This window comes from Myotis lucifugus, unplaced genomic scaffold (assembly GCF_000147115.1).
Source record: "Myotis lucifugus unplaced genomic scaffold, Myoluc2.0 scaffold_56, whole genome shotgun sequence".
Classification (NCBI taxonomy): domain Eukaryota; kingdom Metazoa; phylum Chordata; class Mammalia; order Chiroptera; family Vespertilionidae; genus Myotis; species Myotis lucifugus.
In genome coordinates, this window is record NW_005871104.1 from 830,354 (window position 1) to 902,442 (window position 72,089).

Sequence of the window (72,089 nt, forward strand, 5' to 3'; positions counted from 1 at the left end):
AAGTGAGGACCAAATGGCAAATAAACAGGTAAATTTATTTTGTGTCAGTTGGCAAGAAGTATAACGAAGAAAAATAAACCAGGGTAAAGGGGGACAGAGTATGCTAGAGGGTGCTATTTTATATAGGGTAGTCATAAAAGGCCTTTATGAAAAGGTGCATTTCAATAGACACCTGAATGAAAGGAGTAAGCCATGGTGACTCTTGAACTATAAACTTTCCCAATAAATGTGACAGAAAGTGCAAGAGTCCTGAGATGAGAGTGTGTATGAAGTTTCTGAATAATAGCAAGGGGCCAATGTGACTAGAGCCAAGATGAAGATGGGAGTGAGCAGTAGGAGATGAAACCAATGAGGGAATAGGGGCAGCTCATGAAGGGGCAGGTGTGCCAATGCAAGGATTTCAGCCTTTGGAACACTTCAAGCATAGGGGAGACTGGAATTCTAATAGGAGCCATTGCTGTAACAATGAATAACCAATAATTCATTAATTTCGGGGCTCCAATAAAGATCATGCCTTTAGGGGAATTTATAATCTTACAACCCACATATTTACAGAGAAGAAAGACTGAAATAAAAACAGTGATCTATGCTTTCATCTCAAAAAATTAGACATGAAATAACACATTAAATCCAAAGAAAGTAATTAAATAAAAAATTAATCCCTAGTGAGACAAATCAAAATCAAAGAGAAGGCACAAATAACCAATATCAGAAATGAAAAGGGACATCATTATACATAGATTTTTTTAATTTATTGATTTTAGAGAAAAAGAAACATTGATATGTTGTTGCACTTATGCATTCATTGGTTGCCTCTTATACGTGCCCTGACCCAAATCAGTAACCCTGGCATATTGGGACTGAGTTACCCAGCCCAATAGAGAGATATTTTAGACACTGAAAAATCATAGGGACCTGGCCAGTATGTTCAGTGATTAGAGTGTCAGCCTTCAGGCACTGAAGGTCACAGGTTGAATTCCCAGTCAAGGACACATACATGGGTTGCAGGTTCAATCCCCAATTCCCATCAGGAAATGTGTGGGAGGCAACCGATCGATTGTCTCTCACAGGGGTGTTTCTTTCTCTCTCTCTCTCTCTCTCTCTCTCTCTCTCTCTCCCCTCTCTTTTTCTCTCCTCTCTCTCTCTCCTTACCCCATCCCACTCTCTCTTCCACTCTCTAAAAATAAAAATCAATGCAAAAAAATAGCCTTGGGTGAGGATTAGCAAATAAATAAATAATCATAAAGGATATTATTTAAAATATATACTTCTAAATTTCTAAGTTTAGAGGAAATAGACAAATCCTAGAACAATATAACTTACAAGATTATAATAAAATTAATACTGTAATCATAAATTTAATACATAATTTAAAATCTTCCCCAAAAGAAAACCATAGGCCCAGATAGCATTACTTGTGAGTTTTACTAAGCATTTAAAGAAGAAATGTCAGATTCCATGGTAAATAAAATGGAACACTCACCATGGTTTTGAGGCCACTATAACCTTGATATAAAAAACAGGCAAGGGTATTTTGAGAAAGGAAAGTTATAGACTAATCTCACTCATGAACATTGATGCATTAAAGCCAATAATATATTAAGGACAATATCTCACAACCAAGTCGAGTTAGTACAGAAATGTAGAATTGAGTTAACGTTTATAAACTTATACATGTAATTTACCACATTAAAATAGTAAGGAGAAAAATCATCTGATTTTCTCAAAAAATGAAGAAAAAAACTGAGTGCTTCAAAGAGGAGGTAATTATTCATTCATCATATTGTTCATGTGATATCAGTTGTAATGTTTCCTCTTCTTCTTTTAAAATATATTTTTATTGATTTCAGAGAGGAAGGGAGAGGGAGAGAAAGATAGAAACATCAATGATGAGAGAGAATCATTGATTGGCTACCTCCTCCACGCCCCCCACTGGGGATCGAGCCCATAACCTGGGCATTTCCCTTGACTGGAATCAAACCCAGGACCCTTCAGTCCACAGGCCAACGCTATACCCACTGAGTAAAACCAGCTAGGGCTTACTTCTAATTTCATGTATTTGAGTCTTCTCACTGTTTTTCTGCTAAACCTAGCTAACAGTGGCTCAGCTGGTTGAAGTGTCATCCTGTACACCAAAATAGTTGTGGGTTTGATCCCAACTGTGGCACATATGGTAGGCAACCGATTGTGTTTCTCACATCAGTGTTTCTCTCTCTCTCTCTCTCTCTCTCTCTCTCTCTCTCTCTCTCTCCCCCACCCCTCCCCCTTCCCTTCTCTAAATATATCAATAAACGTATCCTCGGGTGAGGATAAAAACAAAAAAGTCCCAATGCCCAGCCCATACCCCAGATCTACTAGATCCGAATTCCTCAGAGGAGGGAGGAGACCAGGCATAAGTAATTTTTTTAAAGCTCTCCGCAGGAAGGAGCAGTGTGAGCCAAGAATGAAACCCTCTAGCATTGATGCCACTGCCTGCCAGAGCCTCTGCACCTGAGGCTCGCTCTCTGAAGAAGAGAGATCAACAAGTGATGGGCGGGTGTTAAAGACACACTAGCCCAAAACATACCAAAGGAAGACAAGTTTGACTCTTCTTCAAATCATAGATACCTCAAAAATCTAAAAGGGAATCCCTAGTTTTCTTTCCCCTGTGGCAGCCTTAGCCTAGAATACAAAAATGTGTGCCTGGAAGTATTCTCAATTTTAATTTATCAAAATTAAATCTCATGAGGTTTTCCCTTTGCTGGCATCAGAAGAACTGTAAAAAAAATTTTGAAATGGGGAAAGGTTTTCATTTTTAATTTCTGTTGAATGTGTTGTTCCTTTGCCAGCTAAAATCACCTCACATGGCACTTGCCCTTTGGAAAACACTGGGACCAAGTGGTCTAGTTTCTCTTTCTGTGCACTTTCCACTCCAACAGCCCTCCTCCCAACCAAAGACTCCACCGAGATAATTCTGGAAAATCCTTACTCACCTCTGTTCTCCCTCAGGGGCTCCAAATGCTTACACTTACATCAGTTTTAGGCCCATCTTTCTATTTCCAAATGAATCCATCCTGTGGTTCATATTCGAAAAATCTTAAGGGAAAACCACATCTCCGTCTCCTTTCATTTCCGCTCGAGAAGCCCCTCATTTTCACCCAGAAATGTCTGATCTGGGAGGTAGTTTAAGTGATGCAGCCTTTGCATCTTAAAAGGAAGTGTTACCAGGGAAGGAGAATCAGGAGAGAGAGTGCAGAAAGCCACATGACTTGCAGAGGGGCTTCTGCTATTTGGTTTCTCTTTCTCATCTCACCACTGAGCACACACAGTGCCCAGTGACAGCCTTTCCCAATGGAGGAAGGACTGTAGAATGAAAGATGGACTTCTGAGTACAGACTACTGATGGCAAAGGCCTCACTTCCTCTTCGGGCCTGGGGCATCATCACCAGCACTGGGTACCTGCCAGCACAGGCTTGAAGGGCTCCCCCAGAGGACTACATGGCCTCAAGAGCAGGCAGTTTGGCTCACTAAACATAAAGTTGAGCAAAGCTCTAATCTCCTCACTTCCTATATTTAAAACCTTGAATGCTGACACACTGCCTACAGCCAGACAGCCAGGCCATGTTACTGTCTTGTCAGCTGAGCCCTTCTCTCCTGTTTCCTTTAGAGCCTAAGATCCAGCCTCAAGGCCTCCTCCCTATGCACAACCCCAAAGCTGCACAGCTTCTGCTGTACCCATAGTCTAAAAAGTCCTCTGTCCCATCCCCACCTGCCCAAAGCCTAACCACCCTCAAGGCTGACTGCAAATGTCACCTCCTCCATGAAACCTAAGGTGATGCCTCTAGACCAGTGGTTCTCAACCTTCTGGCCCGTTAAATACAGTTCCTCATGTTGTGACCCAACCATAAAATTATTTTCGTTGCTACTTCATAACTGTAATGTTGCTACTGTTATGAATCGTAATGTAAATATCTGATATGCAGGATGGTCTTAGGCGACCCCTGTGAAAGGGTTGTTCGACCACCAAAGGGGTCGTGACCCACAGGTTCAGAACCGCTGCTCTAGACAAGTAATAATGGAATTAATAGTAATATATTTAATATTAATACCTAGCATTTATCAAGTGCACCAAGCTAAGAGCTCACGAGCATGATCTCAACCAAATAATATACTAAATAGTATCTCATTATCCCTGCTCTGCCATTTGCTATATCTCTGACATGGGTCAAGTTACTTTTTCTCTCTGTACCTCGATTTTCTCAGACATCAATGGAGATTTATAATATACTTCCTCCTAAGGTTGTTGCAAGGATAAAATAAGTTAAAGCATGTAAAGCATGTAGCATAGTACCTGACACTTGGGTTTTGCTCAGTAAGCAGTAGTATTTCTTGTAAGAAATTTACAAGAAATGATTAATAATGTGTTAGTAATTTTCCTCATTTTATAGGTGAGGAAGCCAAGGAACAGTCCAATTTCTCAATGAAGAAATACTCTCTAGTTTTAACAAGGCTTTGCTCATAGTGTTCAACTATTGTCAATTATTTGTGTATCTTTCTGGCATCCTTCTCCACTTTTTCTTTGATGGACACAACTCTAGGGGAGCAGGATTCATTGGTGTATCCTGAACACTCGGCCCCTGCATCTTCTTACCTCACTGCTGGCTCCTGGACTGCCTCTTCTCCTTATCACAATTTATAGGCCCTTCCTTCACATCTACTTTGCCTGTCTCCTCCTTCCTGTAACCTGCTTTCCTCCGCCCAAGAGGGTGTGGTCTCTCTGTCCCTTAAGCTCCCTGAGCTTCATTTGTGCTCTGCCTATTTATCCCTTCGAGCACTGCTCTTAACCTGTCCTGTTTAAAAGCCATCTGAGCATTTGAGTTAATTCCTCTGCAAAACTGTAAATTCCTAATGAAAAGGTATTTCCTCAACCAAATAATGCTCCATAAAAGTGTGATGGGTGAATGAATGCACTTAGTTCTTTGGAGAGGATCCCTGGCTTCCTGGATGTGTTTGGTATCTGTCAGCACTTTTATCCTGAGCTCTTTGCAGAGGAGGTAATTGTTCATTCATCATATTTTTCATGTGGATCACGGAGCTATCGAGAGAAGTCATATTCATGACTCTTACTGCAGAATTCTGAGCTATATTATACCTTGGCAAGCTTTATGCACCCTTTCTAGAAGTTGCTATCAATCATTATGGTCAAATTCAACTCTCAAGCATGTTTGTTGTAGTGATTATAATACTGGGGTTTTTTAAAATCAAATTTGAGGTATAGAAGAGAGTCTGACATTTAGAAGACAGTTTGAGTTTCTTATAAAACTAAACATACTTACCATACAATACAGCAATCATGCTCCTTAGTATTTACCCAAAGGAGTTGAAAACTTATGTCCACACAAAAACCTACACATGGATGTTTATAGCAGCTCATAATTGCCAAAACTTGGCAGCAATTAAGCTATCTTTTAGGAGGTGAATAAATTTTACTATATTCAGATAATGGAATATTACTGAACTGTAAAAATAAAATGAGCTACAAAGCCATGAAAAGACACAAAGAAACTTGAAAGGATATTACTAAGTGAAAGAAGCCAATCTGAAAACGGCTACAAACTGTATTATTCCAACTATATGACATTCGGAAAAAGGCAAAATTATGGAGACAGTAAAAAGATCAGTGGTTGCCAGGGACTGGGGATAGGAAGAGGGGAGGAATAAATAGGCAGAGCACAGAGGATGTTGAGGGCAGTGAAAGTACTCTGTATGATAGCATAATGACGGATACATGTCACTATACATTTGTCCAAACCCACAGAATGTATACCACCAAGAGGGAGCCCTAGTGTAAATTGTGCACTGAGTGATAATGATGTGCCCATGTAGGTTCATCACCTGTAACAAATGTACCACTCTGGTAGGGAGTGCTGATAATGGGAGAGACTGCATGTGTCGGGGCAGGAAGTATAAGGGAAATCTCTGTACCTTCCTTCCTCTTAATTTTGCTGTGAAACTTAAACTGCTAAAAATAAAAAAGTGTTTTTTAATTATTTATTGATTTGAGAGAGGGAGGTAGAGGGAGACAAAGAGAGAAAAACATTGATTTTTTTTGTTCCATTTATTGACCCATTCATTGGTTGATACTTGTATGTGTCCTGACCAGGGATCAAACCATCAACCTTGGGGTATTGGGACAACACTCTAACAACTGAGCTACACAGCCAGGGCCAAAAAATAAAGTCTTCATTTTCAAAAACTGAACTTGAATGCATTTGGGATGAAACATGACAGCCCTAGTATTCTAATGTCTCCAATGCTATCCAGAATCATACACATGGCATTCTTTTCTTGTTTACCTTTCCTACCTGAAAAGCCCCAGATTTTATCAACCCTGCAAGTTTAGCATAATAAGGGTCTTTATGTCAAGCCTTAGCTGCAGAACTTTGCAATGGAATAATGAGATAATCTAAATAAAGACCTATTCAATTCAAATACAATAATTCCAAGTGGATATAGCAGAATAAGGTATGCACATATGAAACCATAATTGAGGACTAACTTCCCATGTCAGTTTCATGACTAAGTGTCCTGAGAATTTTTGGCCTTTCAGAAATCAGTATTAGGCAATATTTTTATAATTTATTAATCAACAGCACCAATTTTCTGCCCAATATTACTCTAAAGACTGACTTGGGCCGAAACCGGTTTGGCTCAGTGGATAGAGCGTCGGCCTGCAGACTGAAAGGTCCCAGGTTCGATTCCGGTCAAGGGCATGTACCTGGGTTGCGGGCACATCCCCAGTGGGAGATGTGCAGGAGGCAGCTGATCGATGTTTCTCTCTCATCGATGTTTCTAACTCTCTATCCCTCTCCCTTCCTCTCTGTAAGAAATCAATAAAATATATTAAAAAAAAAAAAAAAAAAAAAAAAAAGACTGACTTGGAAGATAAAGAAAAAAAAACTGGCATCTTGATTCAAAGAAACTTACAATCTATTTAATGCAATACCTCCTTCACTCTTCACAACAGCCCTTTCTGGTAGATTCTAGAAAAAATAATCCTCATTTTAACATAAGGAAATTGCAGCACAGAAGATTGAGTACCTTTCACAACACAATCTAAACAATAAGTGCGAAAGTCTGTATTTAAGCATCTGGGCTCTTAGAGACTATTCTGTTTATGCTCTATATTCCACCTCAAAAGGTAGCATAAGTTTACTTTAAATGTATATAGTGAAGAAAAGTAGCTCCAATTCAGATCATCCAAGTTTCAAAGGATATATCAATGTTTCTCATCCCCACCCCCACCCCCAACAAAGCCATGTTTTTTCTGCATAAATCAACCACTAGAACCACCACTCTCTATGTGGCTTACCATGACAAAAGTCAGTGGATCCAGGAGGGAACTCAATGACTACACCTTGCAGAGAGAACTTGGACTGTTCAATGTAATGACTACAAGTGTAAAAATTTCTGAGGTAGAGTTTCCCCTAAGGAAGTATATCCCTCTCTCTGGTCATCACCAAGATAAAAGCAGAAAGCATAAGCCAACCTAAGAGCTCTTCCTCATTCAGACTGTATTTTTTGATGCCTAAAGTATAGACCAATAAGGACACTCACTACCTCTGAGTGATATTGTGGGTTCTCTGGCTAATTTTCTGGATGGATCCATCACAGGAATGATATAAGGAGATCTCCCAGTTGCCCTGAGAACTGGTTTCTCAATGTCTCAACCAGCCTGGAAATTTTGCTTACATGATGTCATGCAGAGAGAGAAAGTTAAGCCACCTTAAAGTCAACTGGTTCTACAGACTAGTGTTCTTTGAGACAACATAGTATTTATATTGCATCAAGGTTCTGGAGCATTTCAAAGACAGGTCTGCTTACTACTCCGCATAGTTTCTCTCACTCACCAAGGATGGCATCTAGCTAAGGAAACAAATGAGAGCAACCAAAGGAATGTGCTGGTAGAGCTGGAAGTTAAATGCCTTCTCTGCATGTTCTATAATCTCCTCTGGTAGGATGTTCCTGATTACAAAGGGCAATGCCCCAAGGCTTAGCCAGCTTAACTGCAGCTTCTGACAATAACCAAACAACCCTTCAGAATCTCAAGATTAATTTCTTCATCAAGGGCCCCTGAATCACTATTGCACATCGCATACTGACTTCCTCATTGTACAATAGCACGTGCTTTTATGCTATTGCTGAACATCTGTACGCATTTCTCACCCTTTCCCTCTTTTCCTCCATCCAAGGTTGGCTGGCTGGGTTAGTACTCTGGGACAGTCCCTACTGATTTATGGGCAACTAGAATACACTTTTCAGAAAGAGTGGCAACTTGCCTTCCTGGAATCCTCACACAAAACGTGACTATGTGCTCAAATATGGCTCTGGGAAAGGAATTACTTGCAAAGGAATATCTTGGTTCCATAGTCTGAAACCAATATGTCTAGTCCTGTGGTCCCTAAACTGTATACCAAATCACCCAAGGGTACCTTGTAAATTCATAGAAGTACTGTGGGGATATTGAAATTCTCCAAGGGAAGCACAGGATACTCAACATCTGGTGAATAGTGAGTGCCCAACTCAGCGCTGGTCTTAGTATCAAATTAGGTCATGCCACATTCTTTTCAATGATGGCATATCTTTGCAAAGCCATGTTTTCAGTAGTTACTGTGATAAGGATATCAGTGTGGGACAGGAAATGAAGGTTGTAATGCCCAAACTGATTCCAAAGATTAAGGAGTTATATTGTACCCAACAGGTGCATACATCCCATTAGTAACTAAATAATTTATGAATGTGATTTAAAAAACAACTTTTTTTTTCAATGTATGTGTATTATTTTTTTCAAATGCCTACTAAAAAGATGTTATGACATAAAGATGTATTAAGTTGTTTGGACTTAACTACTTAATAAGTGGAATTGTTAAGTATTTCTTTCGACCTAAAGGCACCATGAGAAAAAAATCACTAAGGCATTCAGGGCTCAGTAAACGAAGATGGTTTCAAATGTCTGGTTTTGAGTGTTTTACAGTTCCTAGGGACCCCTTTTGTGCCTGATCTTTTTACAGAGCATACTTGGGTCTTGTTTGGGTGTCATGGCTGTTTTAGCTCAGTGACTTTTCTACCTTTCAGTGCTAATGGGGCCCCACTACATGGGGCCTTTCTAACCACCATGCCTGCCTCGGCCTCACTGGGCATCTCCCCTCGATCCTCCACACTCTGCTCACACTGGCCTCCTTTCAGCCCCACAAACACATCATGCCCCTTCCCATAGTGGGGACTTCTGGCCTGCTCTTCTCCTGCCTCACTTTCAGGTCCCATCTGAAATGCCAGCTCATCAGGAAGGTCTCCCCTGATCTACTGTAGCTCAGTTTCTGTTATTCTCTGTCTCACCCCCTACATCTCCTTCATACTTCTTATCCTCTCAACAGAAATATTTACCTCCATCAGGGAAGAGTCTCTGTTCTGCTCACAGCTGCATCCTCAGAACTTAGCAAAAAGCCTGGTACACAATTGCCATCCCATAAATAACTGTCAAATACACGAATGCCAGTTTAAATCATGCGAAGGTATTTTGACTGAGGCCTTGTCAAGCACAAAGCATTCAGAAGGCTTTTCTGGCAAACGACCCTTCAGATAAAAATGTGGGCCAGATGTATCACTAGCCCTGGACAGAGGGGATCAAGGGCAATGTATGAGATCATGAATGCCAGCTCTACCGTCTCCTTGCTGGCAGACCTTGGGCGAGTTACTCATTCTGTCTCTACCCCAGTGTTTTTGCCTGTAAAGGGCTGTAACTGAAATGTAAAGCTCTTAAATAATGCCTGACAATAAATAAGCAGTCTAGATAAACGTTAACTGCTATTATAAGAAGAGTATTCAAGGACTCCCCATTAATGCCCACATATCATTCTTGAGGGGAAGTTCTGCCTCAGAAACTGAGTCTTATTTGTTATAGAAATACATGGATTGCTGCAAACAGTGACACTTGGGCAATGAATTCTGAGACCTGTTGGTGTCTTTGGCTGGACTCATAATTGGAACCCAAAAGAATGAGAATGGAACTTTCATTATACAATAGGTTACATAAATGGCACATGGCTGAGTGTGTGTTTCCTTGAACCTCCCAACCATTTGCTTGCTCCCTTTTAACCCTGGTGTCTGTCCAGTGGTGCCTGGGGAGCTCACAGTTACAGAGGGGAGATACCATATGGCTCCCCTCCTTGCAGTGGGAGAAAACATGAGTGCTGTCTTCATCCGTTCATGACGCATTTCCTGAGCCTTCTGCCCCATCTTTCCCTACATGACCCTCGTGTCTGGATGCATCATTCTCAAAAACCAGGGGAATCACATCATTCTCCTCCCCAAGAGATATCTGCACCTCCCATTTCATGTGTACCCACATCTCAGAAAACCACATAACCCTTTGGCCTCCTACATATGGCTTTGTAAGGATAATGCCTATCTACTATTCTGAGTTGTCCTCACTTTATACTAGTAAATATAACATAGGTGGCTTTTCGTGACAGATGGCACTGATGGAGTTAAGCATGCGATGTGTTTCATTCCCAGCTTCTATAATTACTAGCTACATTTTCTATGGCAAGTTAACTTTACATCTATGAGCCTCCGTTTCCTCATTGTAAAGTGAGCAAGACAGTATCTACCTTCATTTTGTGGTGAGTACTACTAGAAGATGAGAAAACACACATGAAACATGGTACCTGGTAGACAGAACCACACTAAAAAAAAAAAGATAGCTATTATCCTTCCTCATACAAACTCCTCATTCTTTGGATCTCAGCTTAGACATCACCTCTTCTGGGAAGCCTTCCCTGACCACCACCTCAAAGACACAGACTTCTAAAGCACCTGCCCTGATCATCATTGTAAGACACGTCACACTGCAGTGTCATAGCCTCTTGGCCTTTGATTGCTCCCTGGAAACTGAGAGCATCACTGATGGGGACAGTGTTCCTTCTACACTGCCACAGAACCTGGCACAAAGTAGAGGCTCAGGAAATACTTAGTCAAATGAAAAGTAATTAATTAATTATACAAACTACCAAGTAAAGACAAATAATTGATAAAACTTTGCTGTGTTATACTGACCTAGTAATCACACCACTGTAAGATCAGAGACTCATTTGGCAACCAACCACATTCCTTTCATTATATCACTAGAGACACAGTGCACAAATTCGTGCACCAGTGGAGTCCCTTGGCCTGGCCTGCAGGATTGGGCTGAAACCAGCTCTCTGACATCCTGAGGGGTCCCAAATGGCGGGAGGGCGCAGGCCAAGCCGAGGGACTCCACCAGTGCACAATCAGGGCCAGGGAGGGACGAGGGAGGTTGGCCAGCAGGGGAGGGACCATGGGAGGGCTCTAGTGTGTGTTCAGCCCGTCTTTCTCAGTTCCGATCGGCCGGACCCCAGCAACAAGCTAATCTACCAGTCTGAGCATCTGGCCCTGGTGGTCAGTGCACATCATAGCAACTGGTCGACTGGTCGACTATGTGCCTCCTGGTGGTCAGTGCACGTCATAGCAAGCAGCTGAGCGGCCTTAGCATATCATTAGCATATTATGCTTTGATTGGTTGAATAGTCAACCGGACACTTAACATATTAGGCTTTTATTATATAGGATTTGATTTTAATAACAGTTACTATCTACCTTCTATGCAAAAATGTACCTTGATTCTTATATCTACGCCCTTAGGTAGGCCCTATCAGTAGGTCCCATCTTCCTCAGGTGAGGCCTCTCCTAGTGGTCAGTGCACGTCATAGCAAGCAGCTGAGCGGCCTTAGCATATCATTAGCATATTATGCTTTGATTGGTTGAATAGTCAACCGGACACTTCAGAGAGCTGAAGGAGTTTTCCCAAGATCATCCAGCTATCAGAATAGAGCTCAGACCTAACCCCAAGACTGCTCAACTCCAGGGTCTGTTTGCTCAGATGCTTCTTGATATCAATGAGGATGCTGCTTTTCCTTTTGGCTAAATTTCTCTGGCCTCCCAAACACGATAAGAGAGGTGTTTCATCATCATTGGTGCTTACACCCTAAACATGATAATGCCTCATGCATAAATTCATTTGGTTCATCATCATTGGTGCTTACACCCTAAACATGATAATGCCTCATGCATAAATTCATTTGGTTACTAATCACCCACTACCTTGCCACATTTTTTTTGTCTTGGCATAATTTAACGTCCATGCCTTGTCACGTCTTCCCAACCTGAGTGTAACCTAATGGTGACAGTGCCTAAGTCTTATGATTCTATCCTCCAAGGTCTAAAGGAACATTTTTCACCAAGTAAAATAAATAAATAAATAAATAAATAAATAAAGTTTTTGTCTATTTGGTTGTTACATACATAGCTAAGTAAAAAGACTGGAGGATCATTACCAGATTTGAAGAGTAAGTTTAGGACAGCCTGACTTTGTAAGGATCTATGGTATAAATGATTTTCATGCTGAGGAATCTGGGAGGCACCTCAAGAAAATAGACACATTTAACAACCTTTGTACTATTTATTTTATTTTAACCAGGGACATGAGTTATTTTTAAATGTGCCATCAAAAATAAAAATAGATAGTCTTGCCAGCGTGGCTCAGTGGTTGAGCACTGACCTATGAACCAGGAGTTCATGGTTTGATTCCCAGTCAGGGCACGTGCTCCAATTGCGGGCTCCATCCCCAGTGTGGGGCGTGCAGGAGGCAGCTGATCAATGATTCTCTCTCATCATTGATGTTTCTCTCTCTCTCTTTCCCTCTCCCCTCCTCTCTGAAATCAATAAAAATATGTTTAAAAATAAATAAGAGAGAGGAAGAGAGAGAGACAGAAATTTTAAAGCCAAAAATTAAAGAGAAAATGATAGGGCAAGAGACCTGAGGTCAATAATTATCTTCCACAGCAGATTTCTATAAAGAGATACAATAAAAGCCTGGATGAATATAAATCTCTAAGAGAAAAATGAATGTAGCCTCAAATGTGAGTCCCAAACCAACAGTCACAATGGAAGATGCTTCAAAGCTCAGGCTCTGATTTTGAGTCAAGCTATTTCTTTCCTACAGAGTTCTATGTGCTCCAGGGGAGTAGTAGCAGGAATATGCTTTATTGAATGTGGTTTAACAATTCATCCACAGATGGGGTGGCCCAATGATATGCAGTAATTGTTTGTTGATTTGAGTTGATGTGGAAAGGGACCCCCAGATACCCATCCTCTCCACCTTGTCCTACTTTGCATTGTTCTACTATTGACAGCAAGACCAGCCCCTATTTCCACACCTTTCTAACATACGCATTTAAATGCCTCAGCAATTCTACAACCTAAAGCACACCCACTTCCTTCTGGTTTCCCACACGCCCATTCCTTTCACTGGGATTAACATAAAATTGCATTTAGAGAGGAAGAGAAAAAGATTTCCATATGCAAATGGAAAATCAATATTAAAATGGAGCATTTGTTGTACTCTGCAATCAGTCCAGTCCTAGACCAAAGATGCTCATTTGGATGAAGAACTTCAGCAGTGACTGCATCTGAAATCCCCTGCCTTCCTAGCTTGGGCCCAGGATGGAAGGATGACAGTGTAGCAATGTTAATAGTCATTGTTGAAGAGGAGGCTGGTGAAGAATTCTTAGTCCCTTGAAAAATGAAGGTGACTTTAGGGATCTTTTACAAAGCATTAAAACAAAAAGTATGTACTTGAAGGACACTTGAAAAAATGAATGAGATCACTTTAGGTTTGGGTTTGTTTTTTTTTCCCCTGTAAGAATAAAGAACTCTGAGATGGCAGGTGGGATCTACTGCTCATTCCCTTAACTAGAAGTATTCCTGCAAAAACAACTGACTGTTGGGGTGCTCATTATTTACACACTAGAGGCCTGGTGCACAAAATTCATGCATGGGATGGGGGGAGTCCCTCAGCCTAGCCTGCACCCTCTCTAATCTGGGACCCCTCAGGGGATGTCCGACTGCCCTCTCGCAATCTGGGACCACTGGCTCCTAACCACTCACCTGCCTGCCGGCCTGATCTCCCTAACTGCTCTCCCCTGCCAGCCTGATCACCCTAACTGCTCTCCCTTGCTGGTCTGATCCCCCTAACTGCTCTCCCCTGCCAGCCTGATTGCCCCTAACCGCCTCTGCCTCGGCCCTGCCACCATGGCTTTGTCCAAGGTACATGCCCTTGACTGGAATCGAACCCGGGTTCTGGAGCCGTATTTCAGATCTGAATCGCAATTCCAAGAGCCTGATTTTTTTTTTTTATGTATATGCACATGAAGTTTGAGAACTACTTTCTCGATGGGTGAACTAGATTCATCAAAATAGTAGGTCTGATGGGACAGGTGCTGGTTCTTTTTTCTCATTTTGGTGGCCTGTATGCTCAGAGCCAAATTAGTGCCTCAGCCCTAGCCATGTGGTCTTTTGTCATCTTTGATGTCCCCTAGGTGAGCTAAGGCTCCCTGGACAAGCAAGGTTAATAAGTAAATGAATAAAATCAGTTATTTATTAAGCACTTGGCTAGGATGCTAAGTGCATTACAACATCTCACTTAATCTTCACAACAAACCTATGACCAGGTACTATTATGAATCCCATTTTATAGATTTGGAAACTGAGGCTTAGAGAAGTAACTTGCACAGCAGGTGCTAGAATCCAGGTCACTAACTCCAGATCCCATACTCTTAAATATCTACTACTTGTCCTTGGCATAGGTGAGCACTGGTAGCCCCATACTTTTCTATAGGACTGGTCCTGGGCTACAATGTGAGTGACAAGGGGAGCCAGGGACTAACCTTGAAGCTTCTTTTGCATAATTAACATACTATTTTTATTTAGATTTTATGTTCCAAATCAATCTTTTAAATTTTGACAGTGCTTTTATGAACACATATCTAATATGTTTTTGTCTTGTCTTATTTTATGTATATGTATGTATTTATGGGGGGTTACAGAAGGGCTCATCTGTAGTGGTGCAGCCACTGTAAATGAATAAAACTATTCCATGTCAATTTCATATGTTTCCTGTTCTGCAATCTTTGATGATTGTTAGGGGAAATTAAGATATTTTCACAGAGAGAACCCTTCCCCAAATTGATATGTACTTTAATAAATGTGCATATCATATAGAATTGACCACTGAACAACACAGGATTGAATTGCGCAAATCCACTTATACACACAGATTTTTATTTTTCAATCAATATAGTCAGCCCTGTGAATCTGCCCTTTCTGATCCAAAACAATACTTTCCATCAGCAGTAGTTGGGAATTATCAGATTCAAAGGACTGACTGTGACTTACACACACACACACACACACACACACACACACACACACACACGGTATCATATTACCAACAAACAATGCAACCTACTTCATTCACATCCAGGGGTGGGGAACATCCAGCCCTAGGACCTCCAAAATCATTTGGTCTGGCCCTGCCAAGGCATTAGGGGTGAGTTAATGTTTGACCAAATACAGCAGACTAATTTTTACGTTGATAATTCTGTATGGCCCACGAATGATGTTATAAATATGCAAAAACCCCTTGGCAAAAAAAAAGAAGTTCCCCACCCCTGAATGTGATTTGGATACAGGTCCTTTTGCTTTGTTGTGTAACCTGAGAACTTCCCTTTCACTTGAAGCCTAAAAGGCAAAATTTTGGAAGGCCTAGAGAACAAAGGGGATGGGAGAAGGTGCTCTGACCCGGAGGTAACATCTCCACCCAAGCCAGAGCACAGGGCGGATCTGAGGCGAGTGGTACTACCAGCTAAGCGGGCCCCGCCCTCCCACAGCGGGGGCAAAGGGAGGGAGGAAGAGTGCGCCTGAGAAGCTCCGCTGTTCTCCTCAGGGTTTCCCACTTTCTCACCACTGAGACTGAGAAGCAAGTTAGCACAGAAATCTGCGCCCACCTGAAACCCGGCCCGGCCCCAGGAACTTCCCCGCGGTGGAGACTGGGGTCCAGGCGCCAGAATGGAGAAGTGGCCCGCTCCAGCTCCCTGAGCCGGTTCACCACGTGGGGACTGCCTTGCAGCAGCGCCCTCTGCCGGCGGCTATAGGTACAGCCCGCGTCTGTTGGCCTGTACTTGGGTGTTCATGATGGTGTACTAGTAAAGAGGGGAAGGAGGGAGATGGTATCTAAGACCTGTGTACACCTTTGAACCCCTCTTAGTACTGTTAAATTCTTCTAGAGATTTCTAGCTAATTCGGCTAATTCTGTGCATAATTCAGCTAGTTTTGTGCATAAAGCTCCTAGGTCCATAGATTTATGTGCAAATGAGCGTTGAGTGTACCCCCCTCTGGGTGCCAAAGGGGGTATGTCTTGAATGTGGCGTGCATGGGTTGTCTCTGTACCTACCTGTGGATATTTCAGTTTCTGTTTCTATCTGGCTATGAGCGAGAGAATCTTTGAGCACAGGCTGTGTCTCTTTCTGAGTCTTATTAGCAGTACATACATTTTTATCATCTCCCCAGGGCTGTGCCTGTGTCAGTATAAATGTGCAGGGATGAGTGTAAAAGTGTGTGTGTGTGTGTGTGTGTGGTGCATGGGCCAACAACGAGTGGTAATAATATGTCTCTTAAATCCAGATGTTAAAGGAATAGTGTAGGGGACGGTGCCCAAAATATACTCAACCCTTTACCCTTCATCTCAACTCTGACTTCAAGAGAACCACAGATTTTGCTCTGGGGCCCTCTAGAATACAATTGCATCATTCTAATTTGAACTCAGTTTCCTGAGTGACCTCATCCTCCATGTCCAATCCTTGTCCTTCCTTCTTCTCAAATCTGTGGAGCCCAGGAAAGCTGCCTACTGCTGTCTCTAAGCACGCTGGCCATGATGTCAACCCAAAGAAGACAGCATCCCTTCTCCTTCCTTTTTCCCCACCCAAAAAGTCGTTTCCTCTTAGTTCATTACCTGGGATTTTGATGTTATGTTCCCTCCGTGTTATTAATACACACAGGGAAAAAAAAAAAAGGAACTTCTTGAAATTCCCCCAGAAGGTTTTGAGAGTTGTTTTCAGTGTTGCAACTTGGAACAAGTCAGTTTCTAGTTTAAGTTTCCATCAGAAAGCTTGGTAGGAGCAGGGTATATAAGCTACAGTCACAACAGCAGCAGAAGAAGAAACAACGGTTTCAGATCCAGCGAACTCTGAGGCTCAGCGAGAAGCAAGGTAAGCACTTCCCTAGTCCCTGCCATGGCCCCCACCATGCCTGTGCTACCCCTGAACCTGACATCATGGACAGGGTGGGTTCCTGGGAGCATTCCTGGTGGCTCGTCTACTGGAACACTTTGGGGGCTTATGCATAAAGTATTAATTTAGAGAGTAAACTAATAATAATTGTCTACCAAGGTCTGTGAACAAATCCATGTTTTATAGAAAGGTCTGTTTTATCTTGTTTAAAAGTGCTATGTATATAACAGTGTGTCCCTCAGCATTTAATGCCCATCAATTAAAGGATTGTATAGAGTTAAAGTGAGTATCGCTTTAGTATGGTAAACATTTTTAAAGCCTTCCATTCGTTAAGTAATAATGAATTTAATAAATAATTTATTTCATATTCTTACCTCATAATTGAATGTTACAGCACATACTTGCTCCCATATTTGTGAAGGGCTTACTACTCAGTTGTGACAGTCAATCAGATTGATAGCTGAGGTCCAGTTTTTTTGGATTAACTAACTTGGGCTCACTTAAAAAATAAAAAGCAACTACTATGCTTAAAACTACTTTCTGAAGAATTTAAAAATCTGTAAGAAGGAAAAAAAAAGGATAATCTTTACTGCACTGGTATCTTATACTTGCCCACGTAAATTGTGTGCAATAATTTTCAGGTTAAAGAAGTAATGATCAGAAAAAATAAGTAATGATCAGGTTAAAATTGCATTTTAACAAAGAGACTGCCAAACCCCAGCTGATGGTACACTTTTTTCAAATAAGGAATTTTAGATGTTAGAAAGCTGCCTCTTAGAGTTCATTTTACTGGGATTTGAAATTTTGTGATTTCTGTGCATTCACTCATTTTTCTAATAGTTAATGAAATCCCTACATACTGGTCTGGGATATAGTATAGAATAGAAGAGACATGGTCCCTGCCATCAGAGAACTCAGAGTGGCAGGGAAGTAATTATACATTAACTAAGTAACTCTATTATTGTAGGAAGTGCTATGAAACAAGGAATGGGGGCTCTGTGAGAACAAATAATCAGGAACCCAGACCTCATCTGGGCACTATGCTGGACACTTTACATGAATTATTTCATTAACTCCTCACCACAATAGGACGCCCATTTTACAGATTTAAGAGTGTGAGGCTTGCCCTAACCAGTTTGGCTCAGTGGATAGAGCGTCAGTCTGCAGACTGAAGGGTCCCAGGATTCCGGTCAAGGGCATGTACCTTGGTTGCGGGCACATCCCCAGTAGGGGGTGTGCAGGAGGCAGCTGATTGATGTTTCTCTCTAATCGATGTTTCTAACTCTCTATCCCTCTCCCTTCCTCTCTGTAAAAAATCAATAAACTATATTAATAAAAAAAAAGAGTGTGACTTAAGAAGCAGCTTTCCCAGTCACACAACTAGTGAGTGGCAGAGCTGGGATGCCAGTGCAGGTCCTGCCTGGGGCCCTTTGCGAGTGCTACCCGTGCCTTGTGTGACTATATCTTTTTATTTTTTTAATAATTCTCTCTTCTAATTAAAATGTAACAAAGTAAAACTTGAAAAAGTGCTGTTGTCATGCCCACATTGGCACAAGCATTAGGGAGCCTTAACATACTTGGAGTCAAGCAGCTATGGGTTTCAGTTATAGTTCCCCCACTCACTAGTTGCGTGATGCCCCTAGACTCCCTGCATCCTTCATTTTTTATTTCAACAGTTTGTAAAACCTATGAAATTACATGTAAAGAAATGTTTTGATCCTTGAGACTCTCAAACTTAGCATGCCAAGAAGTGTGGGCTGTGGGATGCAGCCCCTGCTATCAGCTGGTTTAGAGACCCACTGGATATCTATCTGTTCCCCCCTTTTGGGTTTCCCCTAGGTCCCAACCCCTGCCAGTGTTCTAAGATTTAAAATGAAAGTTGTGTCTTAGAACCATCACCAGCTCTCCCTTAATCCTAAAGTACAATTCACCTGAAATTCTCAAATGCATCTGAGGTCCAGAGAGGAAATGCTGGGCACAGAGCAGAAGGGAAAACACCAGCTTCAAGAGAGCATTCCAGGAGGTGCCAGGAATCTCTGTCATTTCCCTCCCCAGAGTGCTGACATCTGGGTTTTACAGGTCTGTGTACTTGTAATACCTCTATGGCATTTCCCTAGAGCCAGGCACAACTCTCAGTCTATCCATTATGTACGGAAAAGAGAGATGTCAACTTTTTCCTTTATCTCTTCCTTCCCCTAGCCTCTTATTGGCTGTCTTCTGTAATATGTCATCTCATTGCATTCTCCCCAACATTTCTTGGAGATGGGTATTGTGTCCATTTTATAGATGAGGAGACTGAGATGCAGAGAGTAATTTGGCCAGCATCACGCAACTAGTGAGTGGGGGAACTAGAACTGAAACCCATAGCTGCTTGACTCCAAGCCTACAAATGTACTAACTGATGCTCTGTGGCAAGTAGTACTTTGCTATAGTCAAAGCTTCCTGAACTGACAGACGTGCCCCTGTAAGCCCTATGCTGCCCTGACGAGAACACTGGCAGTGTACAGGAAGGCCTGCCTTCTAGTCCTGTCTTGGTCAACATAGCTTCTATAATCTAAGGAAGTAAAGTGAATGGCAGGGTTCCCCAGGATCAGCAGCAGTTCTGACACAGCTATGATTTGTCAGTATTCAGTCACATCAATCAAGGGATGCTCCTTTTTAAAGTATTTTGCTGGAAATTTTGAGTCTTGTTCTTCATATAATTTAAACAGTCGTTTCTGAAACAATGCTGCTGCAAAACACCGGTGCTCGCCGAGATGGATGGAGGTGTTTCAGACTGAAATTAAATTATAATCATCCCTACCTAATTTACAGAGGGGGTGTAATTTTCACAGTCTGAAGATTTTCATAAATCCTGGATACTAATCTAGACTGAGTTTCAATATAAGGTGGTGCCTGATTTAGCATCAAATGACGCATGTCGTTATTTCATGGCAGATATGTCTCTATGTCACGGTCTTCTCCCAAAGAACAGCTTGATTTTCAGGGGCTCTGGAACCTGAAAACGGGTTAAAGCAGTGGTTCTCACGTGTGGTCTCTGGGCCAGCAACATTAGCCTCACCTGGAAACTCCTTTAGGAATGCAGGTTCTCAGGCCCCACCCCCAGAACTGCTGAATCAGACAGTCTGAGGGTAGAACTCAGAAATCATTGGTTTAACAAGGCTTCTGGGTTATTTTGAGAACCACTGGACTACATCATGTGGGAGGGAGTCATCTTTGAGTTTGGAGCAATTACAGTCTAAACTAAACGAGAAACTAAATCCCTACAACAAGGGCTGGTGACCAGGTCATTGCCAGAATTTGAAAGATTGTCTCTATGTTACCTTTTCCTCCCCAACCTAAGCCCTTTAGCCTCGGCTGTCACTGCAGATACTGCCTTGTGCTTCAATGACACACACACATAGCTTGTCTCTCCAACTGACTTAATAAATATTTGTTGAATGAAAGCATTTGCTCCTAAAAGGCAGGATCCAGGTAAAAACTTTTTTTCTCTCCAACTGCTCTAGTTCAGTGCCCTTTACACAGTAAGCACCAAGTAAAAAAAAAAAAATCACTGAATGTTGATCTGGACAAATCATGTTCTTTATCTGAGCCTTGGGTTTCTTGTCTTTAAAATAAGAGGATTGTATAAAAAGGCTAGTCTTACATCTCTTTCAGCTTCAGATCATCTATGGTTCTCTGTTTGGAGATGTGCTCGCCCAGTAACTGGCATAAGGGCTCCTACAATTCATTTAGTGTTACCATGACAATGTAGAGAAGAAGAAAATAAAGATTAGAAACAATATGCATCGATTGTGAATATGGTTTCCAAAGGTAACTGAATAATGATTGATATTCTCTCTCCTCTTTCCTTCTTCTTCTCTTTTCCTCCTCCTTCTCCTCTCTCTTTCCCTTCTACAGATGCATCAGCAGCAGTTGGTCCTCTTCTGTTTTTCCCTGGTTTTGCTGGCATCGCCCCTTATGGCCATATGGGAACTGGAGAAAGATGGTAACTAGACTCTCCTAAATATCTCATTTTGAAGATGATGATGCCAGAGCTTAGAGTAATTGAATGTCTTGCCTAAGGCCACAGGCTAGTACAAGAGATGGAACTGACTATAAACCAGTGGTGGGGAACTTCCAGCCCGCAGGCTGTATAAGGCCTGTGAATTCATTTGGTCTGACCCTGCCAAGGCGTTAGGAGTGAGTTAATTCAATGTTTGACCAAATATAGCAGGCTAATTTTTAAGTTGATAACTTTGTATGGCCTGTGAATGATGTTATAATTTCCAAATAGCCCTTGGCAGAAAAAAAGATTCATCACCCTTTCTCTAAACCCAGACCAATGTGACTCTAAAAACCAGGCTCTTTACCCCTGTGACTCACAGCAGGCATCAAAATCATCTGGAAAGCATAAAAAAAATATGTCACTGGGCCCATCACACAGTTCCCTGGTCAGCAACTGAGAATTTGCATTTCTAACAGATTCTCAGGTGCTGCTGCTGATGGGGGGGTTCCATGATTGTGGTTTGAGAACCACTGCATTAAGTGATTCTATTTAATTAATAATTGATGCCCAAATGAAGCTTTGATGTGACATCATCTTTGAAATACTGTATCCTAAGACATTCCTCAAGTGTCAATTTAGATGCTGGTATTAGAGACCAAAGGCAAAGCCAAGGAGACAGACAGTCTGAAATATAGCTCTTGTATTTCTAACTTGTTGTAACCTTGCTTAGCCTCTTGGTCTCAACACCCTCCTCTATAAAATGGGAAGACTAACACCTACTTAACTGCCTCATAAGACTGTAAAATAGCTTTAAAAAAATACAAAGAGAATAAAATTTTCCATTGGTGAATTTCATGCAGTATAAACTAAGTCCCAAAATCCCCACAGAAAATTTTAAGAGTCTCTCTGTGCAGTTGTCTGACCCTTTGGTCTGTGACTAACAATAACAACTAACACTGAGTTTACTGAAGCAGGCTTCTTTCATTTAATACTATTATTATTAACATTTTACAGAAGAGGAAACTGAGGGTCATAGTGATTAAGTATCTTCCTCCAAATCCTCCAGCCAGCTAGTGGGAGTAGGATCTCAGTCCTGGTCAGTCTTATTCCCTCTGAGACTAAAATTGCGCTGGAAGTTGTTTATCTCTACCAGTCCTTCAGCAAAGAGTCTTGTGCTGTTTGCATTCTTCCGTGTATCAAGGCCTTCTTCATCTGCCAGCTGATCAGAGGTTAATTACTAACAGCAGCCTGCCAGTTAACAAGTTGATGGCATCTATACAACTCTTTCCTTCTCTCTTCCATGACCTTGAGCCCAAGGGGAGCCCGGTACCCTGAGATCCTCTCAGCAGGCCTTTGCTGCTATAAGCTAGGTTGTACTTCAGCAGTGCAGATGCCCAGCAAGTTCAAAAGACACAGTCCCAAAGTCTGTGTGGCTTACAGTATGGTTTTCCACGCTCTGTGCTCTCCAGTTTATGTTGTAGAGTTAGACTGGTATCCTGACGCCCCTGGAGAAGTGGTGGTCCTCACCTGCGACACCCCTGAAGAAGACGGCATCTCGTGGACCTCGAACCAGAGCAATGAGGTCTTAGGCTCTGGCAAAACCTTGACCATCCAAGTCAAAGAGTTTGGAGATGCTGGCCAGTACACCTGTCACAAGGGAGGCGAGGTTCTCAGCCAGTCTCTCCTTCTGCTTCACAAAAAGGAAGATGGATTTTGGTCCACTGATATTTTAAAAGACCAGAAAGGTAATTCCATTCCCTTGGACAGCATCAGTTTTCTCCATAAGAAATACAAAAATTAAAAATTTTAAAGGCAAGACATGATCAGTATAGTTAATGCAGCAATCAAGTCCCTTACAGAAACCACTCAGAACCTGCATTGTCCTTTGCTTTGGTTTTCCTTTGCTAGACACTTTGGGTAATTTCATGTTGAAAGAGTTTCATGGTGAGTCTAGATCAGCGGTTCTCAACCTGTGGGTCGCAACCCCTTTGGCAGTCAAACGACCCTTTCACATGGGTCGCCTAAGACCATCCTGCATATCAGATATTTACTGTTATGATTCATAACAGTAGCAACATTACAGTTATGAAGTAGCAACGAAAATAATTTTATGGTTGGGTCACAACATGAGGAACTGTATTTAAAGGGCCAGAAGGTTGAGAACCACTGGTCTAGATGCTTTTCCATAGGTTCTCTTTAAACAATGGTGCTTTTATAGAGAGGGTAATGGAAATTAACCAACATGAACAGTACATAACTCAACACTGGAGTGGTAGCCTTAAAATAATGAATACCCCCTCAATATGTAAGTTGTTATGCTCTGCAGAGTCAGCTACCAGTCCTCACTGAATTGCCTGCCAGGGGAGCAGCATCATTTTCCAATGAATTCAATGGAAGATATTTTACTCTTATACCATTTGGTGGCCTGTGATTAAGCACAAACAAAATCTTTCTGGGAAACACACACACACACAAAACAACAAAAAACAAAAACCTAAATACTTGTTCTTTTTCAATCCAGAACCCAAAAATAAGACCTTTCTAAAATGTGAAGCAAAGAATTATTCTGGACGTTTCACCTGCTGGTGGCTGACAGAAATCAATGATGATTTGAAATTCAGTGTCAAAAGTGGCAGAGGGTAAGTGAAACCACTCTGTTTTCTCAGTGTTTTGCTAGAACTACTATTTCATTAAGAAAATAAGGATGACCTAGTAATGCCTTTCAGTTAATGATAAGAGAGAAAACAAAGTCAAACCCATATTTTTTTCAATGACTCCTCCCTCCCTTGCCTAAGTTGGGGAAAGAACATGGATATTTAAGGTAATTGCCTGAACAAATGTATGCATTAGAACAGAATACTATCTGGGCCTGGGCATAGCCTCTGCTGTGTTTGAACTCACTCATCCAAATGGTCTGATGATGCCTCATTGAGGCTCATAGCACCATGGGGAGGGATAAAAGGAGAAATCGAAGCTACAGATGACTTGCCAAAATTGCACCTTGAATCAAAAATAGAAACAAGAGCTCTAGAGCATAAACCTTGCAAGCCCTGGAGTCGACTCCAAAACTCTGAGGCCTCTAGACATTTTCCCCAGGCAACCTGAACAACTTTTTCTTCTGCTAACACTGCTCATCTTAAGTTCACTCTTTGTCTTATACACTTGGACTTTTCCTAAGAAAGCAATTCCCAAGGATGTAGCCCTGTGTTAGCCCAACATGTGACTTCACTCATAATCTAAGTTCCCAAACAATGTAGGAGAATGGAGCCAAACCTAGTTGATCAACCTGGCCTGGCCACTATGTACCTGAGGAACCTTGGGGTCTCACTTTTTCATCTTTAAAATGAAAATGCTTACTAAAGAAATGTTTACACAAGTGCACAAAGACGTAGATGCAAATATTCATTGGGATGTTTTCAGCAGGGGAAAGGTGAAATAAAGTGTGGTTTATTATACTCTTCGGCTTAATGTGCAGTCATCAAAATAACCCAACATATATGGTCTGTTGTGGATCATTCCTCATATGTTCAGATATGAAAAAGATGGTTACAAAACCATATATATATATATATATATATATATATATAATCATTTGATCCTCATAAAAAATAAAATCTAGCCCTAGCTGGTTTGGCTCAATGGATAGAGCATCAGCCTGTGAACTGAAAGATCCCAGGTTTGATTCCGATCAAAAGCACATGCCTGGCCTGGGTTGTGGGCTCGATCCCCAGTGGGGGACTTGCAGGAGGCTCTCATCGTGGACGTTTCTATCTATCTCTCCCTCTTCCTTCCTCTCTGAAATTAATAAAAATATATTTTAAAAAATTAAAAAAATAAAATCTATGTGCATTTATATAGATGAAATGTGTGTATATGCATAAAAACATATGGCTATATAACTGCTTTGAATATTCACAGAAAAGGTTCTGGTGGGATACAACAAGATATAAATAATATTTATATTAGGGTTAAAAGGGGGATTGGGTTTAAAAGAGGTACCACATTTCTTTTAATATGCATCTTTATCATTTTACTACTTTATAATTGCATGTATTGATTTTATAATTAAAATGGGAAAAATAAATAAAAATGTTAATAAGGAGTTGTAACCAGGGGCTCTGGATCTAAAATTTTCTGAATTCATGTTGGCCATGAACCTCCGTTTCCTCATCTGTAAAACTATAATAATAGAACATTTGTACTACCTCTGAAACATTTGCTGTCAGGGGAGGGCAGTTCCTCACTGCCTGGGAATAAATCAAACCAGTTAGAGAAACTGTGACCTCAGAGAGTTACAACCACAGGAACTTGCCCACACCTGTGAGACACAGGATATGTCTGTCTTTGACTTCAGCTCCTCTGACCCCCGGGGAGTGACCTGTGGAGCAGCGACACGCTTGGCAGAGAGGATCAGAGTGGACCACAGGGAGTATTGGAAGTACACGGTGGAGTGTGAGGAGGGCAGTGCCTGCCCAGCCGCCGAGGAGAGGCTGCCCATTGAGGTCGTGCTGGATGCTGTTCACAGGCGCAAGTATGAAAACTACACCAGCAGCTTCTTCATCAGGGACATCAGTGAGTGTACTTGAATATATATGCTTAATAGAGACAGATACCATTTATTCACTGGAGTAAGGGATTTACGTGCATTATCTCTTTTATTCGACACCCCCCAAAAAGTACAATGAGATACTATTATCTATCTGCATTTTAAGGAAAGGGAAAATGAGTCTTCAAAAAGTTAAACAGCTTGTCTTAGATCTCACAGCTAGCAATTCAGACCCACATCTGCCCCACTAGAAAAAGCAGGCTCACCCTGGCTCATTTGGTTGAGGGCACATGCCAGACTCAATCCCTATAGGGGGTGTGCAGGAGCAGCCAATTGATGATTCTTTCTCATTGATGGTTTTTGTTTTTATTTCCTCTCTCCCTCCCTCCTGCCTCCCTCCCTCTCTTTCTCTCTCTCCTCTCTCCCTCTCTCTCTCTCTCTCTCTCTCTCTCCCCTTCTTCCTAACAATCAGTAAAAACATATTTGAAAAAAGAAAGTAAAAGCAGGCTCTTGGCTAAACTTCTGTTCTGCTCCCAGGGAGCTTCCATGAGGAATCCAAGAGCAGCCCCTTTGGCATGATAGTCCTATTCAGAACCAGCACTTTCCTACCAGCTGCAATTATTCCCCACCCACCTTTCTCTAGAATCTTAAAAGAGACTTCTTTATTGGAATAAAAACTGCTCCAAAATGGACATCAGTTTTTTAAATTGGCAGATGGAGATTTTTCATTTCCTTTACCATTTCTCCATTGAGAAAGTGTGAGAGAACCACAGAACGTACAGTAGCATTGGTAGAGAGGCTGACCTTGGCCGGTTGGGGGAAGGTGGGGTCTAGTTCACAGAGGTTGACCAGGGAAGGTCTCACTGAGGAGGTAACATTTAGCTGAGTCCTAAAGGAATGGAGATGTCAGTGTGTTAAGAACAGAGGGAAGAATATTTGTGAAGCATCTGCTAGGAGCTGTGGTCTGTGGAGTGGTGCTGGGTCTAGGAGCCCAAGCACATTCCATAGAATGTCTTCCTCACCTCATGAGAAGAAGGTACACTACTTGGGGACAGTCTTTGGGACACTCACTGCTGTACTTCCCATGTGTAGCCCAGTGGCTGGGACACAATGGTTGCTCAGTTATTATTTATAGAAAGATTGGATGAATGAACAAATGAGCATAGAGATAATGTGACTGTAACTGCTATAGGACAAATCAGTGCCAGATGCCATGAAAAGATAAAAGACACTAAGTGGGAAATCTCTCACCTCATCCCCAGCAAGACTCAGCTCAGTTCTGAGTTGGGTGCAAAGAGAGGGCTTGACTTCAGAGAAGGTGGTCCTTCACTGATACCCCAGACAAGAGAGTCTTATTGTCTCTTTCTTCTGAGCACTACGCAGAAGTGGTTCCCCCACCAAAGCCCATCTGATTGTCCATGGTAACAAGGATTCTGAGCCTCTCTCAGGTCAGCCATAAAGGATGTGGCTGCCTTCCACAGGCACCAGAGTGAGTACCAGGAGTAAGGGAGGGTCACGTCTGCCAACCAAGTGCTCAGAGAAGTTAAGTAACTACGCTATGGACTCACAACTGGTCAAAGGTGAAAGTGGGATCAGAAGCCAGAACTACCTTGCTCGAAAGCCCCACCAGGGAAATAAAAGGTGTGTATCTTCTTCCACAGTCAAACCAGACCCACCCAAGAATCTGAAACTGAAGCCGTTAAAGGATTCCCGGCATGTGGAGGTCAGCTGGGAGTACCCCGACACTTGGAGCACCCCACATTCCTACTTCTCCCTGACATTTTCTCTTCAGATCCAGGGCAAGAACAAGAGAGAAAGGGTAAGATGTGATTCCGGTGCCAGACATGCTGTGATCAGGTTTATGCAGGCCCACAACAGGAAGGGGATGAATGATGATGACAACAGCTAATGTTTATTCAGCACTTTTTCTGTGCCTTTTTGTGTACATGTTTATATCATCACAATAACTCTACAAAGACGGGCAGTAGTATTATCACCACTTCACTAGTGACAACATTAAAGCTCAGAAAGGTTAAGTGACTTGCCCAACGTCACCCAGCTAGGAAGTGACAGAACCAGGACACAAACTCAGACTGCTGGACACCAAAGCCATACACTTTCTATATGGTTAACCATTAATTCTTGCACTCAATTGATCCTGATATAGGAGAGCTGGACTCTGGGAACCGAAATGTATTATTTCAACTCAGTGAATATAATGGATGATATAACATTCATGCTATGTCTCACCCAAAACGTCTAACTCTTGGCTGTTCTACATATTGTGAAATTATTTTATTAAACATAATGTCAGTATGTACACAGGCTAAATGATGGCTTTCCAATTTTCTTGCCTTGGCATCAATAACCCCAGGATCCTAGAGGCACTTTTATAGAGCTTTAGCCTCCTTGGATCCGTTTTACTAGTAACATCACCAGATAAAGGCCTTATTCAGCATAGCATTTAGCATCTGATAGAAACTCAGTGATTCAGTCGCTCCCTAAGAATTTTTTTTGCAGGGCAAAGGGCTATTCTGGAGTCAATTTCAATAAATGTTATTTAAAATCTTCACATGTATCTTCCCTACTTAAGATCTGTATCATTAGTGGGCAAGATTTACTGAGTGCTTTCTATATGGTTAGATTTTGCTAAGAGTTTTACACAATTATTACCTTTTAACTTTTACAGCTCTGTGAGATAGGCATTTTTACTATCCCCCTTTTGTAAGTGAGGAAACTGAGACACAGAGAGCCTAAGACATTTTTCAGTGGTCACACAGCTAACAAGTAGCAACGTCTGACTTCGAACCACAAGTTTGTCTGATGAAAGGATCGAGAATATGGTATTTCTGAATATCCACAGGACAATTAGAGCAAATCTGTCCCAGTCCCAACATCGGCCTTATACTGGGGTGAGTGCACATGGGCCTTCAAACAAAGCAGCTGTGCTAGAAAGAGGAAAGCTGGACCATTTTCATCCTCAGGACTTGCGAAGTAGAAAAACTGCATCTGTGTTTAGAGCGTCTGTCAGTAGGTGGCGCAAGTACTACACACTCCTCTGTGAATTACCCTACAACCAAGGTCTGCTTGCTTTGAGAATATGCCCAGCCTACCTTGTGACTGTATTACCAAAGGTTTTCCTCTCTTTTGCAGAAAGATAGACTCTTGGAAGACAAGACCTCAGCCAAGGTCACGTGCCACAAGGATGCCTTGATCCGTGTGCAAGCCCGAGACCGCTACTATAGCTCATCCTGGAGCGAGTGGGCATCTGTCTCCTGCAGTTAGGTGAGCAAGCCTAGCCCAGACCTGCACACTCAGTGTACCAGGTTCAGGGAACTGGGGAGGGGAGATTCAGGAGAGGAAATAGAGGATCCCCAGCAATGTCACCAGAGTCAAAAACATACAGTTGCTCATTGACAGATGTTTATTTGATGTTCATGTTGTTCCAGGCACTATGCTAGGCTCCGGGATACTGCAGTAAACAGAACAGGCATAGGTCCTGCCCTTCTGGAGGGAAAGGCAAAGAAGAAAGAGATGCAGCTAAGAGTCAGAGTAGGATGGTTGCAAGCTGTATCCAGGAATTAGAACCTCATCCAAAGGAGAACCTGGGGGACCACTGGAGGGCTTTCAGCAAGGAAATGACATGATCAGATACCCTTTTAAGAAAACTTTGAAGTCTCTCTCGTGAGCAAGATTCCAGCCAAATCCCAGGCCACATAAGGAAGGGTTGGACCCTTCTGACATGGAACCCCACAACCCAATTGCCCAGATAATGTGATTTATGAAATATGAAAGGTCTGCTGCTGCCTTCTTATTCCTCATAGACTTTGGGCATTCTTTTTCAGGTTCTACTCCCAGGATGAAACCTTGGACGAAAAAAGGAAGCCGTGCAAAGCTTTTAAGAGGCACGATGCACTAGACCCAAGAAGATATTTTCTACCTACTTTGTGTTTTTTTAAGTGTTTTGTTGTATTTATTTTATTGCAATGCTAACTGCCCAATGAAACAATCCGGTAATTTATTTATAGAGTTGCCAGCTAGCAGGCTGCAACTGCTATTTAGATATTTAAGTAATTTATGTATTTAATAATTTATTATGGTATTTAACATTTTTGTGCCAAGATTTATATGTTTCACACTCTCATGACCTGATCCATAAGGAACGGGTCCTATTATGCAAAATGTGAATTTATGTGTCATTTATACTGACAACTTTTCCATCGAGGCTGCAAGTGCCTCCGTGTTATGGCAGCCAGTAAGAATGCAGAGTTCTGATGCCAGAACCATAATATACTTGTGATGGATGGATAATTAAATGGAGACTTGGAGACGAGAAGCCACTTGAGAAGGTCCTGGGAAGATGTTAGTTCTCATGTCCAGGAAGAGTTACAATTCACGGCCACCTAAGCAAGTTAAATCTTTGGATGCCTGAATTTAGAAAGGGCTAAAATTCAAAAAAAAAAAGAAAAGAAAAGAAAAGAAACTGAGCTTCATTCCGCCTCTGTGGCAATCCCCACCCATCTATCTGTAAGGTATAGGAGAGTGACACAGACATCACAAGTGTCTGAAAAGTAAAAAGATCTTATGATTGAAGAGGGAGAGTAAGTGTGGTTATAGATAAGGCCATAAAAGTGTCAGAATTGCCAGTTGCTCCTCAGTAGCCATGCAAGAAAAGCAGACAGATGCAAAGAAACGATCAAGAACCGCTCAATGGTCGACATGAGTGACCCTGACACACGGATGTGAACAGAGTGCCGAACCATTAAGGTGCTACTTTTAAGTAATGAATGTGCTTTCTGTAAAGTGAGTCTATTTGTTTTCTGTTTACTTATTTATTTTTATATTCCAACTGTGAATAAAAATGTAACTTTTCTTTACAATATTATTTTGGGCTTGCTCAGCTGCCTTGGGTATCCTGTTCCAACATTTACCAGGGCTGCAATTCTTTCCCCCTACCATTGGAGAATGGCCCCTCCTTCCAGCAGCTTCACTTCCAGTTTTGCAGAGTTGTCCTTTCCCTTTATAGGATTCCCAGTCAGTGTCTTGCTGAGCTCAGGGACTGTCCCTGTCATCTGACCGTGAGGGACTCTGCAAGGACACTGAACTGTGCCATGCCCTCTTTAGGGGCTGGATGCTCTGGCTTCTTCCATCTCCTGTCCTGGAATCAACTCTCCTCATTTCCCAAGCATCAGGAAATAAAACTCCAACCTGGTAAAGCTATGAGCATTCCACCCCATAGGTCCAGCTCCTGTTTACAGAAGGTTTGCCATGTGTCTAGACATGTGCTCGCCCCTGGGGTTGAGGAGTTTCAAAAACCTCAGGCTACCTCCCCAAACAGTGCCCACCCCTGGCACAGCTTATAAGACAGGGATGAAAAGTTAACTTTAATACCAGTAAATGCTAAAAATGTTTTGTATATGTGGTGTCCTGAGGTGAGAACAAAGGAGAAGGATCAGTGTGACCTAGAGTCACCCAAGAAGGCTCCACAGAGAAGAGAAGGTGCCCACTTTGGGCTCAATGGACAGGGCCTGCTCATTCCCCTTTGGTGCCTCCCATGGAAAAAGTAAGTGCTGGATTAGAAAGAATGGAATCCATTCTCTGCGTCTTCAAAAGCCAGATGTGCATATCCGGGCTTCCTTGCAATGGCAAGGTAACTATAACAGAGATGTCTGTTCACATTCCTTATTTTAAGTGTCCCCTGAAACCATTATTATACTCTGCTCCTGGCCTAGAGGAATAGTAGGAAGTTTCTGTCATCCTAATCCAACATTTGAAACACATCATGTTGTGTAAGCTCACACTTGATAGCACGTGATTGGTTAATCATTGTCTGTCTCCTACTGGGTCTTTCACCTAGAGATATAAAGGGATTATTGGGGATTTAATGAACAATACTTTAACCAAGAAAAACAATAATGAATCACATTTCATGAGCACAGTGACCTGGGGACTTTTCCCAAAACTCCCAGCCAGCCTGGGGCAGAGCTCAGATGTTCTGGCTCCCAACATGCCCAGTGTTTTCCTGACACAACCTCTTAGTATTTTGATTTTTCTTTGAAAGATATTCTCCAGGATGGTCCTTTTTATTGGGAATCTACAAAATATATCAAATGTCCTAGCAAAAGAGCTCAGGACTAGAAACCAGGAGACTGGGCCGTGGGCCTGGTCAGCCCTGCTATGTGACCATGTGACCTTCAGCAGGGCCCTGGACACAGCCTACTGGTGGTCCAATCAGTTCTCACTCCCAACGTCCTTCTCCCCTGAGGCGAGGGCCCTCCTCAGCTCTAAGGTTGGGAAGCTAAGTGATCACTTTTCCAGCACCCTTGCTGCCCAGCAAGGCCACAAGACCCAGTTCTGCCCATTGAGATGTAATGGGGGCTTTCTAGACAAAAGACAGAGCCATGGCTAGCATGGCCCTTTCCCTCCTCTTTCTCTCTTGAGCAGATAACATTTAAGACTCAGAGGATATCTGGTGACCAGGATGAAAACCACCACGCTAAGACTGTAAAGACAGAAAGACTCAGGGACTCTAGTGACATCATCAAGGAGCTACACCAACCCCTGTAACTACCTACCCCAAACTTCTTGCTATGTTAGAAAGACAAGTCCATATTTGCAGGGTTTTCTTAATTGTGGTAATACACATAACAAAATTTGCCATTTTAACCAGATTGAGGTGTCAAATTCAGTGGCATTAACTGTATTCACATTATTGTGCAACTATCACCACCATCCCTCTCCAGAACTTTTCTTCCCAAACTCTGAACCCATTAAACAATAACTCTCCCCATGATTGTTTTTAAGATAGAGAATGGATAAGCCAAAAATTAAATAAAGACATTATCCTACACAACCAGATCCCCATCTATGAGAGGCTGCTGACCAAGTCAGAAAAAGGAGCCCATCCCAGGAAGGAATCAGCATCAGGACTCTGGGGAAGCCCTGCATCCCCCATGATGCCAGGTGGGGTCCTGGAGATAGCCTGACGCCCTAGCAGAGAAGAACTAGGGCTAGGAAGCCTGCTCCAAGGGCAGCCTGAGCATCAGCAGGACTCACCTGGTGGGAAAAGGGGTCTAGGCAAGCAGCTTCTATGGGAAAGTCACCTCTGCTGTGCCTTCATTCCCTCAACAAACATTTTTTTTTTAATTTACTGCTCTATCCCTAGCTCCATCCTCATCCTTCTGGATAGAGGGGGGAACAAGCCTTTGCCCTCATATGGTTTTCAGTCTTCAAACTAAATGCTTGAAATTCTAAGCAATGGAGGCCACTTTTTGAGGATTATGGACATTATGAAATGAAATCGTTGGTTTAATGTGATTGGTACAGTGCCTGGCCTACAAGCAAGCACCCAATAAATAGTAGCTGTTTCAAATGTTAGTTCTGTGATCTTGAGTAAGTTACTTAAGCACCCCAAGCCTCAGTTTTCCCATCTGTAAGATGGTATGATAGCAGTACCTATCTCATAGGGTACGTGTGAGGATTAAATGGAATAACACTTAGAAAGTGCTTAAAAATATACAAATACCTGATCCATAGTAAGCGCTCAATCAAAGCTTATCCTATGTAATAACAGACAAACATGGTAATTGACCATACCTTCGCTACGCCTCCCATTGGCTAATCGGCAAGATATGCAAATTAACCACCAACAAAGATGGCGGTTAATTTGCCTACGTATGCGCAAAGCAAAGACTGAAGGCGGCTCCGGCCAGAGCAGCAAAGACTGAAGGTGGCTCCGGCCGGAACGAAGTCCTGGGTCCTGGGTCCTGGGTGCCGGAGGAAAACCAGTGCTGAAGGTGGCTCCGGCCGGAACGAAGTCCTGGGTCCTGGGTCCTGGGTGCCGGAGGAAAACCAGTGCCAGCAGCCAGGGGAAGGGAAGGCCTATTGCATGAATCTTTTCGTGCAACAGGCCTCTAGTTGTTAATATTCTTATTACATGACTTATAACCAGAAAGAAGCATAATTCTGGACCCTGTTCTTTTAGGGTTGGGAGGTTGGAGGGGTCATTGTTAGGAGGTCTTAATATCTCTAATGACTGGGTTGAGATGGGGAGGAAAAGGATGGCTTAGTCCATTGAGATTTAAAAGTCTCCTTAGTGTAGAATCCCTTTCTTATAAATAAAATTGCAAAAACATCCCCATGTGGGGAATATCAAGATGCAATGAACCCAGTTCCTGCCTCAGGGGATGTACAGTCTGGTGAGAGAGAGAAGGTACACAATGGGGTGAATATACTGAAATATAGCCTGGCTGCGATAAGGGTACATACAACCTGAATATTTCTTTTCACAAAGGTTTGCAGCTCTAGAAAGAGAGAGCCCTTTTATTCCCATTCACCTTCCTGGGTGCAATAATTTGTCATAAACCTACCAATTCACCTTACCTAAAAATCAGACTTTAATCATCTCTATTTCATTTCAGTACAGTCCAGGGCAGAATTTGTGAGCGAAATGTATTTAGACAAGACTTTCTCCAGAGGGTCATATTATACCAAGGAAATGAATTCCCCCTCTCAGGCTCATAAAATGCAAAAATAAAATCAGCATTCTGGCAGACAGGAGGGGAGGGAATCAGGCTCACAGAGTGACGACCCTCCCTCTGCAGAAAGCATGCTCGGAGGAGCTGATTTGCATTTACCTTCACACAGGCCTGGGTTCCGGAGGGAGGGAGGAAGGCACGGGGTGTCCTGGCAGCCTGCCACCGCTGCAGCCTCCCCGCCCTCCTCGTGGATTCCAGTGTGTGATGGGCTGCAGGGCAATGCAGCTGCTCTGCTCCCTCACCTCCGTCTCCTTTCAGAGGAGCACAGTCTTTCCCCTGTCCTTCTCGCAGCCCACCTGGCATCTTCCCTGCCTGTCTGCAAAAGGACCATTGCTAACCTGAGCATGAGGGTTCCAGAAAACTGAGCATTCTGCCGGTAGCCCTGGGGTTCGGAGGAGAGGGCAAGTTGGGGGACAAATTTTAGACAAACCACAGTGTTCAGTCAGCTTCCTCCTTCCCACACCTACCACCCATATAGGTGGACTGGAGCTCAAATGGCAGCAAGCAATGCCTGTGAGGAGTCCAGAACACAGGGATACACCAGGCCTGCAGCAAGGAGACCTGGCTCAAACCCTCCTCCCCACTTACCAGCTACAGGCCCTTAAGGAAATTCCTTAATTTTTTTATGCCTCAGTTTCCTCACTTCTAAAACAAGCAGGCAAACAGTGCCATCACCTCCTAGGAATGGGAGGGTTTAAAGAGGCTCACAGTACAGTACCCAGCACCTAGCAAGTGCACTGCAAATGATAATTGCAGTTGCTGTTTTTTCTAAAGTCAAACCAAAAAGGAGAGGCAATCCCACTTCGTCCTCCCTCCCCTTGAAGATGAGGCTGTTTGGGGACATATACAAAGCCTTCCAGTTATAACTCCGAAATCTGTGTTCTCCTACCCGCCATCCCTCTCCTAGCTACACTGTAAACACACAGCAGTGACAGTACCCCAAATCTCCACACCCAGGGCAATGCTCTATTTCAGCAAACCATGGCATGGGTTTCTGCTTAACCCTATAGGACATTCTCCAGCCATTGCTGTCCCCTTTCTCTGAAATCTCTTTTTTGTGCTTTGGGGGTCCTTACAGGCTAACCAGACCAGTGGTCCCCAACTTGTTTGTGCCAGGATCCCTTTGTTCAAATGGAAATCTTTTTTTGTTTATTTCTCCTCACCTGGGATATTTTTTTCCACTTATTTATTTATTTGAGAGAGAGAGAGAGAGAGAGAGAGAGAGAGAGAGGGAGGAAGGAAGTGGAGAGACAGAGAGAGAAACATTGATGTGAGAGAGACACATCAATTGGTTGCCTCCCACACGTGCCCTGACCAGGGCCAGGGATAAAACCTGCAACTGAGGTATGTGCCCTTGACCAGAATTGAACCCATGACGCTTCAGTCTACGGGCCGACGCTCTAACCACTGAGCAAATTGGCTACAGCCCAAATGGAAATCTTAAAGGAATTCCCAACATACACAGGGACTGGGGAGGATAGAGGCCAAATTTCTAATTTCTTACAAGAAGAATATATTAGTGTATTTCCTGCATAATTAAAAATTAATTTTTATAAAATCCTATATGTAAAACAGACAAAAGTAGAGTTGCTCTGGCTGAAGCCTCCCACCACTCAGTCCCGCTACCCTAGTCACCTCTGAGAGCCCTGGGGCCACCTCAACACCCCTAAATTCTGCAGAGCACAATTTGAGAACCTCTAGTTTTATAGACAAGGAAATGGAAGGTCAGAGAAGTTTGTTGCCTAGCCCAAGCATCCAGAGCTGGGCTAATGCCAGGGCTCACAGTTAAACCTGGAACTGAATCCTGACTCCCATTATGGCCATTCTTGATACAGTACCATAATTCATAAAAGACTGGGATTAACATGATCAGCCTGTCACCAGAGAGGGGCAGCTCATGATAACCTAGGAGCTTTCACAAACGCTTTCATACCAATCAGCTTCGCAAACAGTTGCCCAGTCATACTGTATTCAGAATCTAAAGAGGACCTAGCTCCATTCCATGTGAGGGTGGAAAAGAAAGGGCAAGGGAATGTCCCCTATCAGACATTAGAGTCAGAATTTGGACGGTCATAGTGCTGCTACTAGTACCAGAGAACCTTAATGACAATAAGAAAAAAGAAAAAAAGAAAAAAAAAGGTGTTCCTTTCTCTGGATAGACACAGCTCCCTGCCAGGATACTCTTACTGAGTGAAGAGCAGGCTAGATATCTGTTTCCACTTGCTCCCTTGACCAGGTTCCCTTGTGCAGGACACAACCTGCCCAGCCATACAGGGAAGCCCTGGTCATAGTGAGAGTAGTGGGTGCTTGGAGTAGAGGAAATGGAAGGAGAGGAGAACTTTCATTCATTCATTCACACATTTATTCACTCATTCAGCAAATAATTCTTTACTGTGCCAGGCATATAAATGCAAGAGAGAGTACATGAATAAGGTAGGCAGGTTGTCTGCAAGTCAAAGTCTTACACTTCAAGAGGGCTGAAGACAAGGCCACAGACAATAATAGTACAATGTGGTAAGTATTAGCACAGGTGAGGAAAAGAGCTCTACAGAGTTATCAAATAGGATGCTTCAGGCTGCAAGTAAGGAAGACCCTACTAAAAAGTGGTTGAACAATAAGGTACAATAAAGAACCTAACCAGAGGTCTGGAGGTAAAGTGTGGCAGGAGGTAATCAAGAATGATGTCATCAAGAACTCAGACACTTCTCAGCTTTCTTCTCCACCAGCCTGTGTGTGGTTTTTCATTATATACATACTAGAGGACTGGTGCATGAAATTTGTGCACAGGTGCAGTCCTTAGGCCTGGCCGGCAATCCAAGTGGGAGCGTCTGGCATGGAAGGGCAGGTCCCTGCTGACCTCTGGGCTCTGGGCAGCACCTGGGCCCTTAGGCCCCCGTGCACCCCCCACCCCCCCTCCGCCTGAGTCATGGTACCTGAGTCTTCATGCTGAGAGGAGGCAAGCGCAGCCAGACACCACAGGCCAGGGCACAGCATGGGCCTCTGGGCCGCCCAGCAGCAATGCACGGAAGCTGGGAGAGTAGCGCTCTCTCTCCTGGCCGGCCTTGCAGACCAGCTCCCGTGTGAATCCACAAGGAGCCTGACTGGCCCCTGCGATCCCAGTGGAAGCAGCCCAACTTACCAGGAAGAGGCCGCAGTTGAGGGGCGGGCTTCTTACGGGCGCCCAGCAACTGAGTGCACAAACCCTGGCATCCTGGGGAAGGGTAGCAGGGAGAGTGGGAGCAAGCTCAGCAGACACCCCGCATTCTCACCACACCTCCGTCCCTCTCACTCCTGCCCCCAGGTAGCCTGCTAGAGATCACAGCCCCCCACCCAGGCGCCACAGGAGGTTGGTTACTACCACCCATCCCCAGTTCCCCGTCCCAGCCCAGGGCTCAGCCCTGATCAGTGATCAGGGCCTGCCAGCCACTGGTCACGGTCTGTGGGGCAATTAGGAATTTTCTGTGACACTGAGGCCACCATCCTTGGCCTGGCACCGCCCACTCACATGCTCCACCATCTGGCCGCAGTCCCGCTCTCTTCGGGGCCCATTGGGGCTGGGAGGGCTTCCACTGCCACCTGCTACCAGCACCAAGTCGCTGAAGCTGGCCATGTTCTGCGCCACCCTCTGGTGGTCAGTGCATGTCATAGCAAGCAGTCGAACTACCAGTAGAACTCCTGGTTGAGGGGACAATTTGCATATTAGGCTTTTATTATATAGGACTAGATGCCTGATGCATAAAATTTGTGCAAGGGGCTCAGCCCTCACAGCCATAGCTGCCTGGGCCCCTCACAGCCCTGGCTTCATCTAAAAGGTCGTCTGACAGTCGTTCATAAGGTCATCCGGACGGTCATTCTGCTGTTCAGTCTAATTAGCATATTAGCTATTTATTATATAGGATTCCCTTCAAGGTTGCTACTGTAGCTCCCAATATCATGCCCTTATATCACTATGTGTGGGGATTAGAAAAGCAGTTCTTCGGTAAAATTTTTTTAACCAGGGAAGACAACCTTTCCCAGAGTCCTCCAGCTCTACCTGTAAGGGAGGCTGGGAATGCAAGAATCTAGTATTTTCATCCTCTAAAGTCTGAGGGAGGTTCTGACAGCAGTGGGAAATCATTGTTGTTGGTTAGGCCACCAACAGTGCCTGCCACAGAAGCACAAGGGAGTGACAAAGAACCTAGATTTGAAGGTGGGCACCTATGGTAGGCAAAATAATGGCCCCCAAAGATGCCCATGCCCTAATACTAAGAACCGGTGAATATGAGATAATTCTGGCTTATGCTGGTAGAATGCGTGTAATCACATAAGCCCTTAAAAGTCCAAGAAAGGCAGTGGAGAGGAAGTCAGACTTTGAAGCATGAGAAGGATTTGACATGCCATTGCTGACTTGCATATTGGAGGAGTCATATATCAAGGAAATGAGGACCTCAATCCTATAAACATGAGGAACTGAATTCTGCCAATAACCTGAATGAATCTGGAAGCAGATTAATCCCCAGAGCCTCCAGAAAGGAATGCAGCCCTGCCCCCATAAGATACTAAGCAGAGAATCCAGCCAAGCCCACCTGGACCTCTGACCTTCAGTGCTGCAAGATCATAGATGGACATGGCTGTTAACAGCTAAATATATGGTAATTTGTTACAGCAGCAATAGAAACCAAAACAGGATCCCAAATGAAACTATATCCATGCTGTGACTTTAAGAATTAGGAGGAATTACCAGGTAAGGGGAATAACATTAGCACAAATCTGGAAGAGAGAAAGACATGTTTGGAACCAGTAAAAAGCTCCTTTCAGCTGAAGCAGTGTGGGGGAAGGAGGAGGAAAAGAGAAAGAAAATAAGGACGGAGAGATAAGTAGGAACTAAATCAGTTGGGTCCTCAAATGTCAAGCTTTGGGCTTCATTATGATGGCAACTGGAAGCCATGGAAGGGTTTTAAGGAGAGAAGTAATGAGGTCAGATTTCTGTTTTTACCAGATCACTCAAGCTGCTATATGGAGAACTGACTGAGAAGTGGCAAGTTGATCAGGTAAAGGGCACAGTAATGGTACAGATGAAAGATTATGACAGTTTGGACTGGAAAATTGACACGACTTACTGAATGAACATGAGTGGTAAGAGAGAGAAGAATCAAGAATGAAGCCTATTCATTTTCATTCATTCATTCATTCAACACATCTTTATTAGCACCTTTCATAGTACATGGTCCAAGGACTGAGCTAGACACAGGATATTACCTCAGCAAAAATGGACATGGTCCCTACTTACATGGAACTTAGAGGGTTCTGACTTGATCTTGATCACTGGTGGTACCATTCACTAAGAGAGGAGGAGCAGGTTTAAATGGAGAAAAACAAAGATGAGAGAAAAATAAAGTTAACGAGTTCCACTTTGTATCTGTGGACATACATATGAAACAGCCAATGGAGATTGGATGTATGGCTCTAGAACCCATGAGTGAAATTTGGGCTGGAGATAAGGAGCTGGTGATGACTAGTATATACAAGAAAATTACCTTCACTCAGAACAATGCCTATGAGGAGAGAGGTTAAGAATTGGGATTCCCTCCACCTTTTTGTCTGGGGACAAACCCTGAATGCAAGACTAAAAACTGGGACGGACTGTCTTCTTGTTCAAGTCAAACTGGCTGAGCCTGGCACCAAGAAGCCCAGAGGTGCTCAATAAAGGTTAACTGAATGAAGGAATGACTCAAGAAGGCAAGGAAATGAAGCCCAGGGGGTAATTATCTCTCAGATTATTTGCTATAAAATGGAGAAAACATTTGTTCCCTCCTTTTCTTAAGCAGCTCCACTGCCCCAGAATGAAGTCTCCCATGATTCAGATGCCCAAGTTTAATCCCAAATTTTCGCTTAAATTACTTGCTCACTTTCAAAATGGAATCTCTCCTTGGATGATTAGCACTCCTGTCTTGAGAGGATTAAGACATTTGGTGCTTCTAAATAAACAGACATTTGATATCACCAGGCTGGGGTGGGTTGTGAAGTCATGGGTGGTAAGGAAACAGGATGTGATAGTCACATTGTACTTGACTATTTTTCATCCCTGGAATTTATATATGAGGTATAGAGAGAAACTAATCGAAGGTAGCCATTTCACATCCCATAAGAAACATATGGTATTGGAAGCCAGGAAAAGATGTATAGTGAGATGTACAGAAATATGCCAGTGACAGACTGCAGAGGAAGTAACTCACTCTTCCATTTACTAGCTGTGTGACCTAAGGCAAGTTACTTACCCATTCTGTGCATCAATTCTCTCAGCTATAAATTGGAACCACTAATAGTACCTATTGCAAAAGATTGAAGTGAAGATGAAATGAGATAATGCATGTGGAGAGCTCAACATAGGGCCTTACATGTTGTAAGTTCTCAATAAATGTTAACTAATGTATTAGTTTCCTAGGGCTAACACAAAGTTCCTAAGTAGTACACAAAGTTCCCTTATAACTATTACCCAGATTCCTAATGTAAACATCATCCATCATCATAGTGCAATTATCTGAACCAGGAAATTAACATTGGTACAATAACATTAACTAATCCACAGACCTTATTCAAATTTTGCCAATGGTCCCACCAATGCTTTTGTGTGTGTGTTTTTGGTTTTTGGCCAATCCAGGATCCAACATTGCTTTTGGTTTCATGTCCCAGGAAACATCCCTCCAATCTAAGACAGGTCCTTGGTCTTCCTTAATCATTCATTATCTTGACATTTTGTTTTTATCTTGACATTTTTTGAAGAGCAGCAATCAGTTCTTTTGTGAAATGTCCTTCAATTTGGGTTTGTCTGATGTTTCCTCATGATTAAATTCAGGTTCTGCATTTTTGGCAAAAATCCCACACAAGTGATATTGTGCCCTCCTCAGTGAATCTTATCGGGAGGTTTGTAGATTCTGTGTCCCAAGACTGATGGTATTAACTTGGATCACTTAGTTCAGGCGGTATCCACAGGTTTCCCCACCGTAAAGCTACTATTTTTCCCTTTGGAACTGATCTATCTTGGCACACCAACCCTGCTGAGGCGGCTGGCCGACCTGGCTCCCTTCCCCTTTCTCGCTCTAATGGAGGCAGGGAGAACACTGGGCAGCCCATGGGAGAGGACCAATCTGAACTTCTGCACTGCCCCCAACTCCACGAGCACCAAATGGGACTTGGCCTGCTTCAGATTCCCCCAGAATTCAGCCAGAGAGATCCCACAAGTGGGTGAAAAATTGTAGGAGAGCAGACTTAGAAAATAAAACACCTAATCAAGTACATAAACATTATTGATTATGTGCCAAACACTTTGAGACCTCTATGATCTGTACAACTAATCCTTATAGGACAGTTCTTGGAGATAAAGCAATACCAACAATATTTGATCTTACCAGTCACTTGTACAATCTACATAGTACACACAGAAAACGAATAAAAGAACTGAATGAGCTGTAACCGGTTTGGCTCAGTGGATAGAGCGTCGGCCTGCGGACTGAAAGGTCCCAGGTTCGATTCCGGTCAAGGGCATGTACCTTGGTTGCGGGCACATCCCCAGTGGGGGGTGTGCAGGAGGCAGCTGATCGATGTTTCTCTCTCATCGATGTTTCTAACTCTCTATCCCTCTTCCTTCCTCTCTGTGAAAAATCAATAAAATATATTTAAAAAAAAAAAAAAACTGAATGAAATCAGGATACTGAAATGGAAAAAATTTGACAAAACTTCTGAGCAGGAACTAAAAACATACAGAGATTAACAACAGCAATGCTCAGAACCCCAATGCAGAAGAAGGTGGTGAAGAAGAGGATGAGGACATTTTACCTTTAATTCTTGAAGAGAAGGAAAAAAGAATACTTAAGATCTTTATTTGAAATTTTGATTCTTATGGGGAAAACAAAACATGTATGGACGAACATGAAGCTGATGAAATCCGAGGTTTCTTTACTCCTGATAAATTTCAAGCACTGAGATTCTGAGAAAGTGCTTTGAGACAACAGCAGTCAACACACTGTTCTGTTAAAAAAAACATGACAGAAATAGATGCTAGAGATCTGTGACAGCTGCATTCAGGAGGAAACCCTCAGGCAAGTGAGAGACTCACTTATTTTCGTTTATTACAAGGACAGAGCACCTGCCCAGTATGGTGAGGTTTGTTGACGAATCTCATAACCTGAGAGAGGAATTTGTGGACTTCCTGCCTTAGGATGCTGATGCCGAAATTTTAACTATGAAATTTCAAACCATGATAACTGAGAAGAGAGGATTATACATGGAGTATTATTGTGGCCAGGTTTACATTGTGTCCAGTGGATTTTCTTCTAACATGAGAATTGTTGCTTCTTGATTTTTAGAGAAATATCCCCAAGCTGTCTACACACTCGCCCCTTCCTGTGCCTTAAATATGTGGTTGGCAAAACTGGTGTCTATCATGGGAGTATCTGTTGAATTAGGAACAATTCAGGAAGTTGGTTCTTTTTTCCATCTATCACCACAAACTGCTTTTAGAGCTTTACAATGTAATTTCTGTCCTCTTTCAGAACAATGAAGGAAGGGGTCAAGAACTGAAGGAAATTTGCCATTCTCGGTGGACAGGCAGGCATGGTGCTTTTGAAATTTTAGTGGGCCTCCTACAAGCACTTGTTTTATGTTTAGATGATATAAATAGTGACACAACTATAAGATGGAATAACTGTATAGCAGACTGAGCATTTGTACTCTATAGTGCAGTAACTGATTTTGATGACATTGTTATCATTGTCATTCTTAAAAATGTTCTATCTTTTATAAGAGCCTTTGGGGAAAATCTCCAGGGGCAGACTTCTGATGTCTTCTTTGCAGCCAGTAGCTTGACTGCAGTGCTGCATTCGCTAAATGAAGTGATGCAAAACATTGAAGTTTATCATGAATTTTAGTTTGAGGAAGCCACTAATTTGGCAACCAAACTTGATATTCAGATGAAGCTCCCTGGGGAAATTTTGCAGAGCTCAGCAAAGGAACCTGGAATCTCAGCTGACCTCTGAGGGTTACTCTAAAGAAGCTCTAAGTGTTCCAACAGTGGAGCACATCATTCAGGAACTTAAAGACAGGTTCTCAGAACAGCATCTCAGAGCTCTTCAATGCTGATCTCTGGTACCCTGTCATGGTACAGCTCAAATTCAATACATCGGAGGAGCACCATGCTGACATTTACAGAAGCAACCCACCTTATCCTGGTACACTCTCAGCTGAGCTTCATTGTTGGAGAATCAAGTGGAAAAACACAGAGGGAAAGACAGAGCGCTTCCACCCACCATTTATGAAGCCCCCAACCTGCCAGACATCAAGTTTTTTGCCAATGTTTATGCATTGCTGAAAGTCCTATGTATTCCTCCTATGATGAACGTTGAGAAGGAACATTATGAAAATGGGTGAATCATCTCAAAGCATACCTGAGGAATACTTTGACAGGCCAAAGGTCAAGTAACTTAGCTTTGCTTAACAGAAATGTTGATATAAAACATGATTTGGATTCAATGGTGGACACATATATCAAACTCTATACGATTAAGTTAGAACTTCTACAGATAATTCAGAAACCATCAAAAATACATGGGAGACTTTTAAAATGGGTTTTCTATTTGATATTGAAAAAAATCTGTGAGAAATTTGAAAACATCTTATAGAAAACTTATAAGGTATATGTAAACCACTGAACCACTGAATATGCTGAGTAGATTAGCCATTGATAATCTGCCTGTTTAAATGGCGCCCAATTGAACTTTCATGCTTTGGAGAGCTAACTGTTCTTCTAGAAAACAGCAATGAAAGTGCCATGTCACATTTCTGTGTGATCTCTGCTAATGGCACTTTGCAATTGTTTTAGAAAAGTCATTTTAGACATAACATTTATTATTACTGGATCCAGTTGTCATGGACTGAGTTATCAGTTCTTTGTAGAAATAAATTTTGAGGAGGTGTGGGAGGAAGGAATACATATTATAAAATCTTATCATGAAGCTCACAACTAACCTTTGACTAGCAGGAGTATTGAGTATGCTGTGAAAAATCTGTAATGGGCAGTTAAGGGAATTACCAGACAGTGAAAGAAACATGTGAGTTTGCCAAACAAGGATTTCAGTGTCAATTTTGTCTTTATTCAAAGATCTTAAAGGAACAAGTTGCAGTTAAAGATTGAATGGAAGAACCTACCATTGTTGTTCCACATCTGGATGTTGCTCTTTGTATTCCTTTATTTTTGAACCTATATCTTCAGAAGCTTTTTAGCAGGTATATGTCAAACACTTCTCCTTCATGGTTCAAGACAGGGTCAGAGACAACAGATAATGACAACCCGTTTGTCTGTTTATTCTGTCTTTTTCCATGACTGTATCTACTGCCTCATCTTGATTTATAAGCAAAACTTGGAAAACCTACAAAAATACATTTTGTGGTTATCTAGGAATAATACAGAAAATATTGCCATTATTTTTGGTGAAGAAAGCCAATCCTATAGAATAAAAGGGTAATATGCAAATCGACTGAACAGCGGAACAACCGGTCGCTATGATGCGCACTGACCACCTGGGGGCAGACGCTCAACACAGAAGCTGCCCCCTGGTGGTCAGTGCACTCCCACAAGGGGAGCACCACTCAGCCAGGAGCTGGGCTCACGGCTGGCACAGTGCAGTGGCAGTGGCGGGAGCCCCTCCTGCCTCCGTGGCAGCGCTAAGGATGTACGACTGACAGCTTAGGCCCGCTCCCCATGGGGGCTCCTGGACTGTGAGAGGGCATAGGCCGGGCTGAGGGAACCCCCAGTGCATGAATTTCATGCACTGGGCCTCTAGTTATATAAAGTTTATTTTAGTGTAAATAAAATATGAATTTTGTTTTTAAAAAAGAACTATTATATCTTGTTGGAGAGATACTTTGAGACTATGTTCATATCCTCTTCATCATCATACTTTTATACATGTTTTATCACATATATTGATGATACTTGCCTGAAACATTTTGCATAATGGTGATTTTTTTTATTTTCATCATTCTTTCTATGCTCATTAATTTGAATTCTACCATAAAGAAGCCTTTCCCTTATTTCTATATTCTTCTTTTAAAAATCCCTAAATTTTAAGTTAAGTCCTTGGTATCTGATACTTGGGTCTGTCCAGTTCTGAGGTATTCACTTATGTGCCTGCATAATGAAAAAAAACCACCTTTATTTTGCATTTAAACCTTGTGATTTTAGTTCCCATTAATAGAATCTTTGAGGGAAGAGTATGCTAAACGCTTTGCGGGGTAGAGAGAACATTTAAATTATTCAAGAGAACTGCTTTTATACAATTTGGCTGTACTCGCTTACACATAAAAATTAATGCTAATTGGATATAATTTCCATCTATTCATTAAAACAAATCCCAAGCATTCCAGAAGTCCTTAGCCTAATGTTATTCCAGGCACTTGAAAACCAAATTGCTCTCTTAAGAAAGAAAAGTATGACTTTGTCTTTTATGCAAACACTTATTCCCACTAATGGTGGGGCCTTCTCGCTCCTCTTTCCCAGCTACCCTCCTCCTCCCTTTCCTTCTCTTCATCCATCAGGCATTCATTCAACAACCACTTCCTGAGAACCTACTGTGCACCTGCCTCTTCTCTAAGTGCTGGGGCCAAAGCAGTGAACAAAACAAACCTGAACCTCTGCCCTATTGAGCACCCAGTTTCATGGGGTGACGTCAACTACACACAAAATGACAAATGCTGTCAGTGGGGGCTGCTCTGAAGAAACATGAGGCAGAGGAAGGGAAGAGAGATTCTCGGGGAGGGGAGCCTCTCATTCAGATGGCATGCGCAGGGAAGACCTCACGTGAGGAAGATGAGGTAAGAGTTGGCAGACAGCTGAAAGACATGAGGGAGAACATTCCAGGAAAAGGAACAGCAAGTGCCAACTTCTATTTTAGGGGCCATAATTGGGTCACATGTGCTAGGGGGAGGGGCTGCTGTATGTTTGTCCCCAAACTGGCCCTCTTTACTATATACACATAGCCTTCTCTTGCTAACTCTTAGGCTTTCAGTGCCTCCCAGTTTACCTCCCCACCCCACTTAATTTTTTTTTAGTTTTTTCTATTACAATCAACATATAATATTATATTAGTTTCAGGTGTACAACAGAGTGACTAGACATTTATATACCTTCGGAAGTGATCACCTCGATAAATCTAGTACCCATCTGACACCATATATAATTATTATAATATTATTTTTTTAATATGTTACAATATTATTTATGTGTAGTTCTGAATATCTTTCCTTACCTGAAAGAACACACACACACACACACACATATGAGATTAAGAGACTGAGACTCTTTTTTTGATGAGTGGCAGCTGACAGTTTTTAAGCCTCAACCTTTCCTTTTACTTTCTGTCTCATCCACATAGAAAATGTGGCTACTCCCTCCTTTGGTACATTAGAAACAAATTTTGAGCCCTGGTGAGTGTGGCTCAGTTGTTTGGGTATCGTCCTGTGCACCAAAAGGTTCGATTCCCAGTCAGGGCACATGCCCAGGTTGCAACTCGATCCCCAATAAGGAGTGTGCAGGAGGCAAGGCAGCTGATTGATGTTCCACTCTCATATCAATGTTTCTCTCTCTCCCCCTCCCTTCTTCTGTCTCTAAAATTAAAAAAAATATATTTTTTAAGAACCAAATTTTGAATAAAGGTTAATAATACACACACACACACACACACACACACATACCTTTGCACTGTTCAATACTATAAGAACTAGCACGTGTGGCTACTGAGCACTTGAAATGTGGTGAGAGGTGCTAATACAAACTGGGTTTCAAAGACAGTATGAAAGAATGTAAAATGTCCCATTAATATTTATGTCAGTTATATGTTGAAATGGTATTTTGCATATATTAAGTTAAAGAACTATTAAAATTAATTTTCCCATTTCTTTTAACCTTTTTTAATGTGGGCACTAGAAATTTTTAAATTACATGTGTGGCTCACATTTATGCTTCACCTTATCTTTCTGTTGGGCAGCACTAATATATACCAAGGTACTAGCAATGGGTATATCTTAGGGTGTTTTTCTCTAAATACCTTTCTTTTGGCTTCTCTATATATTTTGAAAATGTATTTAAAAATAAAAAGACACTTTCATGCAGTTGCTGTCAGTGGAGGTGGGAAAGACAGTTTGGGGGTTGGAAAAAGAGAGACTGGCCCTGATCAAAAAGTTCAGAAAATGAAAATATTTTCCAATCAATCGTATTTCTAAAACTAAAGTCCATTCTCTCATGCCCTGTGAGGGACAGGCAACATCTCTGTAAGCTTTGGAGGGAATGACTTTCCCTCAATTATAACATTTTATTTCTTTTTGAGAGAGGCCTACCCCAAAACTCTGCTATCTTCCTGTCCTTGGATCTGACTTCACCTCACCCTCTTCCTTACTATATTAGGCCCTCCTATAATGCACCCCTCACAAATAAAGGCATTATTTGTTTAATGCCTTTAATCTTGAATTTGCTTAATCTTTAGCTGTAAGCTCCATAAAGAAATAGACCATATCTGTCTTGTTCACTTGGCACTTAACACAATGTCTGATACCTATGACCTCAATAAATGGCTGAATAACTTTTCACTACAGAAACATACAAGTACACTTAATATCGGTAGAAGGAAGCTTATTGTTGGTAATTGTTATTATTGGTAAAAATTAAATGTCCACCAATAGGGAAAGAGCTGAGTACATTAAAGTATCTCTGTAATGTGGAATAAAGTGCCTAAGCAAAACAATCAAAGAAAATCTCTTGCAATTCATTTCAAAGTAGTTAGCTATTACTCATGAATTATGTCCTGCCTTAGAAAATCAATGACATTGCCTTTCTTCCATATCACATAGATAACTGACTTGATACTATCCTTTGAGAGACTCAAGTTCAAAACTTAAACTTCTTTATATTCCAATGAGTTCTTACAAGGGTCTCCACAATTCAGAATTATAAGCATTTATCAGGATATCCATTGGTTATCACCAATGAGCATCACCATCATCGTCACTGACATTTATGAAGGCACCATGCAAACATTTGATATATATTATTTCACTGTTATACCAGCTTTACAGATTAGGCTCAGGAATTGGGGCAGAGAGATCATAAAATAAATCTCAGTAATTCTACCTCCTGGTGCTCACCTTTGTGTAATCCCCTCCCCTGACTGTGGGAAGGACCTGTCGCTTGCTTCTAATGGAATAAGGCAAATGTGATGGGATGTCACTTCCACGTTTGCTTCCTGTTATATAAGACAGTCTGCTTTAGCTACATGGAGTAGGAGACTCGCCTGCCCGTTTGAGGAGGTAAGCATCCATACTAGAGCAGCTCAGTGAATGGAATTGTGAAAAGCTTCTAAAAATCCGAGGACAGCTGACAGCCACCAAAAAGTAGGAGGTCTTCATACAATCATACAGCCTTAAGGAAAGGAATTCTGCCAACAACCTAAATGAGTTTAGAAGCAAATTCTTCCCCAGTCAAGCTTCCAGATGAAACCCAGTCTGACCAACAGCCTTGGGAGACCCTGACCAGAGGCTCCAACTAAGCCATGTTCAGACTCTTACCATAGAAACCATGTGATAATAAAAGGGACCTGGCATATATGGCATACTGTTCTTAATATGTTTGCTCACCTTCTTGGCGCTATGTGTTTTAACCGAGGTTACAGCCACAGAAGTTGTGGAACTGGATATCTAGCCCAGGTCTGCCAACTCCCAAGTCCATGTCCATAAAGGCCACACCCTGCCCTGCTACTCCCAAGTGGTGCAGTCAAATATATGCTTCAGACTCCGCTGTCATGAATCTCATTACAGTTGGAAGCGTTTAATGAAGCAAGTGTTAAAAATAAAGACATTAAATCAGTGCATGTTTTATGACTTGTTTATAAATTCATTAAATTCATGCCGAAACCGGTTTGGCTCAGTGGATAGAGCATCGGCCTGCGGACTGAAAGGTCCCAGGTTCGATTCCGGTCAAGGGCATGTACCTGGGTTGCGGGCACATCCCCAGTAGGAGATGTGCAGGAGGCAGCTGATCGATGTTTCTCTCTCATCGATGTTTCTAACTCTCTATCCCTCTCCCTTCCTCTCTGTAAAAAATCAATAAAATATATTTTAAAAAATAAATAAATAAATAAATAAATAAATTTACATCTGTCAGATCTATACTAAGTTCAGAAGTTTACTTTGGACCTGGAATACAAAATAGAAATTTGGTCTCTGCTTCCAGAAGCTTTCAACTATATCTAAAAATAACCATATGGGCCAATTCAAGCACAAAGAGCCACTGAGATCTAGCCACTCTTGTACATATATTTCATCAGTACACATGGACATGGACAAATGCCTGACAGGAAGTACATCAGAATGTTAACCTCTAGGCGGTGAGATTGTGATTCTTAAAAGTTATTTGTCTTTCCTAACTAATAGAAATAGCCTTTAAAAATAAAAAGAATTGGCCCCTCTCTGTCTTCTCTGCACTGGGAGCAGTTCCCCTCATCCCCTGAAAATGTATGCCTGCACCAAGTTTGTCTCCACCCTCTCCTTGGTCAGGAGCACCTCTCAGCTGAGCCGGTCAATGCTGAAAGGACCAAAGACACTGACAGATGAGAGCCTCAGCAGCTTGGCAGCCCCACATTCCCTGACCTCGCTTATTTCTAGCTGCAGCTTCCAAACCAGTACCATTTCAAGGGACACTGACATCGCAGCCAAGTTCATTGGGGCTGGGGCTGCCACAGTAGGAGTGGCAGGCTCTGGGGCTGGAATTGGGACTGTGCTTGGGAGCCTCATCATTGGTTATGCCAGGAATCCTTCTCTGAAGCAACAGCCCCTCTCCTACGCCATTCTGGGCTTTGCCCTCTCAGAGGCCATGCGGCTCTTTTGCCTGATGGTGACCTTTCTCATCCTCTTCGCCATGTGAAGGAACTGTCTCCTCCTCCCATAGTTCTTTTTCCCATGTCTTGTCTGCCCTGTATGTTCCTTTTCCTATACCTCCCTAGGAAGCCTGGGGAAAGTGGTTGGCTCAGGGTTTGACAGAAGGAAGACAAATAAATACTGTATTAATAAGAAAAAAATTAAAAAATAAAAATAAAAAGAATCAAGCATAGCTATTACAGATCTTTTAAATCATTAAGTCTAACAACTAATCAGATAAAAGAGTGTTTACAGTATATGGACTGTAAACATATTTCCTCTTAAAATTTAGTAGTATCTGCACAAGTTCTTGAGTGCCCCTTCATTATTTAGCCCTCAGTATAAATTCCGCTTATTTTTTGTTTTTGCTTCAACTATTTCACAAACACTATAGCAGTGCATGTTCTGAAAGATCCAACTATAACGCAGCACCTTTAAATCCGTTTGCATGAGATGAGCCCCCAGAACGCTGGAGGAATGAGTTCAATAGACTGGGAGTTGAGGAAACATCTGACAGGAGAATTTAACCACAAACCTAGGGCATACATTGCAGGCCCATTAAATATTGGGGGAGGAGTGGCAATATATTGAGAGAACACAAATGCAAAATATTCCATAAGTGTTTTCAGCTGCCCATATATGAAATAGCTAGACGGGATGTTCTCACTGCAGCACACACCGCCCCCCGGAAGAGAAATGAAAGAGGCATTTGATGTGTCCTCCTGAGTGCACAAATCTAGAGCTCTTCCCCATGCTGTCATCCATGCATGCTCACACTGGACACTTCATCCTGCCTCCAGCCACTGGACAGGAGGGTTAGCTGGAATCAGAGGGCTTGTTCACTTTGGGTGAAGGTGGGGTGAGAAAGACTCTTTATATGTTGACTTTGACGTGTTGAATTTTCTATTCTTCAAATTAAAACTCTTACCAAGTGGTGAGGCGCAGAGGGCTGAGTTTGTCATGCACAGTCCCACAGCTGTATACTCTATAGGGCAGGGATCAACACCTGGCACCTCACAAAGTGTCTGGCACATCACAGGGGCTCAACAGGTAGTTGGGAAATGATGCAATGAAAAAATGAAAACTTCACTTTGAAAACCTCTCACCTCGATTAAATCAATAGCCTAACTGTTCCTGTCCTTTCTACTTTTGCCCCTCTAAATCCATTCTCCACAAAAGAACCAGAGTGATCTTTAAAAAAAAAAAATCAGGTTCTAAAATTAGATCATAGTAATAGTTGCTGAACTCTGTAAATATACTAAAAACTATTGAAATGCAAGTGGGTTAATCATATAGTATGTAAATTATATCTCACTAAGTCTGTTAAAAAATTAGTTATTCCCCTACTGGTTCCCCCCATTTCATTTAGAATTCACTAGGTTTACTTATTGTTACCTGCAAAATCCTACCTACCCCCTGGGCTCTACCATCCTCTCCATGCTCAACTCCCACCAGGCACCAATTACCTCCCACTAGTCCCTACATCTGCCTACCTCGTTCCTGCCTTCAGGTCTTGCACTTGCTCCTAGCTCTACTCCCAACAATCTTCTCCATAATATTCTGAATGATGTCTCTTATCATTCAGGTCCTCCTACTTATCTCATGCCATTGTGAATCACCACCCTACTACTCCTGTCACCCCAATCACTTCCTATCATATTTTCATAGTTCTTCTTATTCTTTGAAAATTACCTTATTAGGTTTTTTTTCTTTCTTGTTTCCCTTCCTTGAATACAGTATAAGCTCTGTGAGGGTAGAAAAAATCTCATTGTGTTTATCTATGAAGAACAGTGCCTTGAGATATATAATAGGTCCTAACAAATCTAATGCTGACTGCCTGCTTCCTGCATAGACAATTTATTCTGCCAAGTCCATCAGAAAAAGAAATAACATTTAGCTTAGTTTATCTTAACAATTTTAAAAAATGTTTTAAAAAACTCATTGCTTTGGAATGATTTTTTATTTCTTACATGGCATGGCAAAATTAGCACACTTCTACCTGGGAACAGCTAATTTCCAGAGTTAGAAGATTAAAATAATGTTAATATTCCACTATATTTCAAACATATGCACTTTGGGAGGGGAGTTGGGGGGGGCGGGGGGAGACGGTGACAGGTATTCCAGTCCAGAGGCCCCTGAGGCCCGAAAGGTTGGCGACCGCCTGGACCATAAGAAGTATTTCCTCATTCATTTTCCTTGCTTTATAAAACTTTTAAAAAGCCAAGGTAGTATTTGTAAAATATAGACTTCATCAAGAAAAGCTTTCCTCTTAATACTGTCCTCTTAGTAATTATAAGTAAAACCTTCCAGTTTTGTTTTGTTTAAAAAAAAAAAAAAAAGGAAACGTCTCCTATAGGTATTATTACCCCAATAACTGATTTTTTCATAAAGGACAGGACAGGCTACTAGATATCAAACTGCCCTCTACATCAAAGATTAAACAATGTTTTGCAGGTTTTGGGTTGCACATACTTGATGAGGCACAAGCTGTTTGAAGGTGTGGAACAATTCTTCACTCATCCCTCCCTGTCTTCGAGGGACATGTTCCGAGACCCCACCCCGTGGAGGCCTGAAACCACGAACAGGACCGAACCATCTATCTATACCCTTTGTTTTTTCCCTAAACATACATAATGATGATAAAGCTTAACTTATAAATGAGGCACAGTTAGAGATTAACAACTGGCAATAAGTTAGGACAATTGTAACAATATATACTACAATAAAACTTAAGGGACGCGCTTGCTCTCTCTTCTCAAAATACCTAATTATATTGTACTCACCCTCCTCGGACGATGACTCCAGGCCGACCGCACGAGATGAGTGACGTGAGACGAGGTGAATGACGTAGGTTGGGACGAAGCGCTAGGCGACTACTGACCTTCTGACGATAATCAGGATCCTCGAGCCATGATGATGTCATGTTTCCCACCCCCACATTTAAAGCCTTTTCCATAACTACGCACTTATTAAGCACTGCGGTCCTACTGTTTGCCGTTTGAGGGACGACAGCAGAACTAGCACAATTTCGTTTTCCTTCTTCAGTTTCACGAATATAAGAGTCGTCCTTACCGTAGATCAGCAACCTCGGGTTACGGGATTTTTTTCTTTCCTTAAGTCGAGAACTTTACCTTTTCACTTAAAGGAAGTACTTTACGGCTGCTCTCTGGCGTACCTAAGTTGCCAACATCAGTATATTTGAGCTTTGGGGCAACGATAAACTAAAAATCAGGGTTACGTGAACAAAAGCACAGTGATACCTTGACCGTGGATCTGACAACCAAAATGGCGACTAAGCCTCTAATGAGCGGCACGGCTACAGCGCGAAGACACGGGACCGAGGGTGATATCGCGAGATTTCACCATAACTCCGAATGCCACGCAATTTAAAACTTACTACCTCTGGAGTTTTCCATGTAATATTTCTAGACCACAATTGAGAGTGGGTAACTGAAACCAGAGCAAGTGAAACCATGGGTAAGGGCAACTACTGTATCATAAAAATAACTTGCTATTTCGCCAGAATGTGCATCTAAATTAAGTCATCTCTTGGCTCTGTTGTGTGTACCACACATAGGAAGCTATATATAAGACCAGTATGCGTCCAATAAATCATGAGGTGCGAGGACAAGCCAAACTTCCATCCTCTATGAATGTATTAATAACAAGCACATGTGATCTCAATCGGCTGACTATGACAATGTTCTCTCAGAATTGTTTCATTTAGCACACTGGCTTGCAATGTTTGGTTTGGGCACCACCTAATGGAAAAAGTGTTTTTAAAAATCCTACTTTGTGCCCAGCTGGTGTGACTCAGTGGTGGAGACTCAACCAATGCACGAAGAAATCATTAGTTCGATTCCCTGTCAGGGCACTGGGTTGCAGGCTTGATCCCCAGTGGGGGGTCGTGCAGGACGCAGCCAATCCATGTTTCTATCCCTCTCTATCAAATCAATAAAAACATTTAAAAAGAAAAAAAATCCTACTTTGCTTCCTGGGGCTTGGTAAGTTTTGTATTTTAGTTTATATTGATTTAGAAAATGTCTGCTTAAAAAATATATCTACTCTTTTTGAGCTATTTGAATAGTTTTAAATGTTCACTCCTCTTAAAAAGATTGTCTTTTACATGCCTACTTTGAAATAAGCTGCCTTTTATAGTGAGAAATGTACCAATGAAATGAACATTCTATTCCATCCTTAAATATTTAAACTTAGCCTCAGAATTAAGAAACACATTTTAGGTCCTGGCCAGGTAGCTCAGTTGGTTAAAGCATCATTCCAATAAAGCCAAGGTTGTGGGTTCAATCCCACATCAGAGTACATACAAGAAATCGACCAGTGAATGCATCAATAAGTACAACAACAAATCCATGTTTCTCTAAAACCCATACATTTAAATTTTTTTTAAAAAGAAACACATCTTGATTGAATAATTTTAATTAAGGGTTCTCAAAGTCTTCTGCACCATATATCCTTATAATCACCTGTCATAAAGAAAATAGTTTGTTCGGCGGGTGTGGCTCGGGGGTTGAGCATCAACCTATGAACCAGGAGGTCATGGTTCAATTCCAGTCAGGGCACATGCCCAGGTTGCGGGCCCAATCCCCAGTTGGGGGCATTCAGGAGGTGGCTGATCAATTATTCCCTCTCATCATTGATGTTTCTATTTCTCCCTTTCTCTCTGAAATCAATAAAAATTTATTTTTTAAAAGCTTTAAAAAGAGAAAAGATGGGACACAAGATGGTGCTACCCTTCGCATGTTCTCAGTGCCTGTGCCGCTGGGGAGCCAAAGGATTGGAGGCTGCTGCTGAAGCCCACAGAGGCGTCCGTTTCAAACTGGAAGAGAAAACTGCCCACAGCAGCCTGGCACTCTTCAGAGAAGATACAGGTGTCAAATATGGATTGGAGCCCACCAAACGCTCCCTGAATGTGGAGCGTTTCTGGGAGTGGATAGTGGTGCTGGTGGACACAGCAATCACCAGTGGCAGACACTATTGGGGGGTAACAGTGAAGCGCTCCCAGCAATTCCGGGTCGGAGTGGCAGGTGTGGACATTTCTCCGGATAGCTGCATCAGTGTTGATGACTGTTCTTGGGTGTTCACCTATGCCCAGTGCAAGTGACACACTACGTTGGCCAAGAAGAAAGCCTCTATTGAGGGCATTGGGCATCCAGAGAAGGCGGGGCTGCTGCTGGAGTATGAGGCCTAGAAACTGAGGTTGGTGGATGTGAGCTGGGTTGCTGTGGTCCACACGCTAGAGACAGATTCCCAGGGTCCAGTGGTACCTGCCTTTGCCCTTTGGGACGGAGAATTGCTGACCCATTCAGGGCTTGAGGTGCCTAAGGACCTCCAATATGTCCATCACTGGAGTTCCTAATCACACTCTGGGTCTGCGCAGATCCAAATCCTCACCCTCCCACCCCAACCTTGACAGCAGAACACACTTAACCTAAAGCAGTATTGAGGGAAACCTGGTGGGATGAGCATGCATGTGAAATATATATTTCTGTTTGACCCTGTGGCTACATCTTGTTCTATCTTTATGATGGTGATGCAACTGAATGCCTCTAGAGGAGAAAGAGGACTGGGTTCAGCAAAAATAATAATTTGTGTAAAGTTTATTTGAGCACAAAAAAAGAAAATAGCTTATCTTTTGAAAACATGGTGCTTATTAGAATTAAGTAATTTAACATATCTAAGAATTGGTGTTAAAAACCAATTCTGAATGCATGAAGTGATTTAAAATCACACACATTTAATTTTTTTCAAGAGAGCCTTGCCTGGACCTAATGTTTGTTTTGTGATTAAAAAGTATTTGGGGTAACAGAGCACACACCAGTGTTTTAAGAAAAGGTATTTATTATTTACACCACTGAAATAGTCCCGTAAGAACAATATACACCAGGTTCATTTGAAAGGATCAAATTCCTTTCAAATGCAAGAACTGTATAAACCAATACTGTCAACACAAAACAGTGGTCACATTACATATCTGCAGGCTTAAGCATTTCAATTTTTTTTAAAGCTTATGGCTAGATATTTTCACTGAAACAGTGTTGCACTTAGACAAGATATAGCTAGAACAGAACAAACACTTTTGTTCATGCTTTTTAGGGCTGAATCAGTGATATGTCCCATTTTAAAATGTATTGCCTCTGCTTTTATGACAATGGTTTTAGGCAGAAATGTTTCTACTTAGCCACCAAAAAGAAACATTCTTGTTTCTTAGTTTTATTTTTCAATCTTATGTTTTCTATTTTTCATACTATGACATATTGGTATTGCAGCTGACATTTTCCAGTTTTACTCAAACACTGACACACATACAACCAGACAGCTCACAATTTAGAGATGTCAATAGTGGATAAGAAGAGAAATTGTGTCTATGACAAAAGAATTTTTAAAAAATTGGTGCTTTTAATCATACCAAACTAGGTTCCTTCCTGAAAATACATATATATACATACATATGTAGGTATTTTGTTTTAAAAGGAAAAGCAGTTGTTTCAAGATGGAATTGGTCTTAGATTTAGTCCAACAACAACACAAATAAGGCAGGAACATAAAACATAGATTGTTTCCAAAATCTCAAAATGATATTATTGAGTATACATTTCTGTCTACTTTTTTTGTGTGAGTGGGGAGTGAGGGGTACACCTCAGTACTCAATCCTGGAGAAAATATTTTTCACGAGTAACAATATATTCACATAGGGAAAAAAGAATATTTTTAGCATATTGCTGTGATCTTCAAAAAATATAAAATTAAATTTACAAAAAACTGGAAGACCAAGTATAAGCAGTCTGGTATTTGCTTCAGTGTCCAGCACTACTATAATGATTTCTAGCATAAAAGCAAGAGTTCGTGGATCTCAAGTATCTTCAATAACTGCCAGCATAACTTGGAACTACTGTCCTTGCTTCTTTGAGAGATATCTGCAAGAAATAAAAGACGTCTAAGCTGTACCATGCTAAACTCACAATAACAATCTAACACTCTCCCCAAAGGAAAGTAGTTGTTTTAGTACCAAAACTTTTAAAGATGAGTAGTAACTTTTAATAATCACTTAACAGTTTTGGACTATGTGCCAAGCACTATTCTAAACACATACTCTATGTTCATTTGGTCCTCACAACAGCTCTATGAAAAGTTTTCTATTAGAACTTATTCCTATTTTACAGAAACAAAGAGGTTAAGCAATTCACCCAAGTTCACACAGCCAGAAAGTGGCAGAGCTCAGATTAAAAATAAGGCCCTCAATCACTCTATACTGCCTTGCCTATAATTAATATTATAATTTCTCCCCCAAAAAACCTCAAACTCCATTTAAAAATCTTATTTTTCTTGCACAAAGATAGTGGGCCAAAGGTGCTAAAGGACTGTGATCAAGAGGGTAAAGATGCAAATAAATTAATTTACTAATCAAACAAACTTTCCTTCATATTATTTTATAGGAATCTACCACTAAATTAAAAGTTTCATATCTCTATCACATTTATGAGTTACCATACTCAATGGTAATGGGGAATGAGCAAAGAGTTCTTAAAATCATAACACCTAGACAAGTTTTGATGATGCAGAACTTGCTCACTTCCTGGCATTGTGGCATTTATACCTACCACTTAGTTAAGTCATCTACAATTTGTTTTTCTAGTGGAATAAAGTTCATTAACATTTCTGCTACACAGAGAGATAATTTGTAGATAAATTTTTAGTGTATTTTATTTTATGCAGACATTATTTTACAATATCAGAACAGAGATTACAAGCCCAGGTGATTCATAATAGTGACCTACCTCATGTCACAAAATAATTTACAGATAGCATCACAAACATGTACCAGACTCTCAATTCCTCTCTATTAGAAGTACTAGAGATCTTAAGACGTGGATTTATCGACTAATTAGAGGTTAAGACAAAAGGGAAAAATACTCTCAGGGGAGATGTCATGGGATTAGAATATATTCTTAGATTCACGCATTTTAAAATAAAAATTAAGAGTTATGTGTAAAACCAGAGTCGCCAATTTTTTCATTCATTAATGGAAAGAGAAAATTAATAAACAATTAGCACTTACCTTTCCCAATATTTGTGATTTAGGTCCAAAAAGTCATCTAATTTTGCTATTTCCTTGAGGTACTGAGTTAATTTTAAAAGTTCTTTGTCTTTATCTCGATTTAGGTGAGCTTTCATAAAAGGCCTTATCTATCAGGAAACAAACATTACCCAATATTTCACACTGCACTATGGAAACTGGTACAAATTTACACTCATCTATCATTTAGAGTTAATGATATTAAAATATCACCAAGGATGTCAATATTAAAAATTACTTTTATATTACCTGTTTAACAAACCGATAGTCATGGTATAATGTTTACAGTACAAGTTAAGAGCTCTTCTACCTACTTTTACCTTGTTATCTTTTCAGTCTGAACCTGAAACACTTTCTTATAGCACTTAAATCCTATATGGCATCTCTTCTTTGCATAACTGCTTAGACTTTTCCCCTTCTTACTAATTGAATAATTTCATTCATATCACTTCATTCATAAAAAGTTAACCCAAATACAAGTTTTATGTAACAAGGGAGATATCATTTCAACATTTTTCTATTAAACTTTTATATAGCTACGAGAGCATACATTTTTACAACCTGTTTCATTTCTAATTAAAAAACAACAACAACATTGAGCATGGCTCAGAGATTGAGCATTGACCTATGAACCAGGAGGTCACAGTTCAATTCCAGGTCAGGGCACATACCAGGGTTGTGGGTGGTGTTTCTAACTTTCTCTCCTTCTCCCTTCCTCTCTGAAATCAATAAAAATATATTTTGAAAAAGACCCTTACTGTCAGCTTTCCAGATAACTAGAATATAAGAAATTCCAAGATTTGCATCCGTTATTAATAAAATGTCTGATGCTTTCACTTTTTTTTTTTTTTAATTCTCACACAAGGATATTTTTCCATTGATTTTTTTTAAGGAGAGTGGAAGAGAGAGGGAAAGACAGAGAGAAACATCAATGTGAGAGAACACACCAATTGGTCAACTCCTGCACGAACCCCAACCAGGGCCCAGGCCGGGGAGGAGCCTGCAACAAAGGTACATGCCCTTGACTGGAATCGAACCTGGGACCTTTTGGTCCCCAGGCTGATGCTCTATCCACTGAGCCAAACCGGCCAGGGTTGATGCTTTCACTTTTGATGCTAAAAGTCAATGGTCAATAAGCTCATGTTGTCCCCCAAATTTAATTAAAAATAAAACACCTGAATGAGTTGGCTAACCAAGGAGACAATGTTCAATGTTATATAAAATTTTCTAAATAATTAAGCTTTTCTTGCATGACCATAATGATAGAGAGTATTTCCAAAAATGTATGAAATTCAACAGTATTAAAGTGCTAACACATATTCCAGGTTATGTGAGCACAGCAAGTAAAACTGTCTTACCTTTAGTCCATTCTGTGGGTTCATTAGAAAATTTCTTCCGATGTCATCAAACATAATGGTGTTCTTTTTGCTGTAAAACTCTGAAAACTTCCCCCATATAACGCCAAGAGGCTTTACCTTAGAATAAAAGTTTAGATTTAACTCAAATTTTCCAATAGTTCACCCTTACTTAAAAAGCAGCAACAACGCAAAATGCCCTGCACAACTACCCCAGGTGTTCCTCTGTAAGCAGGCACAGCTGGCTGTGTGACCAGACCAGAGCTGAGATACAACACACCTGAAAGCACAATGTATCTCGAAATGTTAACTTCTGAAAGATCTGTTCAAACTGAACTGAACTAAACCCCATTATAAGACTTCCCGTAATTTCAACATGAAGATTTGGGGTCAAAGGAAGAATAATAGTTTAATTTTAAAAAAATCTAAAGTAATGGTTTAGATGGCTGCTAAGCAGTCACATGACTTCCTGGGCTAATACTACCCCTCAGAACTAGAAAACCTTAGTGATGGACAATGTACCTGGATCTTTTTATTTATATATATATGTATTTTAAATTTTTTTTATTGATATTTTTACAGAGAGGAAGGAAGAGGGATAGAGAGTTAGAACCATCGATCAGCTGCCTCCTGCACCTCCTCCACCAGGGATGTGCCCACAACCAAGGTACATGCCCTTGACCGGAATGGAACCGGGGACCCTTCAATCGCAGGCCGACGCTCTATCCACTGAGCCAAACCGGTTAGGGCTGTACCTGAATCTTTTAATACAGAATTTAAATATTTTCATACAGAATTTAAATATTAAAGAAAAAACTGACTTGTCTTTAATTCAGTGGCACAGGTGCATAATTTCTAGGGCATTTGATTGCTTAACTTCAAAAGCACAATAATTTGTAAGTTCTTAATTTTATTTCTGAATTATTAAAATGAGCCTTCAAAAAGATTAATTCCTTACACATTCATATCTGTTGGTACTTGTATTAGGTCTGTAAGACGACACAAGAAATAAGTGATTTCCCATGGTAAAGAGCATTAAAGAGAGGCAGGGCCCAAGTGGGAGGAAGACTTCTCTTATGTACATTATATTTTGAATCATGGAATGTATTTTACACATTTAGAAAAATATTTTTTAAGTAAATTAATTTTTAGTGGCAAAAATACATTTTGATGAAGGCAAGGGTCTTATTTATAATAATATCAGAGGCCCAATACACGAATTCGTGCACAGGTGGGGTCCCTTGGCTTGGCCAGCAATCGGAGACAATGAGGGCTGTCTTGCACAGTCCCAATCGGGGCCAATCTGGGCCAGCCGGCCGGGGGGAGGGACCGAAGGTTGGCTGTGGCAGCGCACTGACCACCGTGGAGCAGCTCCTGCATTGAGTGTCTGCCCCCCTGGTGGTCAGTGCACGTTATAGCGACTGGTTGACTAGTCGTTCCATCGTTTGGTCGCTTAGGCTTTTATATATATAGATGAGATTATAACATAACAGTAATTCTGACATTAAATAGTAGTAAGTAAATGGTGACGATGGTTGAAATTTTAAAATGTTAAGTTTTGCCCTGGCCAGTGGCTTAGTTGGTTGGAGCGTTGTCCTGTACACCAAAAGGTTGTGGATTCAATTCCAGATCAGGGCACATAACTAGGTTGCAGGTTTGATCCCCGGCTGAGCATATACTAGAGGCAACAGATCAATGTTTCTATCACATCAATGTTTCTTTCTCACTCTCTCTCAAATCAATAAACATATCCTCAGGTGAGAATTTAAAAAAAAGTTAAGTTTTCTTTTTCTCCTTCTATCATTTAATGTAAGAAGCCTATTTTCTTCTTTGTACCCTAGCTACAGCAAAGAATATTATTAAAATATTTTAATTTTGCCCTGGCCAGTTTTTCTCAGTGGTTAGAGTGCTGGCCTACAGACCGAATGGTCACGATTCAATTCCTGGTCAAGGACACATACCTGGGTTGCAGCTTTGATCCCTGGCCCTATCAGGGTTCATATGGTGTGGGAGACAACCAACTGATGTGTCTCTCTCACATCGATGTTTCTCTCTCTCTCTCTTCCTCTCTCTCTCTCTCAAAATCAATGGAAAAATATCCTCAGGTGAGGATTAATAATATATATACATATATTTTTCCTTAATTTTACTAAAACTTTATTTGCCTCAATTTGTTTGTAAGAACCCCTCAAATATTTGAAGACAAATATACATGAGCTGTCACAATAAGCCAGATTCTTGGTTTTCTTGGCTAAAAAAGTCTTAAGAAATATGACAAGAGCTTTAAGACAACCAGGGTTAGGAATCCTACATCCTCTTAAATAGTGTTGTCATTTTGTAGTTAGGTCAACCCACCACTTGGTTCCCAAACATGGACTTTTCTCTAATGGCTCTTGTTGCTCTTCTCTGGGGCTTCACAGACATTACCCCAATTTAACAGTTTCACATAGGGCACGGCAAGTCTGTTTTGGTTTGTTTCTAGTGCCTCCCTTGATGTCACTATTTTTTCTCACACTCTGTCTTTACCAACACTATGCTGCCATCATCATGGGACAATTATCCATGACCTTTCCTGCATCAAAACCCTGAATTTTATCATTAAAATTCAAATATGAAAAATAAAATTCAAAACTATTAACCTTAAATTCATCTTCCTAAGTCTAAACTCAACTGATACTTTACTATCCACTCAGATGTATCTAAACTCTTTAGGTAGTTTATTCCAGCAATATAAATATAAAAGTACATTCGAAAAGAAGCAAGTCTTTAAATAAAAGTAAAATGATTTCTTACATCTATTAATCCTCTCCTTGGCGTATGCACTGTTATCATAGCGGCACTGTCCAACATGAAGGTAATCTTATAATTTGCATTTGTGCTCACTCCCAGCTCCTAGAAATACACAATACTCATGTGGTTAAAATATAATAATGTGGAAATTCAAGGTTTTCTGAATATTCCAGCTACAACTTCCCATAATGCCAACTTTCTACCCTCCTGACCACCACCTCTTGCTTAACAATTGGCAAGAATTTTAGTTTCACTTAACTAAGTCAATAAATAACAGTCCAAAAGAAAGAAACTAGAGACAGATTACTTCCCAATTCATTATTTTAAAAGTGCATCACTCCTTTAAGTATCACACACAAGAACAAAAAGAGGAAAAGAGAGCATTATAGTAAATTGGGAGGGAAGAGAAAGGGGAGCTCTGCTGTACTTTTTCTTGAAAAAGACATAGGTATTTAATACAATCCACCATCAGACTAAACACACTTCTAACTCCTGTACTGTTTACCCACTAAATGTCCTCCAGTGAGAATGAAATTAATTCAATTAGAAACTTTAAAAAAGACAAATATAGTTTCAAGACATTCTTAAATGGGTTGTTTTTTGATACTTACTTTCATTTTAGCTTCAATCCACTTCATATTTGTTGCAGCTAAAACATGAGGAATAATACAAGACACATGAAAAGCATGAATTTCATTTTTAAAAACCTTTCTTCTGTATAAATAGTTTTCTAAGCAAGACTAAAAGTTCAATCAATTACATATTGTGGTAATTTCCCTTTAGGTATTTATAAAAATAAACTTAGTGTGTGTCTTTAAGACAGAATAAAATTTAAACAACTACTTTTACATAACAAGGGTGGGGAATGTCCAGCCCACGGCCATATAAGGCCTACGAAATCATTTGGTCTGGCCCTGCCAAGGCATTAGGGTGAGTTAATTAAATGTTTAACCCAAATATAGCAGGCTAATTTTTAAGTTGATAATTTTGTTTGGCTCATGAATGATGTTATAAATATCCAACTGGCCCTTGGCAGAAAAAGGTTACCCACCCCTGATCTAAAAGACACAGGTAACCAATGCTCAAAAGAACTGTGAACCTAGGAAATGTGTAAGTCAAGACTTAAATTCTCTTTAAAAATAGCTCAATACTATTCTCTATCAGTTCCAAACTTAAGTTTAGGGTGTCTGGATGCCCATTTTTTCTACCCAGGCAATGCACAAGTATATACATCAATATAAGCAGATTAATATTATGTGTCAAAAGTTAACATCAGCCTGGCCTCAGCGGCTCAGTAGTTGAGTGTTGACCTATGAACCAGGTCACGGTTCAATTCCCAGTCAGGGCTCACGCCCGGGTTGTGGGCTCAATCCCCAGTGGGGGGAGTGCAACAGGCAGCCGATCAATGATTCTCTCTCATCATTGATGTTTCTATCTCTCTCTCCCTTTCCTTTCCTCTCTGAAATCAATAACAAATATATTTTTTTTTAAAGTTAACATCAAAGATTAGCCAGGTTCAATGAATTTTACCAGGCTCACCAAACTCAATGCTCACTGAGTCTAACAACTTTTAACAGACTGAGACAACTACATTCATAAACCAATCTATGTTACATATCTGCTTATTGTCCAACACCAACCAGTTTTGAGATCAATGATATTAAAATATAAGCCCTCACCTTTATGTACCCTCCTGGTCTCAAGATACTGGACTAAACCAAATAGGTATTACCAAGCAAAATGTTTATAAAGGGAAAAAGAAGTTCAATTATTTAAGTATGTGTATGTGTATTGTTTTAGGGCAATAGAGGTACAGAGAGGTATTCTCAAAACAAGTATCTTTAGCACACACACACAACCAAAAGAATCACCTTCCATGCACAACTGGCCAGCTGAACTAAACTGGTGTATCTACAATGACAACAATCATGAGAGAGAAAAAACAATTTTTAATTCAGTATACATTTCAGGTTTCTAATTTTTAGATGAGAAACAAAGACTCACAGCTAATGAAAAGGGTTTCTAATTATTAAGTAACCTTTATATACTAAGTGCCATATTATTAGGTAATATACCAATATTTTTATTTTTACAACTACTCTGTAATATAAGCTTATTTACCTTCATTTCTCAGATGAGAAAACTAAGGCTCAGATAGATGAACTGACCTACCCAGTATCACATAGTAAAGACAGAGCCAGAATTCAAACCCTACTCTATTTAGCTTTCTTCTGTCTTATAAGCCAGAAAATTATGTATTTCAATATTTAATTTTAATGGCTGTGAACATGTATTACCACTAAACAATGGAGAGTTGCAGATTACAAGGAAAAGTACAAAGGAAATTTACAGACTAAAATACAATTATGTGGCCTCTCATCAAAAACCTAGTACAATTAAATGTAGTATCTTTAATTGATTAGATTTTATTTAATTCACAATCAGGATAGGTCCTCTGTGCTTATGATATTGCCAGAGGCAACTTTACATGTTTGTGGGAAGGTGAGATGTAAATCAGTAACTGCTTCCCTTATCAAGAGTGTCTCGCCACAAAAAAATTGTCAATTCAACTAAACAGTGTGCTCAGTAATGTACTAAATTTACTTTTTAAAGCAAACTCATTACCTTTATCTTATCACAAACCTGTAAGCTCCTGGAATGGTCCATAGACCACAATTTGTTATACCGCTTTAGTCCATTCATTCATTTTCCTTAAGTAAGTTCACATTGCCTTTCTTTATTTCTGAAGAACCACATCACTATGATTTTTAAAATACATATATTTCTCCAAGTATTTTGAAACTAGAGTGATGAAGAAAGAAAGCAACAATATCCTGAAGCATCAAAGATTCTACATTAAAGATCAGAAAGAAAAGTTCCTAATCAAGGGGGTGGGGGGAATCTTATGAAAATAAGGCCATTTGTATCTAACACCAAAATCCACTCTCTTCCTACATTTAACTATTTCAGTAGTACTTGGCAACTATGTGATGCAAGAAAGTTAAACATGATTATTAAAAATTTTCTAAGTCAAATGAAAAATGTATCATATTTAAACATAGGTCATTTTAAGTCACACTTTATAAAGCAGAATATAAGGAACAACCTTATTTCCATGGAAAGCTAAACAAAGACAAACAAACAAACAAAACATATATATATATATATAGCTTACACCAAATAACAATGTCATAATCCTCATATGCAGATGTTAGGAATTCATGAAGATATGGCGCATTAATTCTACCCCAGTCTCTGCACAAGACCTATGGTCTAAAAGAAAATCAGTCATAGATGATTATTAGTTTATTATGTGGATAAGTACATAATATCAATTAAACTTAGGAAATCTATATATATAAAAGTCTAGCCAAAACCGGTTTGGCTCAGTGGATAGAGCGTTGGGCTGCGGACTGAAGGGTCCCAGGTTCGATTCCGGTCAAGGGCATGTACCTGGGTTGCGGACACATCCCCAGTGGGAGATGTGCGGGAGGCAGCTGATTGATGGTTCTCTCTCATCGATGTTTCTAGCTCTCTGTCTCTCTCCCTTCCTCTCTGTAGGAAGTCAATAAAATATATTTAAAAAAAAAAAAAAAAAGCCTAAGTGACCATCCAACTGGTAGCTATGATGCATAATGACCACCAGGGGGCAGACGCTCCGACCGGTAGCTATGACACGCACTAACCAACAAGGGGCAGATGCTCAACACAGGAGCTGCCAAGCTGCGGTGACTTGGCAGCTGCGGTTCTTGGGTGACGGACCCGGAACCAGAGAGGCAGGAGCCTGATTCTGGGGTGCATCACCCGAGAACCACCCTCTCGCAATCTGGGACCCCTCAGGGGATGTCGGAGAGCCGGTTTCAGCCCAATTCCCGCAGGCCAGGCCAAGTGACCCAGATTCATGCACTGGGTCTCTAGTGTAATATGAACACTCAAACACAAGCTACTTCAGACTGACATACATTGGCTGACAAAGAAATGCCTCCAAAGCACACAATTCAATATCTTTGCGATCCAATTTTAATTTGTCAATTCTATTCAATTTGTGAAGAAGAGCAACAGCCAGAACTCGGGCTTATATAGTAAAGTATAGAATTTTTTTTTTCATCTAGTCTCTCAAGTGTAGATGTTACTTTAGAATATGAAAAACAAACTAGGGCTACTTATTCTTACTTTGAGTCATTCACCTTCCAGATATACTCACATTTCACCAAACAATAGGTCCAATTAACTTATAATCAAATTTTAAAATAAGTATACATTAACTTATATCATGTACTTAAAGTTTAGGATAGTGGTTAAGTAAATTCGTTCTAATATCAGGATTTAACTAGTCATTTCTTGACAATATTAGAGGATGAAATGAACATCTTTCTAATTTTAAAGAATCAGCCCTGAACATAATTTAAATTTTAAACTCAAGAATCGGCCCTGAACATAACTAAACAAAAAACCAGGGTTAATATCAAAAATGCTTTTTTTAAAATCCTCATAAAAATTTAAATGTTAATCAGTAGGGAATGACTTGGTCACATTATGATGCACCCAAAAACTAGAATTCTATGTAACAAAAAATATATATATTTAATTCACAATAAATATTAAATGAGAAAATATTCAATATATCATTAAGCAAAAGTAATTAAAATATACAAAAACACTCCTTGAAGATACACAAAAATATAAAAGTGGTCATCTTTGGGTCTCAGGATTATAGATGACTTATTTTTAATTCTTATATGTGTTTTCTACAATGAATGATTTTCTTTTGTAATAAGAGAAGCTTTCAAATATTTCATATTGCAAGGAAAAAACATTGTAGATAACAGAAGATGAAACACAATTTTAGCCGACTTACCAAATAACGTATAATCAACGTCTAGTACCAAAAGCTTTTTCCCTTCCCTGGGTGGATTCAAAATTTCCACTTTGTACTCTTTCACTCTACGAGAAATTTTCAGTAGGTTTTCTTCCCTAATGGAAAAATAAAATCAGATGAAACATTCATTTTTTTCTTATATTACAACCAATTTTCTTTGACAGTGAAAAGCACTTACCTATTTTCTACTTCGACTACTTCATCTTCAATATCAAAGTCATTGACAACATCATCATTGTCAGGAGGTGGACCTAAGACATCTTCCTATTAAGATGAAAATGTTTTCTTTTACCATGTTATCTTTAACACATAAATACATGCATAGTATAAAACGCAAATGAGAAATTGAGTTCAAGAGCTTTCCAAGCACACACTGTGGGAAATTTTTCACATTTTATAATTTGTTATAGACATTCACTGGGCTGATCTGCCATGTTAAATATGACCATTTGCACTACTATACTTACAGCTATCCATATACTAACAAGTTCCCCAGTATTTTTCTGCAGAGTTAATACCACATTCACCGTGCAGCTTTTATTTTTCATTTACTACTAAACTGACAATTTTACAATTTAAACTGTGATACAGAAGTGTAATATAAATCATATTATCTTCACAGGGACAAATGGTAACAAAAGTAAACATTTACCAAGCTCTCCTCACGAGTTCCCATCATCATGATTTTAGTATTTGGTTTCAGTTTGAGAGCTCCAAGCTTAACATCATTTTCTGCAGGTTTGCCTACAATACAAGCAAATGACTGTTTTCTCACTAAAGTTCAGGTGCTGGTTTCACTATCCTATTATACAAAACTCTAATGATAAAAGGTTCAGTACAAATCCCACAGCAGTATTTTTTTTCCCTTAAATTAACAAACTATTACTGCTGAATTCAGAATTTCTAATACTCTAAGAAGTACCAACTAATACAAGGTTTGATTTTTCCCCAACTCTGTCTTAAGGAACATCCTTACTCAACTCACTAAACCAAATAAATTCGTGGTTTATTGTTAAAAATGAAGATAACTGTTTTCCAGAAAGTCTTGAAAATTGCACACCTAAGATCACTATAGATTTAATGCTACTCAAAACACACCTTTCAATGATATGACAAACATAGACAACATGAACATCCCTTTTAGACTGGATATGAACAATGCATTTAATTGCTAATTATCATTTTAAATCATCATTACTTTCAAATCAGAAAAGATAATTTGGAGAGAGTACAAGGCCCAAGCTATAATGAAAAGGTTATGCTAAAGGGCAAATGTCAAAACTTAGTTTTAGCGGGGACTTCTGTGACAAATATTTAATATGCAAACACCAACTATCAAAGGAATCAAAAGTAATTCTTTTTATTTATATATATTTTTTTCTTTATTAAGGTATTACATATGTATCCTTATCCCCTCATTCTCCCCCCCATCCTCCCCACTCATGCCCTCACCCCCTGGTGTCTGTGTCCATTGATCTTAATCCTGGTGGTATTTTCAAGTAACATTTAATATTCTTTCTTATATCATAAAAATTTTAGGAATAGCCCTATCAAATAAATTTTCCAAGGGGACTTATTAAAGAGAATAGATAATAACTAATATAAAAATTCATATCAATGCAAAAAATCTGACTTGAGGAGAGAATTACCTTTAACTTTAAGTCCAAGTAATTTCTGTCGTTCTGGTAGCACTCCTGTAAGGGTCTTGAGAAACTGTTTGAGATCCAGCACAGTATCATCTTCTGAAAGTGTGGTCACTGAATATTCCTGCCCACCCCATTTTACTATGATAGGGAGAGCCATCCTTAAAACATATGTTGAGGCAACTTTTGTTCAGAAAAATACACCTAGAAGAAAGGCATATACAAATACACAAGTTAAGATAAATATATCAAAGATGTATCCAAACCTGTAACTTTACGTTTTCTTTGTTGTTTTAAAATATATTTTGACTTCAGAGAGGGAGAGAGAGAGAAACATCAATGATGAGAAAGAATCATTGATTGGCTGCCTCCTGCACGACCCGCACTGGGAATTGAGCCCACAACCCAGAATGTGCCCTGACAGGGAATTAAAACTCGACCTCCTGGTTCATAGGTTGACACTCAACCACTGAGAACCACACAGGCCAGGCTTTAAGTTTTATAAGTTGTGCAGTTTGGGTTCTATTTTACAACTTGATGGTAGAGAAGCAGGACTTTCTTACCAGAATGCCAAAGGTTACCAGGACTCAAAGTTAAAATTCCCCCAACCTCCCAATTTTGGGCTTAGAGTTACTACTTCCTCATATTCTATCCGATTCTCTCTGTTCACCTGGAAAGTTGTAATAATGAGCTACCTATCCCTCCCTCTGCTTGATCAGGTTTATGCTACAGGCAAGTTTCTCCATGATGGACCATTGCTCATTTAACATTTGAGAGGTAGCAGAGAGAGCGGTTAAGAGCACAAACTCTAGAGCCAGATTATCTGGGTTCAGGTCCCCGCTCTTCCACTCATTAACTATTTGACTACGAGAGGTTACTTGAATCGTAGTGCCTAGGCTTCCTCGTCTGCAAAATAGAGATGATAATACTACCTACACCTCAGGGTTTTTATGAAGATTTAGTTAGTTCATATTTATGTCATACAGTACCTGCACAAAGTAAGCATTATGTAAGTATTGGCTGGGCAATTTTTTTTAAAAAGTGTAACTCAAGTGTTCCAGGCACTGTGCTAAATAAATAGTAAACGGCCATTATTTGTTTCATATTTAATACATTGGACAGTTTTTATGGAGACTATCTCATTTAACAAGATTGTTTGATAAGAACTGTCCCACTTTTACAAGAAAGGAAACAGGAGTTCAGAGAGGTTAAGTAATCTGCTCATGGGTACATAGCTGGTAACAACGGGTCTTCTGACTAAATTTCATGTTTTTTCCCTACACCACCAACTGTCTCTCTTGAACTGAACCTACAGACATCCAAGATCAACAAACACAAAACCCAGCGGTGCATATACAAGCACACAAGGATGAGGTAGCAGCTGCCATGTGCAATGACAGCATGTGGGTCTCCTCCCCCATACAGCTGCCTACCAGCTTTCATGAGCTTGTTCTCCCCACACGGGTCAGACAGCTGGGTTTTCTACTATCAAAGTATTGCTATTTCCAAAAGCTATCACGTATTCATTGAAACCTGTGAATGTACTCTGCATGTATTACAACCAACTGCAAGAAAGGAGGCAAATTCTTAATACGCAAAAACAGTTTGGCCGAAACCGGTTTGGCTCAGTGGATAGAGCGTTGGCCTGCGGACCGAAAGGTCTCAGGTTCGATTCCGGTCAAGGGCATGTACCTGGGTTACGGGCACATCCCCAGTGGGAGATGTGCAGGAGGCAGGTGATCGATGTTTCTCTCTCATCGATGTTTCTAACTCTCTATCTCTCTCCCTTCCTCTCTGTAAAAAATCAATAAAATATATTAAAAAAAAAAAAACAGTTTGAAAACCGTAAGGTGTCAGGTGTCTTCAATACGTCTGGTAAACGAGAATACCACAAATTCGCTTCATTTACTCTTATGTTTACAACCTGCTCTACTAAAGAATTTAAATAAAGTGTGTTACTTTACAGCAATGGACTTCATTTTAGCGAGAACTTGCTCTCATAAATGTTATGATCCTCAATAAAAAGTCAAATGAATCAAATTGAAGTAGTTTTAATATTCCTAGACAGACTAGAAAACCCAAAGGAGTAAAACAACTTGCCTAAGACCACACGACTACAAGGATTCTGCAAGGGCGTGAATTTGAAAGTGACAGCAGCAACAGTTAGCATCTTGGGGGCTTAGGGGATGGTAACAAGCCTAGTAAAAGGCACAGAAAGTACTACAGTCAACTCCTAGCCAGGGCAGCACCACAACAGCGACCGAGAGGCAGCGCAGAGCCGAGCGCTGTGGGAAGGGGCAGGTATGGAATCGCCTAGAAAAGCAGGCGGAGACCCCTAAGTCCAAGAGGGCCGGGGTGTCTATAGGGACAGTGACGGGGAGAGATGCTCAAACCCCAGAAGAGGAAGGAATGACGTTTGGGGACGCAAAGTCCACACTGGGGCGCGGGAAGCCCTAACTCAGGACGAGGAGGCCGGAAGGGAGGGCGGCGGCCCCGGCGACCCGCGCGGCCCAGGGCCGGAGGCCTGGGCGCCAGACCAGGGCAAGCACGGCCCGCGGCGCCCACCGGCAGCCCCCAGCCCGCCGCGGCCGGCGGCACTGGGGTCCCCAGGACGGCAAAGCTGCGGTGGCCCAGGCCCGCGGCATCTCGGCGGGGAGCACGCCGGGGTGCCCGAGTCCCTCACCTGGAGAGCGGTGGGGCCCTCGGCGGCGGACGCAGGAACCAGCCGCAGCGCCACAGAAGGCACCGGAAGTGAAAGGCAGAGACAGGAACCGGCTGACGCACCGGAAGTTAGCTTTAAACCGGAAACGCGCTGGAGACGGGACCGCGGTTTCCCTTGTTTTTCTGCGAGTGGTCATGCTGGGTAGGCTGCTGCCGGGATTTCCTCCTGGTGACGGTGGAGCCAGGCCTTTCCGAGACCGCTGTGCAGATGCTAGGACCTCTGGATGGCTGACGGCCTTCGCCTGTGCTGCGCATGCGCCAGTTAGTAGGGTCCCAGCTAGGAGGGTGTTTTCGGGCGGGTGTGAGGTCTCGGGGATGGTTTCGCCGAGTCTGAGTGGGCCGGGGGCGGCGCGCGGCTTGCCCAGGTGTGCTGGCACTCGGGACTAGAGCCCATGTTCCGAAATGAGGCCTGA

At 41.2% G+C, this 72,089-nt stretch overlaps 3 protein-coding genes and 2 pseudogenes across 3 annotated transcripts in view; 4 read left to right on the plus strand and 1 right to left on the minus strand.

Annotated features, from left to right (window-relative positions):
• The first annotated feature begins 21,083 nt into the window (after positions 1-21,083).
• Positions 21,084-29,672, plus strand: IL12B (interleukin 12B). The gene is made up of 7 exons (XM_006089062.1): positions 21,084-21,171; positions 22,641-22,916; positions 23,693-23,810; positions 25,526-25,743; positions 27,379-27,536; positions 28,871-29,002; positions 29,563-29,672. The coding sequence occupies exons 1-6, from the start codon at positions 21,084-21,086 to the stop codon at positions 29,000-29,002; spliced, it is 990 nt and encodes a 329-aa protein (XP_006089124.1). The 3' UTR covers positions 29,563-29,672.
• Positions 29,673-49,744: 20,072 nt separating this feature from the next.
• Positions 49,745-50,354, plus strand: LOC102435936 (annotated as a pseudogene).
• Positions 50,355-54,934: 4,580 nt separating this feature from the next.
• Positions 54,935-55,704, plus strand: LOC102432838 (annotated as a pseudogene).
• Positions 55,705-56,032: 328 nt separating this feature from the next.
• UBLCP1 (ubiquitin like domain containing CTD phosphatase 1) lies at positions 56,033-71,749 on the minus strand. Its single transcript, XM_006110102.3, is given in 12 exon segments — positions 56,033-57,128; positions 58,271-58,398; positions 59,647-59,763; positions 62,437-62,535; positions 63,045-63,082; positions 65,609-65,668; positions 65,671-65,706; positions 67,292-67,407; positions 67,491-67,576; positions 67,965-68,056; positions 68,962-69,159; positions 71,639-71,749. Coding segments are annotated over 11 exon segments (954 nt in total). The 5' UTR covers positions 69,116-69,159; positions 71,639-71,749; the 3' UTR covers positions 56,033-57,100.
• Positions 71,750-71,795: 46 nt separating this feature from the next.
• The window catches only part of RNF145 (ring finger protein 145), a 67,424-nt gene continuing 67,130 nt past the window's right edge, over positions 71,796-72,089 (plus strand). Inside the window, exon 1 of the mRNA XM_023754077.1 lies at positions 71,796-71,937. Within this exon, the coding sequence (XP_023609845.1) occupies positions 71,930-71,937 (8 nt within the window). The 5' untranslated portion in view covers positions 71,796-71,929. The remainder of the gene's footprint in view (positions 71,938-72,089) is intronic.

Bases quoted from the DNA above. Each gene is read 5' to 3' on its own strand.
- IL12B (XM_006089062.1), top strand. From the start codon at position 21,084: ATGCATCAGCAGCAGTTGGTCCTCTTCTGTTTTTCCCTGGTTTTGCTG. The intron at 25,744-27,378 runs GTGAGTGTACTT...CTTCTTCCACAG, and splicing joins CTTCTTCATCAGGGACATCA to TCAAACCAGACCCACCCAAG. The intron at 27,537-28,870 runs GTAAGATGTGAT...TCTCTTTTGCAG, and splicing joins GCAAGAACAAGAGAGAAAGG to AAAGATAGACTCTTGGAAGA.